This window comes from Peromyscus californicus, unplaced genomic scaffold (assembly GCF_007827085.1).
Source record: "Peromyscus californicus insignis strain IS unplaced genomic scaffold, ASM782708v3 Scaffold_9__1_contigs__length_137607984, whole genome shotgun sequence".
Taxonomy (NCBI): Eukaryota; Metazoa; Chordata; class Mammalia; order Rodentia; family Cricetidae; genus Peromyscus; species Peromyscus californicus.
In genome coordinates, this window is record NW_026294617.1 from 16,052,635 (window position 1) to 16,124,250 (window position 71,616).

The window sequence follows — 71,616 nt, forward strand, 5'->3', positions numbered from 1 at the left end:
GTATGCCACCACCGCACGGCGTATAAATGGTCTTAACCAACCAATTAGATACAGAGTTTGATTGGTTTAAAAAAATAACTATTGTCTACAAGAAAAACACCTTTCTGGCAAAGAAAAACTGAGAGGAGAGGATAAAAGTAAACATGTAAATTAAAGAAATGTAAACCCCAGACCAACAGGAGCAGCTATAACTATAGCTGATAAAGTGGACTTGAGCCAAAATGTATTCAAAGGGACAAAAATGCCACACATATTTCTAAAGTTTTTTTTCTGTATTTTCCCCATCCCTCTCCTCACTCCAACTCCCTTTTTCTTTTAATTCATGGCCACTTTTTCTTAATTATTTTACATATATTTACATGTAAACTTATCAGTACAACCTGCTGAATCCCTTTGGTGTTGCTCGCATATGTATGTGTTTAGAGCTGGCCCTTTCGACTCAGCCGCCCTATCAGAGGGCTTGTCCCTGGAGAACAATTCTCCCTCCCTCAGCAGCCATCTACTACCTACAGCTCTTCAGCTGGAGGCAGGATTTCCTCTATCCATGCTGGCATGCTAACTGGCATCATTTTCAGGACTTGTTTAGGCAACCACACTGTTGAGATTTCATGGGTACAGCTTCCTGTCATATAGAAGACAGCCTCACAACACACACCCCGTTCTCTGGCTCTTACAATCTTTCTGCTCTCTCTCCTGTGATATTCCTGGAGGCTTTGGTGTAGAGATTTTGATGTAGATTGGTTATTCTCTACATTTTACAAGTTGTGGGTTTCTGTAATGGTCTCTGTCTGCTTCAAAAAGAAATTTCTTTGATGAGGCAGTGAGAGCAACATTTATCTGTAGGTGCAATGTTTAGAATGCAGTTAGAAATTATACTTCATTGTCCGTGAATAGTGGGCTAGGTTTTCATTACCATGCATGAATTTTCTCCTATTTTGTAGACCTTAAAGTCCAATTAGATGACCACTGATGTTGCACCTGGGATATAAGTGCTACTATTTATTACACCTTGTGATGATTTGAATGAGATATCCCCCATAATCTTGGGCATGTGATGCTTGGTCCCCAGTAGATGACATTGTTTGGGGAGGCTTTGGAGGTGTGGCCTTGTTAGAGGAAGTACATCACTGCAGGTGATCTTTGTAGTTTCAAAGACTCTTACCATTCCTAGTTCACGCTCTCTGCTTCCTGCTTGTGATCAGGATGTGAGCTCTAGGCTTATGGCTCCAACCATTATGCCTGTTATCATACCTGTCGTATCCCTGTGCTTTCAAAGAGGCATTAATACCTAAATTCCTCAAATTATTTCACAACATAGTAAATGAAAAAACATTTCTACTTTTAAATGAAGGAGGCATCTACTGCTATCAAAGCAAAGACTAAACAAAAAGAGAAAATTATAGGCTAATTTCTTAAAAGATGAATCACAAATGGCTGAGAAACACTTTTGAAAATAGTCAACATCCTTAGCCATCAGGGAAATAGAAATTAAAATTATGTTGAATGGCTAGGACCCCAAACCCAAATGTTAACAAATGGTGACATGGATGTAGTGAAATGGGAACACTTATTCACTCTTGTTGAAAGTGCAAACTGATGCAATTCGTATAGAAATTAAGGTGGAGTTTGTTCAAAAAGCTGTAAATAGATCTACTCTATATCCTACTGTAGAGATACGTGTGTGTCCATGTTCACTGCTGCTCTGTTCATAATAGCCAGGACATGGCAACAGCCTAGATGCCCATCGGGTCATGAATGGATAATGAAAATGTAGTATATTTACACAATTAATATTAATCAGCTATTTAGAAAAATAAATGTGTAATTTTTTTATTTGCAACTTTTTGTTTTGTTTTGTTTTTCGAGACAGAGTTTCTCTGTGTAGTTTTGTGCCTTTCCTGGAACTCACTCTGTAGCCCAGGCTGGCCTTGAACTCACAGAGATCCACCTGGCTCTGCCTCCCAAGGGCTGGAATTAAAGGCATGTGCCACCACCACCCGGCTTATTTGCAACTTTTTTTTCAAATGAAATTCATTAAGAGTGAGATAACACAGGCCCAGAAATGCAAACACCACATTTTTTTTCTCATTTGTGGATGTCATCTTGAATCTTTCCATATATGTGTTTCATTTGGAATATTCATCAAGGTGAGGAAATTACTAAGGGCCCATGGAGATACTTTCAACAGAGAGGATATATAATGCAGGTTTATGAAAGGTTAAGAGGGAATTATGGAACAGGAAGGGGGTTAATTTGGGTGAAGAAACAGAGAGTAGAAAGAAATAAAAGAAAGAAATTGCGAAGGATAAATAACATTAAAGACTTTAAAGTGTCATACGGAAGCCTACTAATGCAGTTACTGAAGTATATCTATATACATGTGCAGAAAAGAGTCAACATGGGGAGTTATTCTATAACATGGCAACAGTGCCCCTAACTTGACACCACAGCCTAACAAATAAAAACAAACCCAGGCCCAGGAATGAGTTACTTCTCTATGAGTTGTTGGTCATTAAGTTTCCAAAGAACCCAACATTACAGATTTGGACACTGATCTTGGTTATCCCCAAAACTAGACCCTACTGCTGAAGACAACACATACTTGAGTCATAGAGCATGGAGAAATCAACCTGGTACTGACATGGAAACTTTATTCATACTGGCTAGCTTTCATAGTACTGGAACATGCTATGTCTGCTGCTAGAGGAAGAAGGTAATCATCAGTTTTACCTGGGTGTGAAACCCTTTGAGGTACATTGTAACTGGCCTGGCTAGATATTATTCATCAGTGCAATCACGGCACAAACATTATGGGAGTAACCAACCACTTTCTGATTGGATTTAAGTACTGTTCAACAAGATAAAATCCATATCTGCCACCATTATTGGCCCAAGAACCTGTGGCTAGACAGGTCTTGGGTCCTAGGAGAGAACCTATTATTCTTCTGGCAAATGGATACCATATTAAACTGACTTCTAATAACTTAACATATAGATTAATGCATCTCCTCAACCCTCATGGAAAAGCTTTATATTTGCTGTAGATAGCAATTAACACAGAGACTCACAACAGCCAAGGGTCATGGAATAAGAGCCTGCAGAATGCTCAGCCCTAAATGGCACATTTATCCTGCACCCTCTTCTCCCATGGCTAAGGGATCATGGCAGAGGGGCATAAAGACTGTAAAAGCAAGAGGAGGTGATTGAATACAAGGAACCAGTATTTTCCAGACAAAGCAGCCAGCTACACACATGAATTGATAGTGGTTATGACAGTATACACAAGACTGGTGGACACTCCAGCCAGAAGAAAAATCATGGCAATGAGGGAGGGAAATGAAGTTCCACCTCTAGCTGCAGTAAAATATTATTTTAAGGTGTGTTACTTTTGTTTATGTTGTATTTATTTACCTCTGTGAAGCTGTGTTACTGTGCCTGTGTAAAACACCTGATGGTCTAATAAAGAACTGGCCAATCGCAAGGCAGGAGAAAGGATAGGTGGGACTGTCAGGCAGAGAGTATATATAGAGGGAGAAATCTGGGAGGAGAGAGCTAAGATCTAGCAGCCAGAGGAAGAGGAGGATTCCAGGGGCCAGCCACCCAGCTACCCAGCAGGCCACGGAGTAAGAGTAAGATTTACAGAAGTTAGAGAAAAGAAAAAGCCCAGAGGTAAAAGATAAATGGGCTAAGATAAGGAAAGCTGGCTAGAAACTAAGCCAAGTGAAGGCTGGGCATTGATAATTAAGAATAAGCCTCCATATGTGATTTATTTGGGAGCTGGGTGGAGGGCCCCCCAAAAGACCAAAGGCCAACTAACAACAACATCTATCAGAGAAACTATTGCAGTTGACAACTGCTGTAAGAGAGAGTCAGTTTTCTTTAAGATTATTACCACTGACAGACTTACCACACTACACATTCATGAATACCTGGGCTAATTGGACTTGATGGCTGATAAAGGGGGAGGAGCATACAAAGTTGAGTGGGCAAGGAAGGTGACAGTGAAGAGTTTACAGTGAAACACTTAAAATCGCAAAGAAACAATTAATGAAGGCAATAGGAGACGAAAAGATGTTACAGGGCTTATAGGTCACCAGAATTAATATTGTGAATTTGGCCATGTTATGGAAAGCAAACCATGAGTCAATTCAATTCTGCTGTGGGATGTTCTGTATGTCAAATGTGTTGCTGATATGTCAATGAATAAATCACTGATTGGTCAGTGGCCAGGCAGGAAGTATAGGCGGGACTAACAGAGAGGAGAATTGAGAGAACAGGAAGCTGGGTGGGGGAGACACTGCCAGCCGCCATGATGAGAAACAGCTTGTGAAGTACCGGTAAGCCACAAGCCACGTGGCAAGGTATAGATTAATAGAAATGGATTAATTTAAGCTGTAAGAACAGTTAGCAAGAAGCCTGCCATGGCCATACAGTTTGTAACCAATATAAGTCTCTGTGTTTACTTGGTTGGGTTTGAGCGGCTGTGGGACTGGCGGGTGTCAGAGATTTGTCCTGACTGTGGGCCAGGCAGGAAAACTCTAGCTACACAATTCCATTAAAATTCTAATGATATTTTTCACTCAACTAGGGAAAAAAACCTGAAACTAATATAGAAGCAGAAAGTGCAATCATTTACAAGGAAAGCCAAAGCATTTCACAACAGTGTTTGGCTATCACATTCATTTTCTAAACCAGTGAGCTAGTAATCTTAAAAGAAGGTGAAAAATCTACCTGTCAGTTACATCTGAAAACTCAAGTTAACAAATGAGTGCTGTTTGCGAATGAGAGCTTCTGAACTTTTGAAAATGATCAAATTTCTGTTTTCTTTCTTCATGAGTATACATTGTGTTCACTCAATGTGCATAAGCCAATTAAATAACTTAGTAGTGTCTGAAATGAAAAAGAACTACGCCAGAAATGGTTCTAAAGAAAGTAAAGAAGACAAAACCGACCTTGGTCTTGCAGTTTTCCATGGTCTCAACTGAATGCCAGAGGTTTGAGGTAGGAACCATTACATTTTCTCCAGAGAAAGTTCTTGGAATGAACAATCTAGTACTAAGGTCTCTAGGACAAGTGGACTCCAGGACAGATCTTGTGTCAATGGTGCTATATTGTGAAGCCCTGTTCTGTTTTCTCTCCAGGAGAAGTTTGGTCTTGACCTCCGCTAGCTTTTCATCTGTTCTATGAAGAGTGAAAAGACAAATTATTCACACCTCATTTTCCTAAGTGGATCCTAAATAATGCACATTTTAAAGTGGTTAATGAAATTCCTCAGTAAGCAGTATCTTAGTACCCAAACTGTGTCAGAGCATATACACTGTATCTAAATACAGGGTCTAAACTGCCCTAAAGAAGCATATGTATTTCTAGGGGAATTTCTAATTAGCAGACAATTCAAACAGTGGAGGAGAGAGACATCTGTTGATGACACATGGCCCAGTGGTGAGACAGCAGGTCTGGAAAAGCCCTGTGCACAGGATTCCTGATGTCACTAGAAATACATGAATATTTAACAGCGAAACGATGAGTAAGTTAGTTTGCCTGGCTTTAGTCATCAATCTACTTTGTGAGAATGTTGAAGGTAAGAGAGGGAAAGTCAGAAATACATGTATTTAGTAAATCAACATAAAGATTTAAAAACCATCCATTAAAGGCATTTTTCTTTTACCACATTCACATTCTGACCATTGTAAGTGTGTGGCAGTGAAAAACAACTCAGAGGAACAACTTCTAGAAGAGAAGAGATGGCTGAGCCAGAGACCACGCACTGCACAAGCATCTCAAAGGACAAAGCAGTCATCACACGTTTACCAAGACCTTAGAGGTGGGCTCTGCCTTTTTATCTCCACTCAGCCCTACACTCAATCAGAAATTATGTCTTCTCATTTTCCAGATTATACTTTCCTTGATGTTTTCCTGTGACAAACTATGCTTTTGGGTACAATAGAAAACATATATATCTAGGGACCCTCGAGTGGAAATAGCAAAAAACCTAATCACGGAAAGTTCATTTCCCAGAGACTAGGATGTGCCCAGTGCAATATTACTATACTATAGTATAGTAATATACTATTATATTATATTATATTATATATAGTATATTATATATATAGTATATTACTAGTATATATATATATATATAGTATATTACTATATACTAGTAATATACTATTACTAGTATCCCAGGACCTATGGGCTTAAGCTGTAATTTTCCAACTTTTTTAAAAAATTTATTTATTATGCATACAGTGTTCTGTACTGCATGTATGCCTGCAGGCCAGAAGAGGGCACCAGATCAAACTATAGATGGTTGTGAGCCACCATGTGGTTGCTAGGAATTGAACTCAGGACCTCTGGAAGAGCAACCAGTGCTTTTAACCTCCGAGCCATCTCTTCAGCCTGTTTTCCAACCTTATTAATGTTTCTTTTTGAGAGGATGCTAACCAGAAAATTGGTCACAAGAGTGTTATGAAGTACAGAGCTTTAGACTATGCCAGATTAACTATAGGAGAGCATATAGCAGGATAAAAAGCCACGTTCTTGAAAGAAGAGGAGATATAAGTTGACATGAATGAAGTTATTACAAGTAAATTTTTAAAAAGGAATAGGCGTGTGCTCACATGACTGCAGGTGCTGGCAGAGTCTGAAGCATTGACTCCCTGGAGCTGGAATTCCAGGTGCTGTGAGCTGCTTGATGCGGATGCTGGAAACTGAACTCGGGCTTTGCAAGAGCGGTCTGCATTCCTAGACAGAGCCACCTCTCCAGCCCCTTGAGCATAAGCTATTTTGCTGATTTTATTTTCTAAAATTATATTCTCTTTTCCTTTGTAACTTTTGTGGGAGAGGGGCACTGCCCATGTGAGGCCAGCACTAACCTCCAAATTTATATCCTGGTGTTACTTTTCACATCCCACCAATTGCTGTAACTGACTTCACTAAAAACCGTGTCTAGGGACAAGTTAATGAGCTTGATTTATCTTGCGTGATGTTCTGACTTACTTGCTTAGTTTATTTGACAATGATTTTCTAATTTTGACTTCTTCTAGGTAGAGCTGCTTATAGTTTTCCATTTCTATTTGATTACAATCTACTTGACTCTTCATTTTAGAGAATTCAGACTCCAGGTCCCGTATTCTGAGCTTCATCTGCTTTCGTACCGAAGCATTCTGTTTGTGCCTCAACTTCTCCAGCTTGTCTTCGTAGGCGGCTTGTGTCTATGGCAAGTGGAGAGGAAACAGTTTAAAAGTTACTATTGCTCACACAGTTCTTATGCATCTGTTTCCTTTCGTTTTGACCAATTATTTCACAGATGTACTTTAAATATATAAAATGATGCTAAATTCTAAATATTTTTCATTCATATGAATTACATTAAACTTGAACTTAAAAATGGAATCATTCATTTATGTGTTACCATTATAATTTTTTGTGGTGCTGAGGGTTGAATACATGTGCTTAAGCATGTGCTCTAACAATGAACTATGGCCTCAGATCAATACTATTCACTGTTCATACTCACACAATGTGACAATTTTTAAAGTTGAACAAGGTAACTTAAGTACAATTCAAAGTGCAATTTTGTGCCATATTTTTTCTTCCTAAATCATATTTTATGCCAGCTAGTCTTAAATACCAAATGATTCTCTAAGAAAAATAATTTTGTGTTGTCAGTTCAGATATACCAATGGAACAAGGGAAAACAGGCATTATCTGCCTTCCAAAAGTTCTAATATAACATTTGTATTCTTTGAGAGTTTCATAGAATGCATTTTTAATGTATTTTATCATATCCATCCCCTCCCTCCCTTCAAGTCCTCCTACATCTAATTTCTTATTGTCTTTCTTTTCTTAAAAATAAAAATGTACCCATTTGTGCTGTTCATATACTCATGGGTGTCAGGGCTATCTACTGGATCATGATTGACTACACCCTCTAAAAACTTACTCTCTCTTCCCTAGAAGCCATCAAGTGTCCGTAGTTCTTTAGTTGGGAGAGAAGCTCAAGAACCCCACCCCACTTCATGTTAAATGATGACTGGCTCGATTTTGTCCATGTCTTTTGTAGGCTATCACATCTGCTGTGAGTTTGTGAGTTCAGCTGTCTGGCTGTGTCCAAACGACACTGTTTCAATCTGGTCCTCCCTAACCTCTGGCCTTTTCCACATTTCTTAAAAATATATAAAACAGATTGCTACAAAAGAAGTAGAAGGAACACAAACAGCATATACACCCAAAACATAACTTGCAGTAAAAAGAATTAAGACATATTGTATATAATTAACCTGCAAAAATAGGTTGACTTGTTTTAATTTTTGCACTAACTCCTGCTTTGTTTTCTCTTCAATTTCCCATTTATACTGTTCTATTTGACCACATTCTATCATATTCTTTTCCATGTGACTTTTGAGGTTAACTATTTCTTGTTCTAACTTCTTTTTATGCTTCTTTAATTTTTCACATTTCTTTTGTATGGTTTTCATAGACAGTAACTCCTGCTGAAGCAGCTGATTTTCTTTATGTAGATGTTGACATTTGGAAGATGCAGTTTCCAGTTTTGCAGTAAGATCATCATTCTGTAGACATAAAATAATATGCTTTGGTGCTGAGGCAAGTGGGTTGAGAATAGTCTAATAGAAAACAAGTAAAATCTGATACAATTTTAGTTGGGACAAAGTATCATTCTAATTGATTCTTACAACATTGTTGTTACTCAGAAAGTCAACAAGGAAAAAGTCACCAAAGTCACAAAAATATGGTCTTCATATCCATTATCTTTGTTACAAAAATGTTATTTTTCTACACTTTTGTTTAAACATGAAGTTACCCCTTAGAAGAGAGCCTCTTATGGCATCTATATTCACTTTTAAAGAAGACAGATCCATTTGTCAAAGGTGCATTCCCGGTGACTTATTTCCTCCAAGTAGGCCCCACATCTTTATACCATATTCAGCTATGAATCCATGGATGCATTAATCTATTGTTGATTTTAGCACCTCTATGAGCCAATCATTGATAAGTGATTGGACCCATCAGCTGGGGCACAAGCCTTTAACATATGAGGCTTTGGGAGATACCACCTATCCAAGCTGTAATATTCTCCCTCTGGCCCCTAAAGACTCATGGCCTTGTCATAATACAAAATGTATTTTGTGTACATTCAATAGTTCCAACAACTTTCTGTTGACTAGTTGGATTCTAAGTTGCAAGCAAACTCATAGCTATGAGCTGAGCATCGTGTAAGGAATTCTGGGAAACAATATCTTAGGCAGCTTTGTGTCAGAAGTGTGTCAAGTCGTTCTCAATTCTCAAGTCTTTTTAACATGAACTTACCCTTTTATAACCACCCATTTACTGCTGTGGTGGTTTTGCTGATACATGAAATGATCTCAAGATCTCTTTCTGATTGTCCTAGTGAAAAATACTTGGCTTCTTTTTTTATATAGTTATTTTTGTTTGTTTGCTTTTGCTTTTTTTTTTTTAAGATGGTCTGACTATGTAGCCTTGGCTCACTAAATGGAGCAGGCTGACCTTGAACTCATAAAGATCTGCCAGCCTCTGCCTCCTGAGTACTGGAATTAAAGATGTGTGCCACCATGCCCTGCTCACTGGCTTCTTTTTAAATGGTGTTTATCTCTGCAGATATGATGCCTTCCTTCACCCCAGCTTTACACAGGCATAACTACAAAATTTTAAAAATTGTCCAATCATAATTTTGCTCCTAGCTTTTAGTAAACGCCTGGTTAAATCCAGCTAGCAACAGTGATGCAACAGCCTGAATGTCACGCTGCCTAGAAATTTCTTCTTCCAACAGTTAAATTAATTTATCACTTTAAACTTAGTGTCATACAGTCTTAGACCATGAACAAAATGAGAACATGCTCTTTGTAAGAAAAAAACATGAATGCCCTCGAGTCTAACCCACAATGGAGTCCTTGTTCATATTGGAAACTTCATGAACACAGCCTATACTCTTCACATTCTAGTCTTCTGAGCTCCCAGACAAAAGTTCTCTTAAAGATTCTGTAAGCTGCTTTTTCAAACATTTCCAAATTCTTCACATAAACTGGTTCCAGCGCCTACAAACCACATGGTTAGATTTTTGACACAGCAATCTCTCTGCTTCTTGGTTCTAGTATTCTACTGGTCAGGTGTCCCTGCCCCTGGTACAGTTAATTGGGAAAAAAAGAAGATAGATTTATTTTGCAACATGGTTTCAAAGGTTTCAGTCCTTAACCACTTGACCCTGTCATTTTATGCCTGAAGTTAGGCCAAATGTGTGGTGGCCTGAATGTATTACAGAGGAGAAACCTCACTTAATGGAAGCCACAGAGCAGAGAAACAATGTTGAGGCCAAAGACAGATGTGCCTCCAGTGACATACTTCCTTCAATTAGACCAGCCATGAATCATGAGTGTGTTAGTCCATTAATGAAACTAGTGCCATGATGACCCACTTCCTCCAGCGGCTGGATCCATCAGCTGGTGATCAATTCCTTAGCATGCAAGGCCTGTGTGCAGTAGATGGGAGCAGGGAGAAAGACTCCAAACCGAAACCTAACGCTGTGATAACTGAAGTTTTATAGTGGAATTGTAAGAACCTAGTAATTGTGACTTTAAAAACCACCCACTGGGAGCAACTATTTCATTGTTCCAATTTAGTGTTTATATTGCAAACTTACAATCTTAAGTTCTACAGGTGAGGGCATGAATGACAGAATTCTGTTCTTCTTGGGAAACATTTATAGAGTTTTTAATATACATGATTATATTGACACACTGAACAACATCTTTTTTTTCTAAGATTGGACAGTTAAGTCTTAGGCTAATGATCACTGATGAATATAAAAATTATTTTCTAAAATCCAAAGATCAAATCACTGCCCTCTGGGAAAAATGTTTATATAATGACCTAGTACTCATTCCTGATGAGATATAAGTTATAAGAAATTCATTATCAAAATCTTGTGGGAAAGGCTCAGATTAGAATAGATAACTACAAAATTTAGTTAGCCCAAATTCTAGAACCAATAATTACTTTATTATAATTTTAAAAGTTGTTCTAAAAGCCAAGCAGAGATTCAAACACATACTTAGAATGCATAGTTTAGGCTTGGTATGTAGCTCAGTGCTAATAATACTTGCTTTGCATGTCAGGTCCCAGGTTCAATCACTATGCCACAAAAATCATCATAGCCATAGCAATAATAGCTACATTAATAAAAGAAATGTATTCCTCTTGTACATTGTACCTAAATTTTACACATTATTTACAAAATAACCTGGTAAGAGAAGCATTATCAATAATAATCAAAACATGGAATATCAATAATCAAAACATGGAAGATGCTAACGTGTCCTTCAGGGGGTGAGTGGCTAAAAACGAAGAGCATACAAATTGGCTTTAGACTCTCACAACATTTTTATTTAAAATTTACTACCCAAATCATTAATTTTATGTCAGAAAGCTTCCACAAAGAATACTATTTGTGTTACTAAAATAATTTCATGTATTGGTATGAATGCAAGTGTGTTTACCAATGAAAATGCCCTACTACCTAAAATATTCCAAATACTAGAGAAATAAAACTTTCTTTTCATTATTACAAGGAATAAGAGAATAACTTACCAAAATTTCCTTTAGTAGGTTTTCCTTTAACTGTTCAATTTTCTCTGCTTGTTTTCTTGCTGTAGCTTTTAACTTGCAGTTTTCAAGTCCAAGTCTATTATAATGCACATTTTAAAATAGTTACTCTCACATGCCAATTTTAAAAACATCTCACAATTTCTCAACAAACATCTTGAATAATAATTATTTAAATTCTTAAAAATTAAAAAGTAACTGGAGGCAGAGGCAGACAGATCTCTATGAGTTCGTGGCCAGCCTGGTCTACAGAGCACATTCCAGGGCAGCCAGAGCTGTTACACAGAGAAACACTGTCTCAAAAAAACCAAAACCAAACAAAAACAAAACAAAAAAGTAAAATAAATGTATCATTTTTCTAGCTATGATTTATAGATGATGTGCAACATTTAGGTAAAGTGTGCAAAAATTATTATGTTGCTGAAGTGCACCCCAAGCCTCAATTGTGCATTTCAAGTAAATTAAGACTAAACCTCAGAAACTGTCATGACTGGTCTAAATCTCAAACCACACTATTTATTTGCTTTGTAAATACTCAAGTCATTTTGCATGCTGCCTTGTACTTCTGAATGCAGTCGTGCATCTTCTTAATGCATTGTGCAGGCTCTATGTGTTGGTCCAGTGCTTCTTGCAACTAAAATAAAGGAAAACATCCTTTACTAATCATCAGGGGTAAATATGCTCATTCTGGGTTTTTGTTGTAAAATTTCAGTGGATACCATAAGCCATTCACCTGAAGACTGTATATAGCTACTATTTTTGTTGTTGCAACTGCAAAATTATCCAAATTAGTACAGATATATCCAAAAAAATTCTTCACAACAAAACACAGGGATCTTATGATTTACAGAGCCTAAACGATGCTAGTAGTCCTTTAAAACATTTGTTGATAGCCGGGCGGTGGTGGCACACGCCTTTAATGCCAGCACTTGGGAGGCAGAGGCAGGCAGATCTCTGTGAGTTTGAGATTTGGGCTGCAGAGTGAGTTCCAGAAAAGGTACAGAGCTACACAGGAAACCCTGTCTCAAAAAACCAAAATAATAATAATAATAATAATAATAATAATAATAATAATAATAATAATAATAATAAATATTTGTTGATACCTGGACTGAAAAGAACCACTGTTTTTTATTTATATTTTATTGTATTAGTTACTTTTCATGTCACTCTAGCATAATACCTTACAGAAATAATTAGGAGGATTCATTTGGGCTCACTCATGGTTTGAGAAATACATTCTATCATGGTGAGTAAGATATGTGGTGGTGGAAGAGGCTTACAGCTGTGGTGGAGGAGCCTGAGGCAGCTGCCCACAACCTGGCCGACCTGCAGCAGAGGGACATGCTAACTTCATCTTTCCACACTGGGATTCTGGGGGCTTGATCTCGTGCAGGCCTTGTGGATGCAGTCACTGCCTCTGTGACTTCATGTGTGCAGTGGCCCTGTCATGTCTGGCAAACACTGTTTTGCAGCAGGCACTTACTACCTTGACTCTTACAATTTTTCTGTCCCCCTTTCTGCAGTGAACTCTGAACCTTTGGAGGACAGAATGTGATATAGATGTCCCATTTAGAGCTGAGCACTCCACAATCCCTTACACTATGCATATTGACTGGTTGTGAGTCTCTGTATTTGTTGTCATCATCTACTGAAAAAACTAACCCTACTTACAACCTTCTAAGGCTTCTTTAGCCCTGAGCTACAAATTCTCCCGTATTCTTCAGGTAAACCAGTTCCAAAGGCCCATGGACCACATGACCGGGTTTATTACAGCAGTAGCCCCACTTCTTGGTACCATTTTTCAGTGTTAGTTTCTTTCCTCAGTACCATGATATAAAACCTGCCAAAGTGACTCAGGAGAAGAGGAATTTATTTTATCTCTGTTTTATAGGGGGAAGGCAGGGCAGCTGGGTACATGCTGGCAAGAACTTGCAGCACAGTTTGCTACATTTCTACAAATCAGGAAGCGGAGACTAGAAATGAAGCAAGGCCAGCCAATATGCCTCAAGACCCACCTCCCTGTAACCCACTTCCTTCATCTAGGCCTCACTTCCTCAAGGTTCCATAACTTCCCTCAGCAGACCAAGTATTTAAACACATGAGCCTGTGGGAGACATTTTGCATTCAAGCCTAATGACACAGAAAACAACAAAATGGATAAAAAGGAGGAAAACAATACATTCCCTGTGGTGAAAATTGAAATCATTGTATTCCAAAGGCCACCTCATGTGTGATCTGAAATGCCCATACAGATATAAATGTGTAGCTATTCCAATGATGGTAGTAATTTAAACGATACGTCCAGTATCTACGCCCAAGTCTAAATGCTGAGTCTGAAGCCCAGATCAACTATTACTAGCTTTGTGATACCAAGTAAGTTATCTTTCCATGTCTGTGTCTTCTCTGTAAAATGGAGACAATACTAGTAATTACAGGGTATACATAAAGAACTTAAACAGGTTGATAAATTATTATTGTACTTTATGTTTATTAAAACTTGATGTTCTAGGTAAGTGGCATGCCAGTGGAAGAAATAATCTATGTGAAGAGGATGGAATCATTCTTTCCTTCTAGGAAGTGCAAGAAATGGGGACTATGAGGCCCAGAATACATTCTTAATACCCCATGAAGCCATTAACAACACTAACCAATGGTACCTTTCTCCACTATCATTATTTACAGCTCATTTGTTCTCAGGCCTCCTTGGTGGACAGTGATGATGAAGAACAGTGCAAATGCTTCCTCTTGGGTTAAGTAGTATGCAAGTGGCATGATCATCAGAGGCAAGCTAGAGCCAATGGCCTAAACATATTGGACTGCAGTAAGATTCCTGAATCATTTCATTCCCAGTCACTGTTTGTGCTGGGATGCTATAGCGTGACTCTGATGAATACTGAAGACTATACGGAATGATGGCATATCAGAAAAGCTGTATCCAGAGCATTTTAGCTGGTAAATTACTATACAGCTATAAATCCCAGCTCCAGTTGCATAATGAAGAATGATGGCAACTCTCATTCTTTATCCATAGTGAGAAAAATGCAAAACAATTCTTCACTGTTAAAGTGAGTGCTATTAATTTTATATTTAATTCCACAACATTTAAAATGAGAGCCTTATTATGTCAGTGTCTTAAATAAATGATTGCTATAATATTATAAAGAATGTCTTTTTTTTCTTTTTCTTTTATTTACTAGCATATTTTTACTATGCATAGAGGTGAGTTTCAAAAATACATTTCATCTGTGTATATCATATGCTTTGACCACATTTAACCCCAGTCAATGTCCTTTTCCGTCTTTCTCCTTCCCCTTTAGGCTAGGTAGCTCCTTCACTTCCCCTAATAGTCTGCCTACCACTTTCACGACATTCATATGCACCACATGAATATATATTTTGTTCTTTTTTATGACATAATAAAACTCCAGTGTGTAACATGCCATTTTTTCCCTTTATCCACTGATGTATTGATGGACATCTAAGTTGGTTCCTTAAGTTGACTGCTGTGAATAATGCTACAATAAATATGGTTCTGCAAGCATCTGTGTAGTCTGTTGACTTAGATTGGAAGAGTTAATCTTATCCTAACAATTGTTAAGTGCATGTATTTACAATTTATTTAACAATGAGACATCTAGCCTTGTGTGGTAGCTTATACCTGGAATGCAAGCATTTGGGAGGATGGGAGGAGAATCACCACAAGTTCCAGGTATATTGAGTTTCAGATCTATCTGGACTGCAACATAAGACCTTGTGCTCCCAAGTAAGCAAGCAAGCAAGCAAGCAAGCAAGCAAGCAAACAGAATAGGTCAGAAAGAGCAGAAGAAGAGAAATGGTAAAGCCAGCGTATATAACTCTGAGAATAAAATCAAGAAGTAGGGAGATATGCATATTATACTTCATAAATGAGAGCCCATGGCAACCTTCTTAGTAATAGCCAGTTTGGTGGTTTGAGTGATCTTGTGGGCCACAAGAATATATTATAGAGATTCAGCTGTGTATTAGAGCTATACTTTGACCGGCCAAGGGTCTGTCAAATGGAAAGCCACTTATCACAGAATATTTGGTGTTACATAGCTTTAATATTCAGCTGCATCTTGCTATGAATTCCTTGTGCTCATAATTCTCCCAGAATGTGTGTATGTGTGTGAACCTTCATCTTGGGCATTATGCTCAAAGTACTTGGATAAAGTCACATAGGCAGAATCTTCTGGCTCTGAGCTCCCGATTCCCTTTTTAGCATTTGAATTGGGTTTCTGCCTTTTGCAAATATTTCCTTTTAGCCACATCCAAAGATTGGGCCAGCCCCAAACAAAGCATTAAAAAATAAGAGAGGAACAAAACGCTACCAGACCACCTGCTAGGCGCCTGAAGCCCCTGAAGTAGGTAAAACATCCTTTCAGAGACAACCTGGCTCCCAGGCCAAGTGCCTGGCTCCTAGGTACATAGCTTTGTTTCCTGTGCAAATCAAGTTCAGACCTTCCACTGCTCCACAGCAACTTCTTAGATCAAAAAGTTTTCCTCTCACCAGGTGCTGCTGTGATGCAGATTGACTAACTATCAGTACTCCTCCCCTGCCCTGTCAGAAAACTGGTAGCAGATAAAAACAGTGGCAGTTTTATTTTTAGTGACTTATAGATTTCTTTACCCTATCACCTGTAAGTTTGTAGTTTGAGCACATTTATGATGGACTCATAATGTTTTCACCTAACCACAGTAAGGATATATTCCTAGCACATAAATTCCTTCTCTGATTTATTTCAGCTCCTGTCTAACTCTGCCTTTATTCTCTTCCCCTTTTGGGGTTGCAAATGAAGTTGCCGGGAAGCTTCTGGTAAGGACCTTACAATGTGCATTATAAACATGAAGATGTGCTGGCTTGGGAAAGATATAGACAAGTCCCAATAGAAGAGGGCGGAATGTTGGACAGAATGATGGTGGAGGACAAATAAACGAGTTGGACGAAAGAGCTCCATGTATCTAGATTCATTCCCACACCACTGGTAGCGTCACTTCTGGGCACCCTGGGATAGTATAATATTAATGCTGGTCCTATAATATCATATGAAAGAGTGAGAAGGGCTCGTATATTTAAATGCCTGGTCCCCAGTTGGCAGAACTGTTTGGGAAGGATTAGGAAAAATGCTACTCATAATTAGTCCCCCCCCCCCCCCGCCCCACTTCTTTTGTGGGTAGGGGTGTGAGCTCTCAGCTACTACTTCAGCACCATGTCTGCTGCCATGCTCCCCACCAGGATGATCATGGACTCAGCTCGGAAGCTGTAAGCCCCACTAAAGTCTTTCTTCTGTAAGGTGCCTCAGTCATGTCTCTTCCCAGTAAAGAGAAGTAACTAAGACAGCCAGCAAGTGGAGCCTTGGCATCTCCCAGCCCATGGATGGATAAGTGGTACAGACCCACAATAAACAGAAGGAAAGAAGGGCTGACACTTGGAATAACACAACTCACATATTTTAAGATAAATAAGCCACACAAAAGGACTATATATGGGACTCTATTTGCTGAGAAAAAGGAAACTAAAGAGACAAGGAACAGGTTGGTGGGTTTCTAGTACAGGAGTAGAGGGAGGGACTAGTCCCTAGGGGTTTCCCAGATAAGAGTGAATGGTTTCTTTTTCAAAGTAATAAAAATGTTCTAAAATTGCCTATGGTGCTAGACATGGTTATGAAACTCTGTGTATATTAAGAAGCAATGAATTCTATATGTTAAATGTATGAACTATTTAGTGTGTCTGTTATATCTAAATAAAGTTGCTTTTTAACACTCCACTGACAAAATCTAGATAATTTTCTCATTGATTTACCTTGAATATAAGTACTATAATTGTTCCTCCTATTTCTGTGCTTTAAAGATATGCCTAAAATGAAAGGGAAATGCCTCATCTTTCAAATGCTTTAAATACTTTTTGAGAAAGCTATAATGGCCTTTCTGAAGAGTCATCTTGAAATACATGTATGAACTAAATATGTCCAGTTCTGAGGTTAGGGATATGCCTCACTGTGAGAGCAACTGTACAGCATGTGTGAAGCCCTGGACTCCAGCCACCACCAATGCGGAAATCACAGCACAGAAACAAAAGCCTTTGTTCTGTGTGAAACTTAGTGGTAACATGGTACTCTGTCTACATTACAATATATCATTGCTGTCAAAAGCTCTTTGTACTGAAATAAAGAATTAGAGCAAACCGTTACTCTTCTGGAAAAGAAGCAAATGACATCTAAAATATGATCTCTCCTAACTGTGCTTTTTCTCTTTACCAAGTGTTGGAACAAATAAGCAAATCTCTCCATTACCAGATCAAGAGGGAGAAATCACAGTCCCAAAGCAGATGATACATTGTTACCAGCAAGGCTTTTATGACCGTATAAAAATGAATTCTTATGGGAAATTCTAAAACCCATTCTTTGGATGAGGTCATTGTGAAAGACATTACTCCAGGCTGTCTAAAATTGACTTGGATGAGGCCACTGTGAATGTCATTACTATGTTATAGACAATTGGACTTGAATTAACACTACTTTATCCAATTTGCTAAAAAAGCTATTCCCACATCGAAGTATGTATATTAAGTATATCCACATAGGATTTTGAAAAGTGCTCTGTACCTTTCATGAGCCCTCTAATTGTTTTTGGAAACCATGTACACATACAATTCCATACACAAGACTTGAAAGTGACTGAAGAAAATACCTGAGAACTAATTTTCTCTTGTGCCATTTTTAGTTCCTTTTGTTTGTGAAGGTGATTTGCCAGGATCTCATCCTGTAAGATTCTGGCATTCTGTTCTTGCAAAAGCTGCCTTTCAATGCCATTTCGTTCCTCTATAGCCTAGACACATTTAGAGAAGGTTTTATTCTTATACCACTTGGTAAGATGGGGGTGGGTGGGTCTAATATGAGACAAACTATGAAAAAATGTTCAAAGAGCAGATAAAATCCACAAGAACCTGTCTCCCACATGAATTACCCAACATTTAATTGCATAAATGACAGCCATCTTTTTCAACAGTAAAATCAAAACCTTGGTGCTGGGGATACAGCTCAGTTAGCAGAGTGCTTGCCTAGGGCCCTGGGTTCCATCCAGAATGTACTGTCAAATCGAGGACTGTGGGACATGCTGGTGATGCAAGAACTCAGAGGGTAGAGGCAGGAGGATTAGGAGTTAAGGTCGTTTAGGCTCCATGGTGAGTTCAAGAATGTCAGTCTCAAATAAGATACTTGAAGATGATACTGGAGGAAGAAAGGTGCAAGCTGAGCTCTGAATGGACCCAACGGAGGTCCCCAGGGTGCTAGTACTTCATAAAACCACCATTTAAGTCCTAGATGAGTAACATTGTTTCATTATCCTTACTGCACCTTCTACTTGGACTTTGTATGACCAATAGGGGAACAGGGAGGACTTAGACGACCATGGACTATCCAATCCAAAGCCTATTTAACAGACTCCCAGCCTTAGGCCTCTCCCATCTCAAGGGGTTGCTTTTTGCCTTCTTGTTTTATCTATTGCTTGGTCTTTTGTTTTTTCCTAGATGCTCACTCAATTCTTTGTTCATCCCAGAGAATGAGCTTGCCAATCCCCTAGATGACTAACTACTAGCACTCTCATGGACATTATATTATTTAAAACATAAATAATATTGTTAGTCACAGACCACATAAGAGGCAAGAGGTGTGGTGGGTAACCAGCTAGTCATGTACCACATGTGACTTCCTTGCATGGATGAAAAGCTCTTTGGTAGAGCCAAGACAGTATGCATAAGGCATATAGATTTCTCATAAGCTAGGCCTATTATGTGCACAAAAATGACCAATCCCTGTAGAGTGCTGTGGGAAAATGCTTTTGTATACTGGTTTAATAAAATGCCAATTTGCCAGTAGCCAGTCAGGAAGTGTAGGTGGGGTAAGCAGACAAGGAGAATTCTGGGAAGAGGAAAAGCAGCCACCAGGAGTCACCAGCCAGACACGGAGGAAGCAAGATGACAAGGCAGAACTGAGAAAAGGTACCAAGCCATATGGCTAAACAAAATAAGAATTATGTGTTAATTTAAATGTAAGAGCTAGTCTGTAATAAGCCTGAGCTAATAGCCATACAGTTTGTAATTAATATAAGCCTCTGTGTGTTTATTGGGGTCTGAGTGGCTGTGGACCAAGCAGGACACAGGAAAACTTCCAACAACAGTAGAGCCTACCTCAGTCTCTATTGAATTCTCTCTATAAAATCCATGAAAGACAAGGGCAACACAAATGGTCAGAGCAATACAAGGGCATTTCTCATGTGGAGCCTGTCCTATTGTGAATTCATTCTCAATTTTCCTTAATGAATCTGTATTTTCTTTATTTTTCCTATGTCTACATTTCCTCATTCTTTGTATACATGGAACAATGAACTTGGAAGCTACTGACTCAGAGTGGCTGTGGACACAACTGAGTTTGCATGACCTAAGCCTCCCTAGTAAGCATAAAAAGAGAGTCAAGAAAGTCTCCATTCCTCTCAAAGATGCCACAAGAATAAGATTTCATTGCCCGGGTGAAGAGCTAGATGTTCTACACTTGTGTGGGTGCACATTTTTGATGATTGCAGATCAATATGCCAAGCATATTTCTCAGATCATGCCCCCATATGTAAATAAACATATGATTATATATGTTTATATTCAATATATTCAAATGGATAAGCAATATTATCCCTTTAAAAATAAAATAAAAGCAAAATATAATTTTAAACGTATGATTAACTTACTTCATTAAGATTGTTTCTCACAGTCTTCAGTTCCACATCCAGTTCCCTAACACGGATTTCAAGTTTTTCTTTCATTTTAACTTCTTTATTACATTGCTCTTCTTTTTCTCTTAGCTGCCCCTTAATTTTTTCATAAACCCAGTCAGCACTTTTTCTCTTCTCCACTTCTTGTTTTAAAGCAAATCTGCAGTGTAAAAATGCTTATGTTAGGAAAACATTTTGTTAGAAAATGTTTGTTTTGCTGGGCTTGTTGTATATTGATTTATCCTAAAAGTATCTATTTAACCCTCCTCTGAAGTACTCTTGCTTACTGTTGCCCCTTCTGATGTCCACTCCTCCATTTTCAAACACACACAAACTGGGCACAGGTTTTCAAGCAGTTAGTGACCCCAATACTAGTCAGGGAGAATATCAAGTGAGACACCAGCAGAGGCAGACAATGCTGTCACCTTCATCAAGGTGACACACTCATGAATACAGACTGGCACACACTTGCCACCTTACGAAGTTTAAAGAAATCAGAGAGGAACCTAAATCAAGTGTTCTGTCTCTTATAGCACACCATAGTGTGTGGCGGGGAGATGCTTGTTGCTTGTGGGCCTTTTTGCAATGCACAACCTAGTATATATGACTCATTTGAACAACTTTATGTAGGTCATAAAGAGGAGGTGCTTTGGGCCCAGCTAGTTGTCATTGGACTCCACAGCAAATTTCCTGTCTAATGTAAAGCACTGGGTTTTGTTCTACACAGAAGCAAATGACACACACACACACACACACACACACACACACACACACACACACACACGTTCGCACAGACCTCTAGGCGTCCACAGGGTCCCCAATCCTCCTAGTTCCACCACCTCCTCCTGTACTGCGGCCAACGTCTAGGCTTCCACCAAGACCTACTCTACCATCATCTGCCCACTGGACCCTTCATGCAGTCTTCACAATTCCATTCCATATGTATGGAATGTCTATCCAGGGGAGTACTCATGCCCTCTTCATCCACACTTTTTCTACAGTCTACTAGATTTAGCCTTGCTCTTACAATGAGTGCACCAGTCTAGCCAGGCCTTCCCTGTCTTCACTGCAGAGGAGCTCTAGGCTTGGCCCAGTATCCTCCATACCTACCTGCCACACAACAGGACTCTCCCAAGTTATGGCCAACCTTCCCACTCAGACCTATCTATCCTCGCACTCTCATCTTGGAACAAAAAGTACATCCTGTGTACCAGGCCAGTCTCCTCTGCCCACCTGGCTGCCATTTCTAATCTCTAGATCCATCCTGCCCCAACATCTTTGCTCTCCCCAACTCTGCTCCATCCATAACAAACTTAAAACTAAGAAAGGAGGTCTATATTCCCAGATCTCACCTAAGGAATACAAACTATAAAGGATCAAGGTGATGTCTTCTCTCCAAAATCTACCAGTCCTGTAGACATGTTTGCTAATGAGAATTATCTAGAAGAACTCCAAGACATAGAACAATTATAAACCTTCTCAGATAATTCAAGCAGTTTAAAGACAACACAAAGAAACAGTTTGGTAAGAAAAGAGGTTAAGGAGAATAAACACCTGAGTGACACCCAAGAAAACACAAACATAAAAGGCTGATGGAAGTGAAGGCAGAAATCCAGGACTTGAAAACGGAATTAAATAAAGAAATAGAAACATTGGAGAAGACTCAAGCTGAAATGAAGATGGAATTGAAAACTCAATAGCTCAACCAGAGAACTTAAAGGAAAGCCTGTTGTAGGATATTATTTTAAGGTGTGTTACTTTTGTTTATGTTGCATTTGTTTAACTCTGTAAAGCTGTGTTACTGTGCCTGTCTAAAACACCTGATGGTCTAATAAAGCTCTGAATGGCCAATAGCAAGGCAGGAGAAAGGATAGGTGGGGCTGGCAGGCAGAAAGAATATATAGAAGGAGAAATCTTGGAAGAGAAAAGAAGTAGCCAGAGAAGGAGGAGGACTCTAGGGGCCAGCCACAGAGGTACACAGCAAGCCACAGAATAAGAGTAAGATTTATAGAAGTAAGAGAACAAGAAAAGTCCAGAGGCAAAAGACAGACAGGTTAATTTAAGTTAAGGAAAGCTGGCTAGAAACAAGCCAGGATAAGGCTGTGCATTCATAAGTAATAATAAGGCTCCACGTGTGATTTATTTGGGAGCTGGGTGGCAGACCCCCAAAGAGTAAAAAGAGCAAAAACAAACAACAACAAAAGAATCAAGTAGAAGACAGAATGTCAGGTCTGGAAGGTAAAATAGTGGATCTAAACCAAATAAACAACAAACATGAAAAAATTAAAAACACAGAAAAGAAACACACAGGAAATGTGGGGCACCATTTAAAAAAAAAAACCTTTGAATTACAGGCATAGTTGAGGGAGAAGAATCCCATCAATGGCATAGACTATATCTTCAACAAGATCATAGAAGAAAATGTCCCCAAACTAAGAAAAGACACACTCATATGAATATAAGATGCACACAGAACACAAAATAGGCAAGAACAGAAAGAAAATCCCTATAGCATGCCATTGTTAAAACATTAAGTAACAAAGAAAGTGTATCGAAAGCTACAAGAGAAATAAATGCAAGTCAGATACAAATGAAAATCCATCAGAATGCAGTTAATTTCTCTATGAAAACGTTGAAAGCCAAAAGAGTCTAAAGCAATGTATACCAAGTCCCCCAATGACAGCAAACTGAGTTTAATATACTTAGCAAAACTATATACCGTGATTGAAGGAAAAGAAAAACTTTCTACAATATTGACAGCCTAAAAAATGTATATCCAACAAACCAAACCTGAAGAAAATATAGGAAGCGTTATTTCAGGCTGAAGAGCATGAACATAGGAGAGAGATTATAAAAAGGAATAGAAAGCCCTAACTGCTAAAACAAACAAAAAATGCTGCTGAGAATACAAACAAGACCAAAAATCAACAACACAATCACAACTAACACACATTTCAATAATAACTTGAAATATCAACAGCCTCAATTCTCCAATCAAAAGACGCAGACTAACTGGATCCAGAGACAAAACCCACTTATCCGCTGCCTATAAGCAGCATATCTTAGTTTTAAAGATAGGCACTGCCTTTAAAAACAGGGTGAAAGACTGGACCAAAGTACTGTAATCAAATGGGACCAGGAAACAAGCATCTGTCACTATCCTAATATATGACAAAATTGACTTCAAATGAAACCAATCAGAAGATGTAAAGAGTATGGAAACTTTATCCAAATCAAGGGAACAGATAAGCAAGAAGACATTACTATGCTAAACATATATGCACCAAACTAAGGGGTGCCCAACTTCATGGAAAAATCTACAACTGGAATTAAAGACATGGATTAGCATCAATCCATTAATAGTAGGTGATTTCAATAGCAGATACTTCTCTACATATCAGGCTACTTAATGTCCCGACCAACTGAAGTGAGATTGTCTCTGACTCTTGCCTGCTCATGGGACCCTTTTCCTCCTAGTGAGTTGCCTCATCCAGCCTTAATATGAGAGCTTGTGCCTAGTCTTACTGCATCTTGTTATGCCATGTTTGGTTGATATCCCTGGGAGGTCTGCTCTTTTCTGATAGGAAACAGGGGAGCAGTAGATCTGGGGGGAGGGGAGGTTGCAGGGAGAACTGGGAAGAGTGGAAGGAGGGGCGACTGTGGTCAGGATGCATTGCATGAGAAAAGAATAAAGAAAAAAATACCTTAATTTGTGATTTCCTCTTTTCTTTTACTGTAAAAAGTCCACAAAATTGTGACCATGTTGGTATTTTGGGCCATGGCTATTTACATTTGGCTCCAGAATAAATTATCCCCTTTGAGGTGATTGCTCACTTTTTGTGTCAATGCCAAAATTTCATATTTCACAAGACTAAGAAAGCTGCTTTTTTCTTCTTCCCCCTTCTCCTCTCCCTCCTCCTCACCCTCCTGCCTTCCTTCTCTTCCCCATCTTTTTCAACAGTGTTTCCTTATGTAGTCCAGACTGCCTTTGGCCTTGAATTTGAGATTCAGTTTTCTCTGCTGTCCAAGTGCAGCACTACTACAACCAGCTCAAAATTTGAATCCCTACCCCCGCCTATTGTAGCCACAGGGAATAAAACCGAGGGTCTTACCGATGCTAGGCAAAGTATTCTACCACTAAGCTATCCCCTGACCCTCAGACATTTTTAACATCAAGGTGTCATACCGTAGATTGCAGAGTTCTTGCTCCTGCTTTATTTTTTCATGTTCTGCTTCTGAGAGCTTCTTTTGTAGTCCACTTACTTCATTTTCCATAGTTCCAAGTTTTCCCATGAGTGTTTTGCAGTGACTATTTTTAAGTTGTATTAACATTTTATATGAGTGAACTGTATCTCGGATTTTTAATAGGCTACCAGAATCTGAGTCAACAAGAAACCAATATGAAAATAAAGTATATGAGTTCGTTTTGTATATGAAGGACTGTAAGTTGTCACATTTACTCACTCTTACACTGAGCAAATACAAGGCACATAAAGAGGCACGAAGCAGCTGAATGAGAAGAATCACTTTATGACCACATAGCGCAATAGGATAGCTATACATAACATAATTAAATATTTCACAATAGCTGGGAGAAAGAGTCTTCAATGTTCTGATGGCAAAGGAGTGGCAAATACTTGAGGTTATAGATATACAAAAGCTATGTTTTGGTAATTATACATTGTGCACATGTATTAAAATGCTACACTAAGTCCCATAAATATAAGTAAAGATACTTTCCTATGTGTTAGTTAAAATAAAATGCTATTTTACAAAGTGAATATTATTTTATCAAATATATGAAACACTGATAAAAATAGAAATATCCACACACATGAACATATATGTGTGTGTGTGTGTGTGTGTGTGTGTGTGTGTGTGTGTGTGTGTGTGTGATAGACAGACAGATAATAGACCACATATATATATAATGCACAAACACATGGAAATTTTAATAACATGAAAATATAAAATGTTACCCATAAGAATAAATGCACAGTTTTCCAGGTAGAGACAAACCTGACCTATTCATAGTAAACACTCAAGAGAGAAACAGTGGCCTTAAAAAAGCAGGTGTACCATTCATGCTGAGGAAAATACAGTAGGAACAATAAAGTTCCTGGCTAACTGTGCATGATTCTCATTCTCCTTAAACGTATATAGTGTGCCTCTGACGTGCACTAAGATGCATCAGTGTTCTGGGGAGCCATGAGCAATGTGCACAGCAGCTGCTGCTCTAGACACAGCAGACTTACCTTTGCATTCCAGGCTCAGATGTTCAATTAGCTTTAAGAGATCTTCATAATTAGGGGAAGGAAACCTGCTGGATGCTGAGGCTGTTTCAGACGATTGGGTTAAGTCATCAAACTCTTCCTCCATAGCAGGTGGGTTTTCTTTTTGATCTTTAAAATAAGTCACACCAATTTCAAATGTACTTTAGTATTTTTACCACATCATATCAGCACAGAAAAGGCAAATGTCCATCCTTTTATGTAAGCACAGAGATTTCTAAAAAGAATTGATTTTTTTTTTTTTTTTTTAGGTGTGGGTAGCCATCCCTACTAAACCATACACTGATGGAGCATCTGGGAAGCTGAGGCCATGCCATCTACTAAAACTGCTTATAGTCTAGGTGAGGATCCATTTGGCAAAAAAGAGTGAAAAATCTCTCAGTTCATGTCCCATCTAGACTTCATGTTTTTCCAATCCATGACCATGAGGGATCTTAACAATAAAATTTCTTCTTGGATAATCTAAAGTTTGTTTTTGTTTTTGTTTTTTTTTTTTGTTTTTTCGAGACAGGGTTTCTCTGTGTAGCTTTGCGCCTTTCCTGGAACTCGCTTTGGAGACCAGGCTGGCCTCGAACTCACAGAGATCCGCCTGGCTCTGCCTCCCGAGTGCTGGGATTAAAGGCGTGCGCCACCACCGCCCGGCTGAATTGATGTTTTTGACAGAAGGAAACTACCCATGAGACAATGTTTCTTAATCTCATTTTAAAAGTTAAATGACTTCACATAACAACAGACTCTCTTTTCACCTTATCTTTTATAATGTATCTTTTAATATTGCTATATTAGTATATATTAGCAGTATAAAATGAAGGGGTTCATTATGACATTTCCACACATACATATATATGCATGTATAATATTCATCCACTCTATACTCTTTTATCCTCTATCCCTTTTCTTCTTTTCCTTCCACATTCCTGGAAGCTTGCCTTTATTTGAAAAAAAGCATGACTGCATTTTATAATGTATTTTAATGAACTACTACCTTGTTTATTTTTACAGCAGCTTACACTACTGTCTTTAATGTTGCCCTTTTGCATCCCCAAAGTGTAAAATCCTTTAAAGACAAATAGTAAATCTGTAAAATACAGAAGTGTCTGTACCTGTATCACTTTATATAAAATCACATTTGATATTTATCTTGTTCATAAAGTTGACGAACCATTCAAAAGTAACTTCATAAGGGTGATTTCTTTATTTGCATCATTGATAATATTTACAAACTATTGAAAAACAGTGCAAGGGTGATATACCTGAATGGAAACAGCAACATTAATGGACAAAGGCTAGTAGTACTAAAAATATAACAAATTTAGACCAAACTTTCAGTCTAAGCAAGAGGAAGACATCACCTTCACTGTCAAATAGACAGAAGCCAGGTATTTAGTTGTTACTGTCATTTTTAGTAAAATAAGCTTTCATGAGAATTAAAGTCAATTTGGAAAATATTATTTAAATCCTTTTATGGGGGACATATCTTTTTTTGTTGTTGTTGTTTTTGTTTTTCGAGACAGGGTTTCTCTGTGTAGCTTTGTGCCTTTTCCTGGAACTCACTTGGTAGCCCAGGCTGGCCTCGAACTCACAGAGATCTGCCTGGCTCTGCCTCCCAAGTGCTGGGATTAAAGGCGTGCGCCACCACCGCCCGGCAACATATTTTTTTAATTGACAGCTTTCTCAGGACCTACTATGCAATTATTATATTTTATTATTCTAAGCACTGGGCATGTGCTGAATTCATTTCAATCCTCATAGAATTGTGAGGTAGGTTGCACATTAGTTACATTATGAAGAAATGAATTAGAAAAATCCCTGGGATCCTGGGCTGGCAAGATGGCTTTGCAGGTAAAATGCATTCACTTGCTGCCAAGCCTGAGGTCATGAGTTCAATCCCCAGAACCCACAGGATGGAAGGGGAGATTTGACTCTACAAGTTGTCCTCTGACCTCCACACATGTGACACGTGCAAGCACCTGTCCCCACATCAACCAGTGTAAAAAGTAAATAAATAAAAAGAGAAACACTTACCTAAGCCACTCAGCAGATCGGTGGTTAAACAAGAATTTGAACCTAGGGATTCTGCCTCCACAGCGTGTGTTTTGTAATATACTGTGAATGTAGTATCTCCAACCGTGTTTAATTTCTTGTTAAAATCAGTAATTTCTGAATCTTGCAAATATTTGTGTATGTGCACATGCACGTTTGTGGTGTATACACATATATGAGCACATGTGAAGGCCAGAGGTCAGTCTGACTGTTTCATATATTGTTCCCTACCTTAATTACTTAAAAATATTTATTTTGTGCATATGTATGAGTGTTTCACCTGTATGTCGTGTGGGCATCACACGTGTGCCTGGTGCCTGCAGAGCCAGAAGAAGGTGTCAGATTCTCTGAAACTGGAGTCAAGGATGATTGTGAGGCACCATGTCAACGCGAGAACCCAACGTGGGTCTCCTGGAAGAGCAACAAGTGCTGTTAACCATCTCTCCAGCTCCTTTAATTATTTTTTAACTTTACATGTATGTGCGAATGCCCGAATGTAGGTCTGTGTACTATGCGCATGCTTGGTGGCCGGGAGATCACGAGAGAGCATTGGATCCACTGAACCTGGAGTTAGAGGCGGTTGTGAGCTGACAAGCGAATGCTGGAAACCAAACCCCAGTTCTCTGCTGCTACTGCACCAAGTGCTCCTAACTGCTGGTCTCTCTGAATCTTCTACCTATTTTTAAGACTAGACTTAGCCTCTGAGTCTAAGAGCTTCCTACCCAAGCTTTCTAGTGCGGGGACAACAGGAGCATCGCCGTGCCTGGCGTTTTCTATAAGGGTGCTGGACCCAAACTCAGGCCTTTACACTTGACAAGCAAACAATTTACCTACTGAGTAGTACCCTCACCCCCCGAACCTTGAAAATATTTAAAAAAATAAAGTAACAATAAATATAGGCAATTTGTGGAAGCTCACTTTCTCCTCCAACCCCAAAGAAATTCCTCAATGGGCATGTTTTTATCTGTTTATGCACACGTACCTACAAACACTCATCGTACAACCCAAGTTAGTGACACCTTTGGTACTTTGGATCTTATAGTCTATGATAGACAGAGCTTCACTTTTTTATTACACATTAACCCCCCACCCTTCCCTTGGAGTCTGAACAATGGTTAAACTGATACACCTGCATTTTACAGTGACTTACACGAAATCAGAAGTTTGAATTCATTTTAGTGAACTTTATAAGTTTTTCCAAAACCATATAGCAGCTCATATTTCTCACCTCTTCGCCAAAAAACACAAGAGCTCACAGTGCCTCCTAGCCTGGTCCCCTCACCGGGAGAGTTCAACCGTCCTGTGATGGCTGAGGGAGGCGGGGGCCTGTCGGAGGGTGGGCTAAGGCTGGGCGCAGAGGCCTCTGGGAGTTCCGGCCAAGGTTTGTCACGTGGTCCTTGGTAGTTGCTGCATCCGGTGTTGCAAGGAGATTAAATGCATCAAGTTTGTGAAAATCTTCAGTTTTTTTTTTTTGTTAATATAGATAGTCACTGCATGGGACTATTGTTTCTGTATTTACTTGAGCTTTGTGTATGAATTTGTTAGGTTTTGTTTTTTTTGTTTGTTTGTTTTGGGGTTTTTTTTTGCACCAAGCAGTATAGTGTTTTTTTTTTTTTTTTTGATAATTTCTTAGTGTGATTTTTAACAAATAAAAATAATTGAAATAATTCCACTTATTGGCAGATTATAACAGAATAAATCTAGAAATCAGCAACAAGAATAACTATAGAAACTTAAAAACACAAACTAGAACAATATACATTCAGAATAAATAATAGTTCTTGAAGAAAGCAGGGAAGAAGTTTTAAAAATTCTAGAGTTAAATGAAAATGAAAACAGAAGCAGATACAGAACAGTCAGTTCTAGGTGAAAAGCTCATAGCTGTGGTTGCCCATACTAGAAAAAAAAAAAAAATCAAAGAAATCTCTAATGACTTAATGTTCCTCCAGATCAATGGTTCTTTTATTTTTTTAAAGGCGTGCGCCACCACCGCCCGTTTTTTGTTTTTTTTAAAGATTTATTTATTTATTATGTATACAGTGTTCTGCCTGCATGTGTGTCTGCAGGCCAGAAGGGGGCACCAGATCTCATCACAGATGGTTGTGAGCCACCATGTGGTTGCTGGGAATTGAACTCAGGACCTCTGGAAGAGCAGTCAGTGCTCTTAACCTACGAGCCATCTCTCCAGCCCCAGATCAATGGTTCTTAACCTGTGGGTTGTGACCTCTCTGGGGGTTGAATGATGACCTTTTTACAGGGTCACCTAAGACCATCTGAAAATAGATATTTGCATTACAATTCATAAGAATAGCGAAACTACAGTTATGAAGTAGCAACGAAAATAACTTTGTGGTTGGGGTCACTACCACATGAGGAACTGTATTAAAGAGTACAGCATTAGGAAGGTAGAGAACTGTTGCTTCAGGTCCTACAAACACAAGACAACACTTAAAAGGTAGAAGCCGGGCGGTGGTGGCGCACGCCTTTAATCCCAGCACTCGGGAGGCAGAGCCAGGCGGATCTCTGTGAGTTCGAGGCCAGCCTGGACTACCAAGTGAGTTCCAGGAAAGGCGCAAAGCTACACAGAGAAACCCTGTCTCGAAAAACCAAAAAAAAAAAAAAAACAAAAAACAAAAAACAAAAGGTAGAAGCAAGAGACTGGGGTGTTCAAGGCTATCCTTTTCTTGATTCCATAGTGATTTTGAAGCTAGGCTGAGCTGCATGAGAGGCTGTATCAAAAGCAACAAGAAAACAAACAATAGAAACATAAGGAAAAGCAGAAACCAGCAGAATGAAAGTAGTAAAGATTAGGGCAGAAATTAATGAAGCAGAAATGAAAAGAACAAAATCAAAGGATCAGTAAATGTAGATTTGGTTCTTTGAGAATATAAACAAGATCGAGAAACCCTTCATCAAACCAACCAAAAGAGGAAAAGCTCTATTAATACAATTAGATATAAAAAGGGTGATACCACAGTAGACACTAATGAAATCCAAAGTTGTTGTTTTCAACTTGACACAAGTTAGAATTATTGGAGAAGAGGGAACCACAATTGAGAAAATGCCGTCATAATATAGGTCTGTAATTAAGCCTGGGAGGCATTTTCTTCATTAGTCCCAGCTCACAGGAGGTGGTACCACCCAAGGGCAGGCTATCCTGGGTGGTGTAAGAGAGCAGGCTGAGCAAGCCAGTAAGCAGCACTCCTTTATGGCCTCCACATCAGCTCCTGCCTAGAGGTTCCTGCCTTAACTTCCTGTTCTGACTTCCCTGGGAGATGGACTACAAGGAGTAAGTTGGAATAAACCCTTGCCTCCCCAAGTTACTTGGGCATGGTGTTTTATCACAGCAATAGAAACCCTAACTGAGACACTTAGTCTCTTTAAAATATATAAAATATGTCTAAAAAACATAAAACCCCCAAAGTCTCTTTTTTATGGTACAAAAATTTATTAGTGCTATGTAGTAAATTTTTTTATTTATTAAATTTATTACTAAATATTTGTTTCTATTGGTTAATTTAGTTTAAATCATTTTTCATATGTTTTGATAATGTTTTCCCTTCCCCCAGTTCCTTCAAGATCACCATCTTCCTATTCACCCGATTTTATGTTCTTTTTCCATTTAAAACAAATAAAAAAAATAAGAAACATACAAAGCAACCCACAAATACACAAATCAAAATAAATAAGCAAACAACCAATGAGACAAAAAAAAGCCCAAACAAAGCCATATGTGACAAAAGTTGACAAAAATAACCATCTAGTTCATTATGTGTTGGCCAACCACTTCTGAGTGTGGAACCTACCGTGAAATCTGATTAAAATATCCAGTGAGACTTCATTGGAGAAAAATGGTTTGTCCTTCACAGGTGTGTCTCAGTTGCTGGTAACTTCTTGGTGAGGAGTGGGAGCCTGTGTCTGCTTCCCCCTCTCAGTGCAGGGACTCCATCTGGCTCGAATCTGTGTAGGCCTTGTATGTGCTGCTACAGTCTGTTCATACATGTGTTACTCCTGTTGTGTCTACAGCACACTTTTTTTTTTTTTAATGATCCATCACCTCTGGCCTACAGACAATCTGATGGAGGCATTTTCTCAATTGAGGCTCCTCTTTTCAGATAACTCTAGCTTCTGTCAAATTAAAAAAAATTACTGAAAAATAGAAACAAATGAAAAACCTATTTGTAGTAATACTTTCTCATTGGACCTGCCAGCCTGCAAATAATGACATGGAGACTTTTTATTAATTATAAAAGCTTGGCCTTAGCTTACGCTTGTTCCTAATTAGTTCTTGTAACTTAAATTAACCCATATTTTTTTAAATCTATGTTCTTCCATGAGATTTGTGACCTCATTTCCATACTGCCCATCCTGCTTCCTTTGTGTCTGTCTGGCGCCTCTGCCTTTCCTCTTCCCAGGGACCTCTCTCTGCCCAGAACTCTCACCTATACTCTCCTGCCTGGCTATTGGCCAGCCAGCTTTTTATTACACCAATCACAGCAATACATCTTCACACAGTGTACACATATCCCACAACACCTAAGCATAACAGAAAGGAATACTACCAAATACATTTTGTAAATTCAGTTTTACTCTGGTTCTTAAATTGGATAAGAAAGAGATCAATAAAAAAGAAAACTATACATCATTATTCCTGATGAAGAGAAAATACAAAATTTTCAATAGTTTCTCTCAAGGTCCAGATAATATCATGAAGGATGGAGAACAGTGTAGTGAAATGCTGTTTTCTGGGTATGACATGGCTATTGAAGAAATTGGGGGAAGGGAAAACATTATCAAAACCATAAATACAACGCAGTTGTGGCTGCCTACACAAGAAAGAGATTCACAAAATAGGCCCTTTAATGTTCTGTTATGAGGCCTCATTTCCCTCTGAGGAGCTTTGGCAGTGAATGGTTCTGAGAAAGGGGCAACAGGTTTTTTTTTTTAGTGATGTAGCCATTGGTAAGTTTATGTGCAAGCAGCCCCATTTATACTTAGTGAGGCATACAAACACACGAAAGACCTGAAAGTAGAAGATAGAATAGACAGGAAAAAGAAAGGATCAGTGGGAGTGGAAAAAGGGATATAATTGAGGGTAAATAGTATCACAATGTATTTCTATATACGTGTATGAAGTTGTCAAAGTTAAAAATAGAAGATAAAAAAATTAAACAAAATATTCAAAAACTAAATTTATCAACACACTAAAAAAAATCCATACACCATGACCACGTTGCTTTCATTCCAGAGATACAAGGATAGTTAAAAATATACAAATCAACAAATAAGGTATATAGTTACTCTCAAGTACAAAAATCATATAATCATCTGAATAGCTATAGAAGAGAACTTTGAAAAATATCAACATTTCTTGATAAGTCTTGAAGAAAATATCAGCAAAATAAACATACTTCAACATAGTAAATGCTATATACAGCAAACATGTTAAATGAGAAAATACTGAAATCATTTTCTCTAAAATCAGGAACAAGTCAGTGACGTACTCTTTCAACTCTTACTCAACACAATGTTGAGGTTTTAGAAAAAGCAGTAAGGCAAGAGAATGACATTAAAGGGAGACAAATAGAAAAGGAAGTAAAATTACCTCTACTTGCAGAAAATATGATCCTATACTTTAAAAATCCTCAGGACTCTAACAGAAAATTCTTTAGTCTGCTAAGCACTTTCAGCAAAGTAGCAGGATACGAAACCAATATAAGAAACCAGTGAGGGTTTTTTCTTTTGAAAAGCCTTTTTATTTATTGAAAATTTCATTCAATACATTTTGATCACATTCTTTCTCTTCTTCCAACTCCTCCCAGATTCCCCTACCATGCTATGTACCCAATTTCATGTTCTTTCTTCCTTAAAACAAACACAAAACCATGGAGTCTGGTTTGTGTTGGCTGACTACTTCTGAGCAGGGGGCCTGTCCTGGAGTGTGGATAACATACCATCATCAAGCCACTGAAGAAAACCAATTTTCCCTCTAACAGCAGCTATCAATTGCAGATGGCTTCTTTATGCCCACTTCCTATTTCTGTGCTGAGATTTTTGTCTGGCTTGAGCTTGTGCATGCTGACACAATTTATGTGCATCAGTCCTTGGGGTTGTTCACCACCTCTGGCTCTTACAGTCTTTCCACTTCATTTTACACATAGATCCCTGAACCTTGAGGGGAGGGGTTTGATAAAGACATCCCATTTAGGGCTGAGGGCTCCGAAGTCTCTCACTCTCTGCATATTGTCCATTCTCTTTCGGTTTTTCGAGACAGGGTTTCTCTGTGTAGCTTTGTGCCTTTCCTGGGACTCACTTGGTAGCCCAGGCTGGCCTCGAACTCACAGAGATCCGCCTGGCTCTGCCTCCCGAGTGCTGGGATTAAAGGCATGTGCCACCACCGCCTGGCTTTTTTTTTTTTTTTTTTTTTTTTGGTCCATTCTCTTTCTTAATTTCCATTTCTGTAAGCTGCTTCTCTGGTGAAAGTTGAGTGATGGATACAGCAATATGATCTATGGATATAGCAATATGTCATTGAGCAGTTTTATTACTATGTTCATTTAGCTATATAACAGTAGTAGGTTTGTGGCCCATCTAGTCTCACATTCTTGGCCTGATTCACAGTGTCAGATATGGGTTACATATAATGAAACAGTTCTTAAATCCAATCCCAAACTGGTTGAATCTGCAGATTGTTTTTGGTAAGATGACTATTTTAACAATATTTATCCTTCCAATCCATGAGCATTTCCATCTTCTGATATCTTCAATTTCTTTCTTTTTTTCCTGTTTTTTCAAGACAGGGTTTCTCTGCAGCGTTGGAGCCTGTACTGGAATGCACTCTGTAAACCAAGCTGGCCTCGAACTCACAGAGATCTGTCTGGTCCTGTCTCCCAACTGCTGGGATTAAAGATGTGCAACACCACTGACTGGCTGGCATCTTCAATTTCTTTTTCAGTGTCTTAGAGTTTCACTGTGCAAGTATTTCACTTCTTTTCTTCAAAAGAAAAAGATATCCAAATTAATAAAATTAGAAATGAAAAGAGACATTACAACAAACACTAAGGAAATTCAGAGAATTATAGGAAGAATACATGTAAAGATAAAAATCTGTATTCCGACAAACTTGAAAATCTAAAAGAAGTGGATGCATTTCTAGATATAAATAGCCTATCAATGTTAAATCAAGATGAAGTGGGGCCTGGAGCAACAGTTCAGCAGTTGCGCATACTTGCAGAGGACCCTGTTGGGTGTTCTGTGTTGCTCGGGCTGTTCAAGAAAGAAGAGTCACCCCAGAGTGTAATTTTAGGCTCTCTGGCAGCAGAGAGGAACAGTTTCTGTGAACTGAACCTCAAACCTCCACTCAGAATCCTATTTATTGACTCTACACAAAGGTTGTGTTTGGGGCACAACAAATTCCTCATACCAAAGCCCCTTTGATCTATTTATTCTATATGTTCTCTGAAGGAAATCACTACACCCCTGCAACCTTAGTCTTTATTGTGTACTGTTTGCAATAATTCAAGACCCTCAGGTGTGCCTGCATAGTCTTGTAACCAAAGTCATGCAACAGATGGAAAACCCTTTCAGAAAAACAGCTCTATAAATCATAGAAAACAATCAGTGTTCTTTACTAAGATTTCTTCAAGGTCTCAGTACCTCCAACAAACACTAATACATTCAACTGTTACCCTAGATTAAGTGGGAAAAACTGTTACATTCTAATGTTTACCCTAGATACAATGACTCTACTAGATTCCCCTACAGGACCCAGGTTTATTTCCAGCATCTACATGACAGCTCTCAACCATCTGTAACTCCAGTTCCCAGGGATCTCATGCCTCCTTCTGACCTCCGGGAGTATTTCACACACACGGTGCACATTCAAACATGTAGGCAAAACACTCACACATGTAAATATGAACAAATAAGTCTTCTTTCAAGTGAAGATTAAATGATTTAAATTGTCATAACAACAAGGAAGATAGAATCAGTAATTAAAGATCTTCCAACTAAAATAAGATCAAGACCAGATGCATTCAGCACAGAATTCTACCAGACCTTCAAAGAAGAACTAACATCAATATATTTCTTTTTCATTAATTTCTATTTGGATTTTTATGATTTCTTGCTGTCTACTTAGTTTTGATTTGGTTTGTTTTTGTCCTTCCAAATTCTTAAGTTGCATTACTAAATATTTTTGTGTTCTTTCTGATTTTTTAATGTAGGTACTTAGATCTATACATTTTCCTCTTAGGATTGCTTTTAATATTTCCCAGTGGTTTTGTTACGTTGTGTTTTCACCTTCATTTAGTTCTAGGAATTTTAAATTTTCTTTTTTATTTCTTATTTGATCCATTTATCATTCAATAATAAGCTATTTAATCTTCATATGTTTGTTATGAGCTTTGCTCTTTGTTGTTTTTAAATTTTATTGCATTATAGTCAGATGGGAAACATGGTTATTTAAATTTTCTGAATTTTTTATATTTGTTTTGTGTGCTAGGATGTGGTTTATTTCAGAAAAGTTTCCAAGGGATACTGTGTAGAATGTGAGTGAAATATCCTGAAGACATGTTAGGTCCACCTGATGCATGATATCATTTAATTAAGGTATTTCTCTATGTTTTGTTCAGATGATACACCCATTGGAGCAAATGGGATATTGGAATTGTGTTGTGGGGTACTAACCAGAGAAGATTGCTCAGACATTGGTTTAAGCCAATAGAAAGTCTATATTAGCGGGCCAGTGACTACAATGGGTGTTCAGCACCCAGTGTAGCCCAGAGTCTTTCTCCTGGTGAGCTCTTAAGCACAAAAACCATGTTCTGGATTGGCATACTTCAGTTAACAAGAACAGCCAGAAGTGGAACTACGGAAGCTAAAAATGAAGGTTAGTACATTATGAGACTTTCCCAGAACTGTGTAGACTTGGATGAATTAGGTCTTTGCTTTAGTTTTGACAGGTAATGTTGTCTGTGTGTTGAGTTTTACACCCTGAATGTTATGTTCATCATGGAGTCATGTGTGATAAGGTCTGGGGCTCACTACTGTGTTGATATTAGTCTGTGTCTTTAATTCCAGTAGTATGCTTTTTTTTTTTTTGAGAAAGGGTTTCTCTGTGTAGTTTTGGTGCCTGTCCTGGATCTCACTCTGTAGACCAGGATGGCCTTGAACTCACAGAGATGTTCCTGGCTCTGCCTCCCAAGTGCTGGGATTAAAGGTATGGGCCACAACCGGCTGGCCCAGTAGTATGGTTTTAAGGAACTTGGAAGGATCAGAATTTGGTGATTGTATGCTTAGGATTGTAATGCCTTCTTGTTTAATTTTCTTCCTGATTAGAATAAAGTGTCCTCCTTTATCTCTCCTGCTTAGTTTTAGTTTGAAGTCTATTTTGTCAGTATTATGATAGCAATGCCTGCTTGCTTCCTGGACCCACTTGCTTAGGATACTTTTTCCATTCTTCCACTTTTAGGTGGTGCCTAACTTTAAATATAAAATAAGTTTCTTATAGATAACAGGAAAATAGATTTTATTTATTAATCTACTCAACTAGACTATATCTTTTGATTCAAGAGTTAAGACCATTAATATTAAACTTGCTATTGAAAGCCATTTGTTGATTACAGTCATTTTTAAAAATTTTTGTTTTTAGTCATATTTTGTGTCTCAGTGACTATAATTTCATTTTTATTCTTTCTACGGTCTGTTGGTTATACTTATTTCTCTCTTCAGTTCTAAGTACTGCTTCCAGTGCTCTCTGCAGTGGTAGTTTGGTGAACATAAATTCTTTTATCCTTTTATATCATGGAAATTTTTTCTTTCTTTTTCAGACTATGGGAGATAGTCCACTGAGTAGAATATGATAGTGTAGGTTGTCATTTGTTATTTTAGAATTTGAAGTATGTTGCTCCAGGTTCTGCAGGCTTTTAAAGTTTCCATTGGGAAAGAAATTGTTGCTCTGATGTGTTTATACGTGTTTCATGATTTTTCTTTTGCATCTTTCAATACTTGTTCTTCGTTTAGTATATTTAGTGTTTTAGCTATGATATACATGGAGAGTTTATTTGCTTCCATATGTGTGGGTATGCCTTTTCTTTATTTGGGGAAGTTTTCTCCTATGCTCCTGTTAAAGATCTGATCTAGGACATTGTCCCGGGACTCTTCTCTTTATGTATGCCTGAAACTGAAGATTTGGTTTTTTAATGGTACTCCATAGTTCATACATCTTCCTTTCATGTGTTTTAATTTTTTAATATTCTTTGCGTGTGGAGTATACGCTCTTTACTTATTATTTGATTTCTGATATCCTATCTCCTACTTGATCCATTCTATTCATAAAGTGTTCCTCTGAGTGTCCTAACTGTGTTGTGTTTTTCAACTGCATCTTTATTTCAGTTTTAGTTCTCTTCAGCATTTCTTTTTCTCTATTGAATTCAGCCTTCAAATCCAATATTTCCTTCAAAATTTAAGTTGTCTGTACATTTGTGTTTTTTTTCATTATTCTAGTGCTTATTACCATTCTCTTTAAGTTCTTTGAGCTGTTTCTGACTTCTTTAAACTACTTGAATTCTTTGATGTTTATGATTGTGGGTTGAAGTTTATGATTACAATAAGTTGCCTCTCTGTGAAATAATTGTCACATGATTGGAGAGGTAGTTATGCCAGCAAACTCCCATATAAGAGGAGTTTAAGATATACATGGCCTGTTGGTAAATGAGTTCAATAAGTTCCTGCAAAGCATCATTCATTGGTTGTATTCCACCCTGTTCAAGTTTTCTGTAAACTATTCAATTTCTATTTACAAACTGTCAGGTTTCTCTGTAAGATGATTCAGAAAATCTTGAAGATTGAACATACTCTGATAGAGTGAAATAACCATCTCCAAAAGATTCTGTACATTTTTCAAAACCTGATGAGTAAAATGAGGGGTGTGTGTGTGTGTGTGTGTGTGTGTGTGTGTGTGTGTAGGGGATGTGTCCTGTTGGGTAAAATGGTGTGTGTTTGTGTGTGTGTGTGTGTGTGTGTGTGTGTGTGTGTGTGTGTGTGTGTGTGTCCGTGTCCTGATGGGTAAAATGTGGTGTGTATGTGTTGGGGGGATGTCCTGATGGGTAAAATGCGGTAGTAGTGGAATGGTTGGATGTGTCCTGATGGGTAAAATGTGGTGTGTTGGGTGGGGAGATGTTTGCAGACAGCTTAGACATTAACACAGGGATTATAACCATCAGATCCCATGGACTCAGTCAATGTTTCTTGATAAACCTTATATTACAGTTTCAGCTAGCTAGGTGCCCATGAAAGCCATGATATGCACAGAAACTGACGTTTCTACTAGTAGAAACCTATGGGATGACTCATCCCAAACAGGCTTAAGGGCCAGCCGGCCCAAACCAGTAACAAAGATACTTTCTGAGAGCCAACCTGGGTCTGTCTAAGGACCTTAGCAACAGCAGCTGAGACATGATCTGGAGATGACCTGGACCAATGAGAGGCAGCCATGTCATGCCAGCAGATGCATATTCATCAGACCTTCCCCCTGGGGTAGGGTGGAGGGTATCTGATGCTTGCCTCTTCCTGAATAAACTGAGCTTGTTGTTTTGACATTCTCCCAGAGTCTGTGTCATTGACTCTGCACCTACTTGCCCCCCTCCCCCAAAGGGAACAACAGCACAGGACCCTGCCACAGAAACCTTAAACTAGATCTTAAACCCTAAGCCTACCCCTAAATTACTAATCTTACTAATCCTAACGCTAATCCTAAAACCTCCCTAATACATGTCTAACCCAAACCCTAACCTTAACCCTAATCCTAATCTAACCCTAACCTAACACTAACACCCTAATCATAACACCTTAAAACCTTAACCCCTAAAGGTTATGGGTTAGGACCCTGTCTTAGTTAGGGTTTTTATTGCTGTGAAGAGACACGATGAATGCTACAATTCTTATGAAGAAAACATTTAATTGGGATGGCTTGCTTACAGTTTCAGAGGTTCAGTCCACTATCATCATGGAGGGGAGCATGGTGGCTCATAGGAAGACTTGGTGCTGGAGCTGAGAGTGCTACATCTTACAGGCAACAGGAAGTCAACTTGTGGGCCCTGGCCCCCCACTGTGAGTGGCTGCCGCCTTGCTTGCCGACCTTGACCAGATGTCCTCCCTATTCAGATTCCCTGCCAGTTTCCTTCTCACCTAACATTCTACCGGAGGTTCTTTGTTCCTGTATCCTGCATTTGGTATAAACAGCTTAGATGCAAAAATGTAGCAAACTTCTGCCCTCCAGGGATCCGCCATTGTGCTGTAAGCCTGTATTTAAGGTTTCCTCCCTCTTTCATTCGGCTGGCATTCGGCATTCAGCCGTGGCGAATGACTCATTGTCTCTTGTCCCTTATTTTTCAATCCGCAGTCCCTCGCTCAGACATGGTGAACGGGTGACTGTAATGCGGGCGTTGCCATTACACAACTGACTGTCACACTGAGGGAAGCTTGAGAAAAAAGATCTCAAAGCCTGCTCCCACAGTGACATAACTTCCTCCAATAAAGACAAACCTCCTTATAGTGATACTCCCTTTGGGGGCCAGTTTCTTTCAAACCATCACAGACCCCTAACCCTCTAACTCCAACCCTCTAACCCTCCGACCTTTTAACCCTAACCCTAACCTTAACTTACCCTAACCCTAGCCCTGATGCTAACTTTCTAACTCTTATTCTGGAGAGGAGCAAAGGCAATTGGAAATTCCCAGCCCCAAGGCAGTCATTGCCTTTAGGAGCCTGATCACAAAAACTTAAACCTGTCAACTGTAATGTATGCCTTTAAGAAGTGAAATTCTAGCTGGCAGGTTTTGCTTCTGTCTGGAAAGCCCACTTCCTTGCCTACTGGCCCCACCTTGTGGTTTAGAGTATAAAAGGAAAATGTAAACTAGACTCACAATGAAGCCTTCTGGGAGCTATGCTGGCTTCAGTCCACTAGTGGCATTTCTCTTCCATTTGCATCAGTATCACAGTGCTGTTTACAGAGAGATTCCAGCAACACAGGAAAGCAGGTGGATTTCTGTGTCAGAGACTAGCCTAGTCTAAACAGTGAGTTCCATGCCAGCTGGGGCTACACAGTGAGACCCTTCTAAAATCAAACAAAAACAAAACCTCTGTTGAAGATTTGTATAAAGAGTCTTTCATTCCCTTCTCATGCTGTTTCATGTGTTGCTCAAGAAATGCAGAGCAAAGTACTTTTTAAGGAACAGGCACAGACTCAGACACATACAGAGACACAGAACAGACACACCGGCAATAGAGACAGAGCAGATCACACACACACACACACACACACACAGACAGACAAAGACTTCTCTGTAGTCATCTCTAACTGAAACTGATTAACTGACGGCCTATGATACTAACGAGATCTTGGAACTAAACGAGGAGAAACGATGGTTTGATATGCTTGTGTCAAGCTGACAAGGAGTCAGTTGTGCTTGCTAGTTTGTCAACTTGACACAAACCAAGATCACCTGAGAAGAGGTAACTTCGACAGAGAAAATGCCTCCATCAGGGTGACCTGTCGGCAAATCTGTGGGGGAACTTTCTTGATTAATGATGGATGGCCTGCTTAAGTTCCTGCCTTGGCTTCATTTAGTGAAGGACAGTGATTGGGACACATAAGACAAACACTTTCTCCCCCGAGTTACCTTTTACCAGTGTTTTATCACCAATAGAAGGCCAGACTAAGGCAACGATGATCAATTAATCTTCTAATACTACTTCTCAACTGATGGTGGGCAGTCTCTTAGGAAAACCCCCAAACTCCCTACTTCATCCTTTAAAGAGGAGGCTTCATATTTCCAGTAATAATAATTAGCTGGAAGACCTGTCATAAGGAGTTTGAAACCATTAGATTTCCAAGAAGACATAAATTTTACAAGATTAAAATGCAAGGTTTAAGCAAGAGTAACATTAGAGTGTAAATCAGTGACCACAGGAAGGATGAGAGCAAGGACAGCCATAGCCATGCTTATTTTAGAAGAATCATCCCTTGGGCGTGCAATCACTTGGATTGTGTTTTTTTTTTTTTAAAGTCACATTGGTAATTGTGGTAGTTATTGGGGCCAGTTCACCCATACCCCTGTCAATAGGTCAGCTCTGCTGAGCTGCCCAAGCAGGGAGCAGGGCCGACTTTCCTGAGTGCAGCTGAGTGCTGCAGTTGGTAAGGGGGAGGGTCAGCACCTTCATCTGCTGCAGGTGGCTGGGGTGAGGGGTAAGGAGGGACATCTCTCCCCTGTCCACACCGACGGTTGACAGACTAGTAGTGGGGACAGCTCTCCCAAGCTCACAACTTCGGGGCTGGCTCATCCACACCTCCAGGGTCAGCTCTGCTGTGCTGTCCAGATGAGGTGCAGGGTCCATTCTCCTAAGTGTTGCAGCTGGTAAAGGGGAGGCTCAGCTACCTTGCCAGCTGAGGGCAGTAGGGGCAAGTGCGAAGGGCATCTTTCCCTCACTCCCACCACATCTAAGATGAGGAAGGTGGTACCAGATAGGCCCCAGTAATGTACTCAGGGCTGGCTCACCTGGGCCCTTGTCAACTCCTCTGTGCTGCCCAGGTGAGGCTCAGGGTCTGCTCTCATGAGTGCTGCAGCTGATGAGGTGTTGGGTCAGGTCTCCCACCTGCTGCAGGTAGTGAGGGAAGAAGGGCATGTTTCCTTTGCCCATGCCACCACAAGGCAGGTAGGTAAGACCTGCTTTCCCATTCTTATGCCCTCAGGGCCAGCTCACCCACGCCCCTGCAAACAGGGTCAGCTCTATTGTGCTGCCCAGGTGAGGTATAGGACCCTCTCTCCCGAGTGCTGTAACCAGTGAGGGGCAGCCCAGACCTCCCTAGTGTTGTAGCCTGTGAGGGGCCAGGCCAACTCTGTACAGCTCTATCCTCTTGGCCTTCCTTGGTATCAGAGCCATGTACATCAACAGAGACCACTGCTGAATCAGAGCCATAAACGCAGACATGGGCCCTAGTAGCAGCCCAGGACCAAGACATCGCCATAGCTTTTGGTGGTAATGAAGCTACCCACCTCAGCGTGTTCCTCACTTATTTTGCCTCTTTAGATATGCCCCTGTTCACAGGATATGAACCATCTGGGAGTGCTACAGCTCTAGAGGGAAAGGTGTCCTGACTTACCAGGAAGCCAGGTTATACCTAGAGCTGCCATAGGACAGCTCTGGAGGCTGGAGTCGCAATAGGACAGCTCAGCCTCAAGGGAAATGTACCTGACCTGTAGGGAAGTCAAGTCACATCTGAAGCTGGGGTGCGGTGGGGGATGGTCTCCCCGCAGGATATAGGAATCCTGCTCATCTCCTGGATAGAGCCCTTACAGCTGAGCTTTGCTCCCCACTCCCCACTTAAGGGGACTTCCCAGCAGAGCTCCGCTTCTCTCTGGTCCAAGATGTTGCTCCTTCTGCTTCACTCTGCTAAAGGGGAAACCGGTGAAGAAGTGTAGCAATCTTCTCTGGCTCTGGCAAAAAACTTGTTACTTTTTTCTGTTCCGCCTTGCTCAGCCCCCCTAACGAAAAGTCTGTCTCAGCAAGGTTCTTTTGTTCTTGTGCACCTTGCCCAGCCCCCATAAGGGCATGTCTCAGCAAGGTTTTTCCTGCTCAGTCCCCTAAGGGAACATCTCAGCAAGGTTATTCTATTCTGTGCAGGCGAATGAAGATCTTCACCCAAGACTTTTTTAAGAAAGAGATTTATTTGGGAAGGAGGCATCCAGGAGAGTGGCTGCCTCTGCCAGTATGGGAAAGGACTGCCCACAACTGAACAGGCAGAGGGACTTATATAGGACTTCTTAGGGTTGAAATTTCTCCATGGAGAAGATTTGCTCAAGGGTTGGTTAGTTTTCCTGTCCAGGGATTGGTTAGTTTTGTTGCTCAGGAGCTGAGATAGCTTTGATTTCAGGGCCAAACTGTGCTTCTTTCACTTGTCCTTTTTAACCTTTTGGCTCTAATTTTAGGGCCAGGGTGTATTTCATTCACTGGCTCTGATTCTAGGGACAAAGTGTGTTTCTTTGGGACTGGTTTCAGGGTCAGGGCATATTTCTTAGGTTCTAGGTTCAGGGTTAAAGTGTTTCTTTCACTGGCTCAGGTCTCAGATCCAGGGTGCTTTTCTTTCACTAGCTCTGGTAAGTTTCTTTGGCTGGCCCCTTTTCCCTACAATCTCTCCCCTCCCCATGTGTGCATATGTGTGCGCGCGCGTGTGCGCGCGCGCGCGTGTGTGTGTGTGTGTGTGTGTGTGTGTGTGTGTGTGTTTCCCTTCTTTCCGTTTTGCTGGTCTGAGATTATTTACTTCTTGTGTTCTCATTCTCATGCTCTCAGGGACAGCTCACCCACGCCCCTGCAAACAGGGTCAGCTCTATTGTGCTGCCCAGGTGAGGTATAGGACCTTCTCTTCTGAGTGCTGTAGCTGGTGAGGGGCAGGCCAGATGTAGTTAACCTATTTAGTTTGGAGTTTTCCTTCTAGCACCTCCTATAGGGCTAGATTTGTAAATTTATATTGCTTAAATTTGGATTTATAATGGAATGTTTCTTCTCTCCATCTATGGTGATTGAAAGTTTTGCTGGTTATAGTAGTCTGGCCTGGCATCTGTGGTCTCTTAGAGTCTGCAGCACATCTGCCCAGGCCCTTCTGGCTTTTAGAGTCTCCATTGAGAAGTCAGGTGTAATTCTAATAGGTCTGCTTTTATGTATTGCTTAACCTTTTCCCCTTGGAGCTTTTAATATACTTTCTTAGTTCTATATGTTTACTTTTCTTTTCTGATCCAATCACTTTGGTTTCCTGTATGTTTCTTGTACCTTGATAGGCTTCTTATCTACATTAGGAAAGTATTCTTCTATGATTTTGTTGAAAATACTTTTGGGGGCTAGAGAGATGGCTCATTGATTAAGAGCACTGGCTTCTCTTCCAGAGGAATGGGGTTCAATTCCCAGCACCCACATGGCAGCTCACAACTGTCTATAACTCCAGTTCCAGAGGATCCAACACCTTCACACAGCCATACATGCAGTCAAAACACCAATGCACATAAAATAAATAAATAAATCATTTTGTAATGTTAAAAAAAAACAAAAGTCTCTGGGCTTTTGAGCTGGGTTTCTTCTCTTTCTTCTATTCCTATGCCACACAGTTATCACTCCATTAATATATTTAAAAGATTTGGTAGAGGTGGGCTAGTAAAATGGGGCTCTTGTTTTATTACATTCATTATTCTAAGTCCTATGTTAAGTGAGATGAGAACACAGAATGGTTGTGCCTCTAAGTCTATTTGCCTAAATCAATTCTTCTACTTAAGGGACGTGGTGAGAATAAGCACACAGGCTCCAGGACCATGTTTTGGGAGCCCGGATGGTTGTTCAGCATCTGAGTATTGACTTCCGAGTATTTTTATTTTCTTACTGGGACAATCTTAAGAAGAAAAAAACCACAAAAATTCCTAGCCTGTTCGGATGATTGAAAGAAATTACAATTTTAAAATTGCATACTTAGAAATTACATATAGCAGTGCTTGACGTAGAAGACATTAAACATTTCAGAACCAGCCGTCCAGCAGCCTTGGTGAAGGTTTCCTCCAGAGGGCCTCAGGCACACCATCAGGCGGCGCGGGCTAGCTTCGGGTTGCGAGCTGGTTTAGGGAGGGACCTTGGCTATCGGCCCGCGGAGGGCTTATCGGACGCGGGTGATTTGCGTCATCAGGCGTGCGCGGCGGCACTTCCGGTGACTTGAAGCCTAGTGTCACGAACAGCATGTCTGGCTGCGGACTGTTCTCGCGTGGAGCGGCGGCTGTGGCGGCGGCGGCGGCGGCGGCGGCGACTGCGGCGCGAGCTTCTCGGGTGCTCGGGGTCTTCACGAAGACGCGCCGCCCGCTGCACACCAGTCCGCAGAGCTGCTCTTTCGCCAAGGAGCTCTTCCTGGGCAACATCGAGCGGGTAAGGCAAGCCCTGCCTGCCCTTGTCCCCCGTGTCCACCTTTCCTTGGTACCTGACCGGAGTCCTCAAAAGATAAACACCTGAGAGGCTGGGCCTTCAGGGAAAGGTGGCGTAAATGGGGTCGCAGAGGTTTTTGCTTTCTTTTGTTTTGAGACAGAATCTCATTAGTCCAAGCTGGCTCTGGACTCACTCCGTAGACCAGGCAGGCCTTGAATTCGTGATTCTTCTGCCTCGGTCTCCAGAGTATTGGTTTACAGTCGTGTGCCATCACACCTACCTTTCCAGTCATTCTTTGTCCGGGGAGTTTGGGGGAATCCTGTAAGGGTTAATTACGAAGACATTTTCCTTGTTCTGGCTAGGAAATATGTTTTCTAAACAGGTCATCCTGTGCCGCTTCTCTGGCTTCCCTTCAGCTCCGAGACTTCCACCAAGGTTCTTTTCCCTTTTCAGAACTCCACAACCCAGCTTGTAGCACCCTTTAGGCCATCACGTTAAGAATGAGAAGGCTTGTCAATGAATCTGAGTTAACTATGTTCTCTTTAGAACAGTCTTCTCACATTGTTTGACTGCATTATAGCAGAAGCCAAGACTCAGGCTAAGAGTGGCTGCCCCGCTGGAAAGTTCAAAGCTGGAACGTTGAAATGTGGGAACCATGAGAAAGAAAAAGTTAACACTTACCTTCTTTCAATCTTTCCCCTCATCACATCCTTTTTGCTTTCAATTTTACGTTTATGTAATTGGGTAGAATCTCAACGGTTAGCTGTCCTTCCTGGTGTCATCCACATCCTACTACCATAATGAACTCTCCACTCCTAGCAAAGGCTGACCTGGTCATTAGAGCTCAACTTTCTCACTTATTCAAAGACAATTCTGCGTCTTGAATCTGTTCCCTCAAGCTTTGTCCCAGCAGCCAGTAGTGATCTCAACATTGTCAGATCTAAGTGATTGCTTCTCATTCCTATTCCTACCTGATCTATCATTGCTATTTGATACAGATAAGTGCTCAATGTTTGATGTGAATGCACTTCAGTCCTCAGGCTTCTGAAAAACCATTTCCTTCATATCCTTTTGTTAGTTCTTTGGCTTCTCAACTGGTAGACGTTGGCAAGTAGCCCAGATGAAGTCAGAGGGAGTTTTGTTGTTGTTTATATTATTTCATCCTTTTTTTTTTTTTTTTAATGTGGAGGTGGTGGTTGTGTTGATGGCTTGTTTTGAGACAAGGTGTTGCTGGAACTCAAGATCTTCTACCTCTGCTTTCCTTCCTGAGTGCTAGATTACAGCTGTATGCCACATGCAGCAAAGCTGGGTTTCCTAAAGTTCAAGTCTATGCCTTCCCCCCCTTTTCATCTACAGCCAGCCCCTTGATGAACTAATTCAGTGTCCTAGCTTTAAATGCCACCTCTGTTCTTATGACTCAGATTTCTTTTTCAACTTAGAGTTCTTCCCTTAATTCCAGACTTATGTCTTCCTTTCTGCTCAAAATCTCCCCTCAGATGTCTAATAAGCATCTTTGATAAGCATATATGAAAATTCTCTCCTGGATCCCACCCAGTTTTGCTTTTCCTAGCAGCCTGTTTACCATAGATAATGGAAACTGTGATTGGACACATTCTTCAGTAACATCTTGATTCTTTTTATTCTCATAGTCCACATTGAGTCCTATTAGGTAAATCTTCCTTTGTCTATCTTTAAGTTATATTCAGAATCCGACCACTTTTAGGCAACTTCACTGCTACTTCCTGGATCAGTCAAACACAGTTCTCAAAGCATTTCTGGATCTTGATTAGGACAGTGGCAGTGATATTTTATTATAGAGTCTCGGTGGAGAGAGTGTCCCAGTCACCCATGCCAGTGGCTGCCACAGGGGCAAGTGGGAGGTTGAGTGGGTGAGGTTTGTGTGACATTAGCAGACTTAGTTACAGCCACTTGGCTTTTATAATTGACTTCACCAGTAGAATTACTTGAATAACAGGTTCTGTTGCTTTACCAACCTGAAAGATGCTAATTGAAATTAAGCTCCCCTCCCATGGTGTGCCTCATTCCTTTTTGTCTCTCCTTACTAGAGGATGCTTTCCTCCTGGCCCCCAGAATCTCCCCCTGAAATTTTATGTTGTTCATTTTGGTTTTATTGGGTTTTTTTGTTTTTGGGTTTTTGTTGTTGTTGTTGTTGTTGTTGTTGTTGAGAAAGGGTCTTGATGTGTAGCGCTGGTCTGGGATGCACTATGTAACCAGGCTGGTCCCGAACTCACAGGAGTCCTCCTGCCTCTACCTTCAGAGTGCTGGATTAAAGGTGTGCATCACTGTGCCTTGCCCCCTCAAGTTTTGACCCTTTAATTATGTCTGAAGAGCAGCCACCTGCCTTGTTTTCTGTTCTTGCCTAGTCTACCTCCTGAGATCAGAATCACCTTCCTCTCACACTGCCATTTGACCAAGACTAGGTGACCAGTGAGGTTGTGAAGGTGATGGTTTGAGCTTCTGCACTTGGGGGAGGGGGCAGTCTTGTTCCGAGAGGCTGCAGAGGGGTGAGAGGAACCATGTTTCCCTTTGAGTCTACCTTGGCAGTGGAGTGCTGGTGGGTAGCAGCATATTCCTTTAAGCCAGCTGTCTCTTGAATAGAGACCCAGGAGCCTTTTGTCCTTGGGCCAGAGAGGCACAAATAGATTCCGGAATATTGATAATATGGTGGAATCAGGAAATCGAGTAATAGGACAGCAGACAGGGAAAAGAGAGGGCCTCCAAATCTACATCCCATACCAAGCAACTGTAGGGATGGCTGGAGCTCAGATGTTCACAGGCCCTCAAGCTATATAGAGTGATTTCAAAGACCAGCAGAGGATCCTAGCTAGTTGGCCACTAGAGATTAGAAGCCAAGTCATTCTCCAGAAGAACATGGTGGTTTGAAAGAAAAGATGCCCCCCTAAGGGAGTGTCACTATTAGGAGGTGTGGCCTTGTTGGAGGAAGTGTGTCACTGTGGAGGTGGGCTTTGAGGTCTCATGTATGCTCAAGATCCCACCCAGTGTGACAGTCCATTTCCTGTTGCCTTCTGATCAAGATGTAGCCAGCACTGAACCTTTAAACTGTAAGCCACCATCTCAATTAAATGTTTTCCTTATAAGGGTTGCCATGGTCATGGTGTCTCTTCATAGCAATAGAAACCCTAACTAAGACAAAAGGAGTGAACATGAGAAGAGCTGGAATCTCACACAGACATGGTTACTTCATGTTCCAGGACTAAGTATGTCCTTTCTGACCTTCACAGCTACTGTCTCTGATGAATAGGATTGTGTGTAATATGGAAAAACCACACTAATAGAAGACGTGAAAATTGCTCAAATCTAGTCACACATGTAAAGAGTGCCTGAGCTCAGGTTGAATTCTTGTTCTCTGACCCTGCTGCCTCACATGTTCAACACAGGAAGCCGATGATAGCCATGACATAAGAAACAGCTGCTAAGGGGGACTTGCATGGTGTTACTGTTGGGAGCATTTGAGCTCACACAAAGATTGATGTCCATTTTAATGAAGAATCCTCATATCCATTGTCTCCACAAGTCTCAAAGGAACCTTGAGGAAATGTGACCTGCACATTGTTGGAGTCCTAGGCTCCTGTTTATGGAACACTCTCCACCCTTGTTATTGATAAGGAAACTTTAAAATTAGGATTCCACTTACTTTATGGATTGAATGGGGAGGAAAATAAACACAAATAAGAGTCTTAGGCTGAGGCATCTTGTGAAGTCATCCTTCTTCCTCTTTCCTGGGACCAGATGTGGAATGTAACACATTTCCCCCTTCCCTTTTGATGAGTAATACAATGAGAAGTTCCTGAAAATTGAATTTGTCATACTTGTTTTTTTCATTTTTAGAAAGGAGTTTTCCCGTTCCCAGAGGTTAGTCAGGATGAACTTAGTGAAATCAATCAGTTTGTGGGACCATTGGAAAAATTCTTTACTGAAGAAGGTATGTATGGTTTTCTTTTTCATTGCCCATTTCCATTACTCGGTTAATTGGATTGCTTACATTAGATGCACTATAGGGAGAGGAAGCTCTTAGTGTTACTAAGTTACAAATAGTTTCTACTCATAATAGAACCTTCAGGGATCACCCAGTTTCTGCTCAGTCAAAAGACACTAATTCAGTGTTCTTCTTGTCTCTGTGGTAAGGAACCTCTTAAATATTTCTACACTGCAGCAGGCTAAAACTTGTGTACGACATGATAGAAGTGAGTTACTAGAAAAGATGGAAATAACTGAGGCCAGATAGTTCAAACTTGTTAATCACATACTGTGGCAAAGGCTGTATAAGATGGCATATATAAGGTTTCTAAGGTTAAGTCTAGATCTTTATACGGTGTTTTATGAACCAGTCATGATCTGTGGTCCAGCATGTTTTGGGGAACTGTTTACTCTTCTGGTTTCTTCCAGTGGTAACATCCTGGATAACTCATCTAACATCACAAACAGGATATTGATATCAGTACAAGCCAGCTGACCTTACTCAGATTTCACAAACCTTAACATGTACTGGTGAATGCATGTGTGTTCTCATACAGTGCTATTGTGTGTGTACAGTCATGAAGATACAGATACAATTAGATTGTGAGGATTCTCATGCTATCCTTTTATGACCATATTTTACCTAGCTTCCACGGTCCCTTGAAACATTTCATTATTTTGCTGTTTCAAGGATGGGGAATGGTGTTTGGTGGGGAGGGTGTTTGTTTGGTTTTGGAGACAGGATCTTGACTTTATTTTATTTATTTATTTATTTACTTACTTACTTATTTCAGTCAGTCAGTTTGTTTGTTTGTTTGTTGAGATAGGGTCTCTCTACATAGCCCTGGCTGTCCTGGAACTCATTATGTAGACCAAACTGGCCTTCAGCTCACAGAGATCCACCTTCCTCTGCCTCCCAAGTGCTGGGATTAAAGGCATGCCTGCCCAGATCTCACTTTATAACCCTGGTTGATCTTGAACCTTTTGCCTTAGCTTTTCAAGTGCTAGGATTACAGATAAATGCCACCATACCCAGCTAAGAATATTTATTATTGGAATTATATCATATATTAGTAGTTGTTGTGTTTCTTTATTTACACACACACACACACACACACACACACACACACACACACACACACACATACACACACACAGTCTTATCATGTAGCCCTAGCTGGCCTGGAATTTGCTATATAGACCAGGTTGCTCCAACTCACAGAAATCCTTTTGCCTCTGCCTCCTGAGTGCTGGAAGTAAAGGTATGTGCCACCATGCCTAACCCCATGCTATAAATTGGTTCACTTTATACAGCATAATTCACTATGCATATTTCTTAGGCATTAATAGTCTTTCTAGTTCATTGCCTGGCAGCATTTCATGACAAAAATGTACCAGTTTGTTAAGCACATATTAAAGTGTATTGAATTATTTACAGTTTAAAGGCATTTAGAAAACTGCTGTGTTCATTTTTATACAGTTTTTTTGTGACTTTATATTTTTATTTCTCTTGCATAAATGCCCAGGAGTGTCACTGATGGGGTTCTGTGATAGCTGTGTGCTTAGGTTTCTACAAAACTACTAACCTGTGTTTAAAATGCTGTGCCATTTTGCATTCTCATCAGCAATAAATGAGATTTTGTTTCTCTGCCTTCTTGTTCACCTGGATTTGGATTTTATTTTTGCCTGACAAGTGTCATTTAGTATCTCTCTTATGTTAATCACTCTCAAGGGCTGATAATGTTAAACATTTTGTGTTTTTATTTGTTTCTTTTTTTATTCTGTTAATATACCTGATTTTTGCTATAGATTGTGTATCTAGTCCTAAAGGGGAAGGGGATAAAACATGCTCTTCCGGGTCAGACCCACAGTGACCTGCTTCCTCCAACTAGCCCACCTTTGACTTTTCACCACTTCCAATTGACTGGATTGAACTCACTTCATGGTTTTAGAAGCTGCTTTTGGTGGATTTTGCAGAATGTTCTGCAGACAGCTGTGTTGCTGGTGGTCAGTGTTCTTCTTTGCTAGCCTGGAGTCCTTGGCTGCTCTGCTGCATGGCCGAACTCTCACAGGATGCTGAGCAGGTGTTGAGGCCAAGCTGCTTGTCTTCCTCCTTAGTTTAGGAACATGGTAGCACCCACCTGTGACCTCTAGCTCTTGAGAGGCAAAGCAGGACTGAGAGTTTTGAGAGTGGATTACATTTGGGAACCTTTCGTTCTCTTTATTGACTTGTGTATGAATAAGTATAGGTTATGATGTTTTTAACACTTTATAATAGTGAGGATATTTAATTTCATCGCCAAAGTGTACTTTAATTACCTTGATGCACACAAACAGTAAAATTAGAGACAGAACTGGTGGTTGCTCACTTCTGCTCTTGTTTGGGGTTTCTGCATTTTTTTTATTTTGTGAGTTTGTGTGTGTATTCATATGCACATGTGTGCCACGGCATGTTTGTGGAGGTCAGAACATAACTTGTGAAAGTTGGTTCTCTTCTACCATGTAGGTCCCAGGTACTAAACTCTGGTTGTTAAACTTGACAGACAGCACCTTTACTCACTGAGACATGTCGCAAGGCCTGGGATGAATTTTGAGCCAGTGACTGAGTTAGTGTTACATGGAGTAAGTTGTTTTCAGAACCTGTGGAGTGGAGTGTAGACGTGGAGGCTCTGAACACTGGGTAGAACTTGACCCGGACACTGTCTGCACAGTGCTCTGTGTCCTGACCTTCCATTGCAGTTCTGAGAGCTGTGACTTACTCTCTAGTGTTTGAGAAGGTACCATAGTTAACCTGGAGATAGCTGAGTGTGTGTATCACATGCTTCTCTCGTCACTGTAACAAACTTGCCTGTAAGAGGCAACTAGGGAGGAAGGGGGATTTGGCTCGTGTTGTGAGACTGTAGTTCATGGAGGTGAAGGTCTGGTGACAGAAGCAGGTCTCTGCTGTGACTGCTCATGTCTCACACCCAGACAGAGCCAGGAGAACAGATGGTTCTGAGCTGGTGCTCAGCTTGCCTTTTCTTATAACCCAGGTCTGCAGCCTACGGGATGGTGCTGCCCACGGAGGAGGGTCTTGCCTCCTCAGTTAAACATCTCTGGAAACTCCCTCAGAGGCACACCCGGAGGGTTGATTCCTAAGTCATTCCAAACTCAGTTAAGTTGACAAATAGTATGAACCATCATAGTATGCCTCCAGGAATCTGTGTCATGGAAGTCCATGATACACTGCTGTTTTACATGACCCTGGTGACTAACGCCAGGTCAGGAGGAAGACTCACTTGGCACCAGTGACTTAAAAATACAGTTCTTAGATGCCTAATGGTATAAAAGTCAGCCATGTGCTGAGAGGCCCTGACTAAACTTCAGATCTTAGACATTTTCTGTCACTGGTATTGGTGTACTATACAAAATCCATTCTGTATACTTATATCTATACGAACATTGCTTATTAATTTTTTTGTTGCCTAATCAAGGTATTTGTTTTTGTCAGTGGACTCTCGGAAAATTGACCAGGAGGGAAAAATTCCAGTTGACACCTTAGAGAAATTGAAGAGCCTGGGACTTTTTGGGATACAGGTCCCAGAAGAATATGGTAAGTTAGACAGTGGTCGCTCACCAGGTGATCTAGCTCTTCTTCAGTCAGTGTTTTTCCTGTGTGCATGAAGGACTTCTTGTTGAGGAGCACTGGCCTTTAAATGCCATCTTCCATAGTCTTAAGTGCCCAACAATAGATAAAGCTGTGTTTCTTCAACTTTCACCAGCCTGTGCTGTGGACATTTGCCAGGGCAGCCTCCAGGTATGGCTCCTAAAAGGTCCTGGAGATGTGGGGGAGAGTGCAGCTGGTAACACTTCTCAGGGTTGGACAGCTTTCCTGGCTGTGAGCTGCTGATTTGGAGATGTGCTATTTGGAACATTTCCACAACCAATGATGCCATTACTGAGGTTTTACACTGCAAACCATAGCAAATGGGAGCTACTCTTGGTCTTCTCGTCCCTTGCCTGGTGTGTCTGCAGATACTAAAGTGTAAAGTCCCTTCTACAGCGGAAAGTGGGCCCTCAAGTATACAGAATAAATCCATAGTAGTGCCAAATCTGGAGCTGGTCCAAGCTGCAGCACAGGAAAAAATCTAAGGAAAGTAAGGGTGATGCCTAATTGCCTTCCATGGCGTATTAACCTGGTTGAATGAAGGGTTTAAAACTGTTAACTAATGTGTCTTCCTTAAACCCCTGTCATTTCTCAACCACATTACCAAGTATATGAAAACTTGACTGTCTGCCGACTGCCTCAAGTGATGCCCGATGCTGCCAGCCCCTACGTTTGGCATCGACACTCTATTTCTTCACAGAAATAGCTCACCTGGCTTCTACATGAAGCTGTGGAAGAGGCATCCTGGGCATCAGGGTTGTAGTTCCAAAGGGACAGGTGTCACCATCTTGTGCAGCCCAGTAATAGAGTAGAAATAAGGCGAGAGCACAGCAGCCCCTCGCTGCATTAAGGAAGAAAAAGCAGAAGTGTTTTGATCGGAACAAAGGTCGAGAAGGGTGGGGTGGTGTGGGGTGGAGGGTCCGGGAATGGGAAGGCATGGAGGCCTGACCTCATCGAGATACTATATACCTGCAGGGATAACTTCCCTGGGTGTGTAGGCATGCCACCCCTCAAGTGGACTGTGCGCTCTTATCCTCACTGGGCAGCTTTGCTGTTTACTGTCTTGAGAACTTTAGGTCTCACTTCTGTAAAGTGGACATAGACGCCTCTGGAATTTGAAGAGTAAATGTAAAGTATGTAAGTTCATTGTTGTTTTCAGTTCTTTTGTCTTTTATTGCTAGAGCAGTAATTCCCAGTGAGGACCAGTTTTGCACTTCAGGAAACATTGGCAAATGCCAAGACACATTTTTGGTTGTGGGAACTGTGGGCATAGGGCTGTTTGCTATGACACCTTGTGGGTGGCGGGCAGAAAGTTGCTCAACCTAGTGCAGTGCACAGGGCGGCCTGCACAACAGCGAGTGAACACCAGCCCAGGTGTTGCGGCGCCAGGCAGTAGAGCCTGACCTGGGGCCACCTGGACTGTGGATGTTTCTCTGCTAGAAGGGATTTGCAACCTACTCAGCAGCTTACTGTTGGTGTGGATGTCTGTATTAACAGTTCACCTTCGTATGTGTCTCCTTGCCTCAGAGAAACCTGAAGATGTATACAGAAATACTCTGGATAAGATAATAGATGATAGTTTCCTTGTGCCGTTCTGTGTTTTTAATTTTTTTTAATGGTTTCTGTTGTTACTTTAAAATTAGAAAAATAAAATGCATCCCTTTCTCCACTTGGAGAGTCAGCTAGTCTGGTCTGTCTTTCTTAGGTGGCCTAGGCCTCTCCAACACCATGTATGCTAGGCTTGGGGAGATCATCAGCATGGATGGGTCTATCACAGTGACCCTGGCAGCACACCAGGCTATTGGCCTCAAGGTCAGTTGTTTGAGGTCCTGTTTGGGACTTCCTGGAGGAAGTAGGGGAAGGGGACTGCTTCTGTGACATGCATGGGTTTTATAGCTCAGGGTCTGGAGGAGAAACCTCGCTGCACTTGCACATGAGACACAGGTTAATGCTGTCTTTGGAAATGAATCCTTTCCTGAGCTCCCCTGCCTATACACATACCTTACTTCCCCCTGAACTTAAAGCATGATGGGCGGCTTCAAAGGCACACGCTCCTCAAGGGTTTCACATTAGCCAGCTCATTTCTGCTGTATACAGGTGAAAGGCAGTTAAATGGACTCATTGTCCAGCTTTGCAAGCCAAGATTAGGTAGGTGACCAGTCTGCAGTTACTTTCAGCAGGGTTGGAGTTGGGGAGCACAGCTCTGAAACTATACATTCCCATACTGGATGTAGTTCTAGCACCCCCATGTATTCACACTCTATCATCTAAACCATCCTGTCCATAAAGGAGAGGTCCTCAGCTTGTAAATCATGACGTGGAGACTTAGAGAAGAGTCATAGCTGACCCAAGATCGCACTGGTGTAGGTAGGGATGAAAATCCTAGATGTTGAATCCAAAGCTACCACTGTGGCTGCTGCCCCTTGTGCATGAGTAGTGGGCCTTCCCTCAGCAGATCAGCCTTCCTTGTGGGGTCTGAGGCTGCTGGCTCTGAACTCACTATTTTCTCTTGAGTGAAGTAAATATTGTCAGCAGAGGGGCTGTCATAAAAACACCTCACTCATCTTCAATTGGTCAATTGGTCTGTATGTTTTATTTAGGGAATTATGTTGTTCGGCAATGAGGAACAGAAGGCCAAATATTTGCCCAAACTGGCGTCTGGGGAACACATCGCAGCCTTCTGCCTAACAGAGCCAGCCAGGTCTGTCTCCTCAAAATCATCTGTATACTTGACAGTGTTCAAGCTCCCTGGGACATGGGGCTTGTGTGGATGGAGTTGCTTGTTTCTATTTCCTCCTCTGACGCCTTCAGAGAATCAACAACTATTGATAAGATAATTATCTTATCTCTGGCCCATGGTCACTTACAGGTGACATTCCTACAGCATTGACTAGGTCAGTGTTTGTGGCTCACAAGCCTCTTGACATTCAGGGATGCATTCAGACTTCAGTGAGTCTTTCAGGGCACATGGGTGGGTGGTGAGTCTGCAATTCCAGATTAGCAGCTGAAGTTCAGGGAAGTTGTAACCAGTCCAAGGTTCCACAGCAGGGATGAAGCAGGCCTGGGCAAGACTCAGATTCTGATTTGAGTCCAGCTGGGACCTGTTTAATCTTGCTCCCCTTCATTTGAAATCCTGAAACAGGCTTCCTCCTGTTGTGGGCTGAACACACAGGGAAACTCTGATAAGCCCCTATGGAACCCACATTCCCATGTGGGAACTTCAGCCCAGACCATTTCCACCTCTGCTTCTTTACTTGTTATCCACACACATCTCATTAGTATGAGTCTTACTGGAATGTTCCTGTCTGCTTCCAGACTTTGGCCACTTTCTTTGGTCAAGCATCAGAGTGAAGTGGAACAGACTTGTATGTTTTTGTCTGACTCGGTATTTTAAAGGCCTATCTTACTTCTACACACTCAAAACCATTCCAGTCTTGTTCCCAGTGTTCTCCCTCAGTCACACATCTCCGTCTTTGCAGTGGGAGTGATGCTGCCTCCATCCAGACCAGAGCTACGTTAAGTGAAGATAAGAAGTACTTTGTCCTCAATGGCTCCAAGGTACAGCATGACCTCATTGCCCTGTCGGGTTTAGTCAGTCTTCACCGCCTCCATGTGTCTACATTCTGTACACCACACTGGGTGTGTGCCACTCCTTTATCAGAACAACCCGAGGCATAGCTGAGTGGCAGAGCCAGGACTGGAGCAAGGCAGTCTAACTCCACAGTCTCCTGATTCTGTGCCTATAGCTGCTCTTGTGAGTTTATTTTCAGTTCTGGCTCCACACCATTTCAAAGATGCAGAGTATAGTGCGGTGCACTTCCGTGGCCCTGGCACCTACTAGAGGAGTTACACACTCGTGGCTGGTAGTCCTTCCCCTGTTGACATCACCACCTCTGATGGCATCTTTGAGATTTCATCAAGGACTGCTTCAAGATAGAACACTGAAATGCCATTAGCAAAAGGGGGAACGAGTAGTAATGGCTTCTTACCTAGTTAGCATCCAGATTTCCCTGCTCATCTCTTACTCTTTCCCCCGATCAGTTTGTTTGCTTGACTCAAAAGTAAATAATTCCCATCCATTGCGGTCAGTTGAGTACTCGCTCTTTTTCTCATTCTCTATTTTCACTCTTTTCAATTGATAAGAAAATACAGTATATAAATTTGTACGTTTGTCTTTGTGCAACCGTGATAAAAAGGCTCCTTCTTACTGTCAGCGGTGTGGCAATGAATGGAGCTCAGAGGCTACCTTAGTGTCATTAGTTATGCTCCATCCCTGCCCTGCCACTTCTCTCCTGAGAACATCCCTGCTCTGGAGAGACTTAAATGTGTCCCCGTGCTCTTTCACAAAGGTTTGGCTTATGTGGAGCTTTCTCCATGTCCTGCCTGCTGTGGAGCATCTGCATGTCTGGCCTGAAATCCAGTGGGTGGATAGAGCTGAGTGCTATCTCTAAGGATCTTTTGGTTTTTCCTCAGGTTTGGATCACCAACGGAGGACTGGCCAGTATTTTTACTGTGTTTGCAAAAACTGAGGTGGTTGATTCTGATGGTTCAGTAAAAGACAAAATCACTGCATTCATAGTAGAAAGAGACTTTGGCGGAATCACTAATGGGAAACCTGAAGATAAACTGGGCATTCGAGGCTCCAACAGTAAGTAGTGTGATAGATGTTCATATGCACTAGTGTGACAGAGAGACTTGAGAGACAGGTTCACTGTCCACTATGACAAGTATAATGGAAAATGCCATTTAATTACTTGTGGTTTCAGTGAAGCATTTTAGCAAAGTCAAAATAAGAATGCAGTCACACCTATGCACCTTGGTGCATTAGGCGCTGCTGGTTCTAGGTGAGGTCAGTTGGATCTCAGCCTGGGTAGGGCAGTAGTGGGCATCACACAGGCACAGCTGTCTTGGGTAAACATCCTATGGTGGGTCACTCTGTCTTCTTTCCTGGAATCTCCTTTCTCTTTCTTCCTACCGTCCAGACCCACCTTTCATGTCTTGGTTAGGCAGCTGCTGCTTCAGTGGAGGCTGGTGTCCTGTTTGTTGGCCTCAGTTCATCCAGTCTGACCATGGCATTCTTACAGTATTCTCTTGGTGTAGTTTTAGAGTGTCCATCCTACAGGGACTGTGTTCCACTCCTGGCACATCAAGGCCCACATCTGCGTACCCTGTCTTTGGAGCTGGGCATGTCAACAGTGTCAGTTACCTGTTGACAACTGGGAGACTGGTGCCCCAACAGCATGCAGGACCCCAAAAGAGGGTCCAGGAACATAGGATCAAACAGGAAGTTATATCCTCCCCACACCTAGTCGAGCCGCCTTTGAAAGAATGACCACCTACATAGGTCCTCTAGCCCATGTAGTCAACCCTGAAATATGATCAGCAGACAGAGAGGTCATGTTTCATGGCATGTCACCCCACACATTGCCAGAGCAACAGTTGAGGGAAAATCATCAGGTCCAGCTTATGACACTTGGCCTGACTGTCCCTTGAACCCTAACCTTTCTTATCCTAAGTGTCTTTCTCTGGTTCAACATGCCAGGAGTTACGTTGTTTATGTAGAAAAACATTCAGGGCTGCAGGGAAGGTTGTTCAAGGGCGCTGGTCCAGCCCCTGCCTCGTCCTGTGTACCTTGCTTTCTCACTGTTTCACTCACACTGACCAATGGGGCTTGTATTTCTTTCATGATTGCTGGTGGTCCCTGGCTACGGAAGCCCTGTCTATCAGACACCTTAGGATTTAGCTTACAGCAGTAGGATTTTATTTCTTATGGTTTGGGGATGCTTCAACCTGGAGGGTGTTGATGAGTTGACACCCCATCCAAGCTGGGAAGATGTTACCCCATAGTGTGGGGGTATGGCTATGTTAAACACAGGGAACAAGAATCCCATTGACTCTAAGGTCTGAGGAAATGCTGGTGCTCTCCATTTGCTTTTCTGTCTTTGGCTATTTTGGTCCTTTCGACTTTTGTCAACTGTTGCCTTACAAAAGCCTGGCATAGCCTTTCAGAAGAATGGCACCTTCCCTTGCAGCCCCATCTCTCTCTTTCTGTGCTGTTCATTTCATCACAGTGCTGACCAGGCTACCATGTCCTTGCACTTATGGTTTGTCTTCCTGGCCAAAGAATGAGCTCTGTGAAGGCAGCAGTGTGTTCTTCCCTGATCTTCAAGATGCTAGATGAGTGAGTTAGTCAGTCACAGGCCTGGGGGTCAAGAGCAGAGTAGGTTTTTTGTTAGTCACGATTTTTAAATTCCATGTGTTTTAGCATGTGAAGTCCATTTTGAAAATACCAGAGTGCCTGTGGAAAATGTTCTCGGAGAAGTTGGAGGTGGCTTTAAGGTAAGTTGAAGGCCAGTCTCGTTAAGTGCTGGGCCATTTCACATGTGAGTCTCATGTTCTGCCCTAGCCTTTCTGCTAGCAGGCTAGCCTGTGCTCTATCTGTGACTTTGTATGGCTCTCGGGCATAGGAAATGAGCACCGTAGAGGCTGGAGAAATGGCTTGCCCCTAGAGGAGGGAGTCTCAATAGGATGAGGAGTCTTTCCTCCCCTTGGAGACCTCCTCTTTTCTGAGTGAGGAATGGAGTTCCCCTCCCCAGTGAGTGTGGAAAACAGGCTAGTGGGCTGGCTCCAGAGAGGCCCAAGTTCCAAGAACCCAGCACCCTAGGTTGTAACTCCCTGCCCTAGGCTTTCCCCCATGCCATCAGGTTTATATTTTAAAGATTTATTTTTCTGAGATAGAATAGAGCCTCACCATGTAGTTCTAACTGGCCTGGAACTCACTATGTAGACCACACTGGCCAGAGATCCACCTGCCTCTGCCTCCCTAGTCCTGAGATTAAAGACATATACCACTTACTCAGCTGGATTGATTTATTTCTATTTTAAGAATGTATGTGAGTGCCTGCATTTGTGTATGTGAATTGCATGTGTGCCTGGTACCTGCAGAGGCCAGAAGGCGTCTGATCCTCTGGAACTGGAGTCACAGGCTGTTGTAAGCCACAGTGTGGGTGCTGGAAACTGAACCTGAGTTCTCTGCGAGAGCAGCAAATGATCTTAGCTGCTGAGCTATCTCTCCAGCCACAGATTTATATTTTATTGAGAAATGTTTTATATGATATTTAGTTTACCACTTTAAAATATCCATGTTTATCATTTTTAATATAGTGTCTGTTATGCTATCATTCCTTTTTTCAAATTTATTTATTTATTTTAATTTTTATTTATTTATTTATTTGTTTAAAGATTTGTTTATTATGTATACAGTGCTGTGTCTGCATGGTCAGAAGAGGGCATCAGATCTCATTACAGATGGTTGTGAGCCACCATGTGGTTGCTGGGAATTGAACTCAGAACCTCTGGAAGAACAACCAGTGCTCTTAACCTCTGAGCCATCTCTCCAGCCCCTAATTTTTATTTTTTTTGCCATCATCATTTCTAATTCCAGAAATGTCATTCCTCCAGTTCTACCCCTGTCTTTTGGCAACTGCTGTTTTCTTTTGTTCTTCTCTGGGTTTGTAGATGATGAGCATTTCATCTGACTAGAATCGTATACAGTGTAAGGTATTTTGTGGCTGGCTGTTTTCACGCCGTATTCTCAGCCATCATCCATGTCACAGCATGAGTCAGTATTTCATTCCTTTGTATGGGGAGATAATGTCCCACTGTGGATAAACCACATCTCACTCATCAGTTCATTGGGTCGAATTGTCACTGTGGGGCTTGTGTCAGTAACACTGTTGTGAGCTTTCGTCGTCCAGTTTTTGTTTGGAAAATATGTTCTCAATCCCTTTGGGTGCAGTAATAGAATCACCAGCTATATGGAGACTATAGTACTCTTTTGAAGAACTCTTTCCACGGTGGCTTCAGTGTAGGAGGGTTCCGCATCTTCACCAGAACTTGTGGTGTTGTCCATTTTTAAATTAACCCTGTGGCTTCACGCAGTTTCTCACTTGAGCCCTCTGGTTGGTGAGGAGAACCCCTGACTCTGGATAAGCTAGCACAGCATGTGAACCCGAGCTGGGTACCTGTCTGGCTCCCAGCTGTTCACTGTACTGGAGCGGAATAAAGGGCAAGGAAAGAGGCAGGGTGCTGGCCCAGCCATCAGACACTGTCATAGGCACCTGGCTGCAGTCAGTAGGGTTATCTCTGTCTACAGGCTTGCCTGTCAGTCCTGAGGAAGTCACGAGACTGCTGCTTCATCTGTAAAATCTGGGTGCTGATCCCGAAGCACAGCTGGAAAGTTCTTGCTGCTTGTAGCATTCTTAGATCAGTCTTGCTGTCTGTCCCTACCACAGACGAGGAGTACTGACAGCTACTCCTCCATTTAGAGTAGAAGCAGTGACTCTTGTGTGTGCCCAGAGTGAGGCCAGTGATGTTGATGGAAAGATACAACAGTGACTAAGCCACCTAGTTTGAGGGTTGGAAGTGCTTGCTTCTGGCCTGAAAACAGGCAGGGTGATTAACTTGGCCTGAATGCTGGCATGGTAGACACTTGTCTTTGCTTTTATGAAAACAAGTTGGTTTGGCTGGCTCCCTCAGCCTCCTTCAGTGCCTCTAGACCTATTCCACTCTCCCTGCAGGTAGCCATGAACATCCTTAACAGTGGGCGATTCAGCATGGGCAGTGTTGTGGCTGGGATGCTCAAGAAACTGATTGGTAGGTATATGGTTACTTACTCGTTGCTATGACAAAATACCTTACAAAACAACCTTAGGAAGGGAGGGTTAATTTTAGCTCACAATTTGAATGCCTGGTCCATCTTAATAAGGAAGGTGTGGCTAGGAAACATCTCCAGCTGTGGCTGCTAGAATGGGAAGCAGTTGGTCACATTGTGTGTGAAGTTGGGACACAGAAGGAATGAATGTGGGTGCTTTCACAGCTTTCTCCTTGTTTGTTCAGTCTGGAACCTAGCTTATGGGCTGATACTGCCCATATTCAGGGAGACTCTCCCCAGTTAAACATCTCTGGAATTCCCTCACAAACAATGCCCAGAGGTATCTCCTAGTGTCATGATTCGTGGTTCTAAAGCCAATGATGTTAACAGCGAAGATTAATCTCCATAGTAGGTAAGTCAAGAGCAGGAGCCCTTTGTAGCACTGACTACATACTAAGAATGTTTGGGTTATTTCTGCTGGGTGGGCAAGGCTGAGCTAGGCCACTTGGACAGACAGCTTAAATTCAGCATCCGGCCTTTGATTAGGACCAAATGTACTCCTTCCCCAGAGCCTAGGATATTTCAGCATTCTTCTGCTTTATTTATACACCAATCAGGCATTCTGTCAGAGGCATAAAGTGTTTCTGCTCTATCCATGACAAATCTGGCTGTCTAATGATCTTCAGTCCATGAACCAGGCGCTAAGAAAACATTAGCTCTGATCTCACTCAAGCCCCGTGGCTCTTTGGGCATGGATGTGGGCTGTGAAGTGCTGGAAGCAGATACAGCCCTGTGTATTTTGTGACTGCTGGAGTTTACAACATTATGGGCACACATTTGCATTCTTCCTCTATTTGCTTAGTACAGAAACTGAGGCCCAGCGAGGGTGGTGGTTTACACAAGCCATGCATCATGACCTAAGGCAAACCTGCCTGCTTGGCTCAGGCGCCTTTCAACATGCCCTGTGGCTCTCATCAGTGAGCGGTTCTCACAGTCCAAAACATGTGAGTGTAGGAACCGTTGGAAACCAGCTGCAACTGGATCACAGCAGAGGACATATTTAGGAAACAAGGTGCAGGCAGTGCTGGAAGTGCTAGTGCCACAGTAGAAGCCTGAGTGTCCCTTTGAGGCTCTTAGACTCCAGCACTATCAACAGCCATGCACATGAAGGCCCCAACCAGAGCTCTGCCATGAAGGTACCCTTGTTTTGTGGTTGAGTATCTGTAGGCCCACTTCTGCATCTTTCTTGGATGCCCTGTGCACCTGGCTGCCTCCAGCCTTCCTCCTGTTCCTAGCATCACAGCATTTCTGTGAGGCAGGCAGTGTGTTAAAGGAGGTAGAGTGTTTCCTCCACATCCATACAGCTGACTCAGCATTCTGTGTTCTTAACTTCCTCCCGGCTGCCTATAGGCCCCACGAGGACCAAGAATTCCAGAAAGTAGGAACTCGAGCTCCAGGGCTTCTCATCTCAAGGACAAGGCTCTCATAGTTTTTTCTGGGTGTTGAAGGGTTATCATGCTGGTCTTAGGAAGTACTTTTCCAGTATTCAAAAACTTTTTGTTTGTTTGTTAGTTGATTTTGTGTTTTTGTTTGTTTTGACAACTCTGTTCTTTAGAACTCACTGCTGAGTATGCCTGCACGAGGAAGCAGTTCAGCAGGAATCTCAGTGAATTTGGTTTGATTCAGGTACTGAAGACTTTGATTCACTGGATGGGAAGAGGTTTTCAGTTGCTGGTTCTCTGTACTGTGCCTATGGGCAAGGACATAGGAAGAAAACTGTACAAGGCATTGTTGCCACTGGGATAGAAGGCTTCTCATGTAATTTGCTTCTCGGGAAGAGGGTTAGGAGATTTAAGCCTATGCATGTGCAGATCGCTCCTTGATTTTATTTTTCTGAACATTTCAGGAAAAGTTTGCACTGATGGCTCAGAAGGCTTATGTAATGGAGAGCATGGCCTACCTCACTGCGGGGATGCTAGACCAACCGGGATTTCCCGACTGCTCTATTGAGGCGGCCATGGTGAAGGTAATCCCAGCTCAACTCGAGCTAGCTAGCACTTGGGGGAGATACAGCCTTTCTGATCCATGGCATTGTCAGCCATCCTCTTAGTAGTTGATAGAACGACTTGACCTATGCAGCTTGTACCTGTGCAGCTTCCTGGGTTAGCAGGGCCCTAGGGCGAAGCTGGGAGAAGTAATGCAGAATTATGCTTACCTGAGTGTGAGTCTACAGGGCAGCTCACTGCTTCCCAGTATGGATTATGCCCATTTTTACTGATTGATTCTAGTCTATAGCAACAGGACAAGACCCAGATGTCAGAACTTTATATCCATGTAAGTTAGCTGGGCTCTTTGAGAAAGGAATGTCATTATTTTCAGAGTTGATAGCCTTTCCTCTTGATTAGAACCTTCTTTTATAACATGTTCAGTGAGGTAAAAAGAGGTCACTGGTTACAAGAATTTGATTTCTTTGGTGTGTAAAAGGGCCAAGTTGACTCTTAGGCCATGGCCTGAGTTGCCCAGGGTTGCTATCTATCTTAAAGGGTCACAGTTCCTGAAAAGGAGAAATCTGGGTGGTTTACAAAGCACAGGAGTTGGCACAAGAGGCATGATAAGTCGTGTTGGGGATGGAACACACAGGCTGGTCACTGGTCCAAGAAGGCAAAAGGACTTGCCTGTGCTTACCTGGAAAGTTCCTCCTGGAACCACTCATCTCCAAGCTCAGGTTTTCCACACATTCTCCAGCTGCATCCTGGGCAGCAGCTCTCTGTAGTAGGTCTTGATCTTAGAAGACCCAAGGGGATGAGTTGGTTGTGGAGCACTCCCACCAGGCTCGAACCTTGTCTGGTTCTGTGGCAGGTGTTCAGCTCTGAGGCTGCCTGGCAGTGTGTGAGCGAGGCTCTGCAGATCCTTGGGGGCTCAGGCTACATGAAGGACTACCCCTATGAGCGTATACTGCGTGATAGCCGCATCCTCCTCATCTTTGAGGTGAGTGTCTCTGCTGACTGTACTTCCCTGTACACCCCCTTAGTGATGTCCTGTGTTTCTCCCAGCCTTCCTGTGTATTCCCTAACACCAGGCCACAGCCTGCTTCTGTGCCTTGCTTTCACGCTACTTCAGTGACAGCCTCTACCATGTGGACAGTGGGGAGTGGCTGGGTTTGTCAGTCACAACCTGCACTGCTGGCCTGCTTTGACCTTCACACTTCTGGCCACAGGGAACCAATGAGATTCTTCGGTTGTTCATTGCCCTGACAGGCCTGCAGCATGCCGGACGCATCCTGACCTCAAGGATCAAGTAGGTGCTATTTTCCCGTCTGTTATTGGTCCCAATCTTGGAACAGTGGGTGGGGAGTGCAGCCTGCACACAGGCTCACTGCAAAGCTGCACAAGCAAGTGCACTATCTTTGCACAGTGGTGACACGGACTGGAAGCCCACACCTCTAACTTGCCCCTCACCAAAAGCAGCAGGGAGGGCAACCTGCCCAAGTTGTCCTCATTGCCTGCAGAGTCACACTGTCCTCTAGACACATTAAATTCTATCATTCTCCCCCCAACCCCTGCTGATGCTCATCTTCCACCCTGGAGGGTACCTGGTGTTTGAAAATGCTTATTACGTTGGCTGGATTGCTGAGACAGCCAGAAGCCATGGAATGAGAGGTGTCCCGCTAACAGGTGGCAAGTTTGAGACTAGTTTTTCTTCTTTGCCCCTCTTTATCTCCTCTGCCCTCATTCCAGGGCAGAGCAATCAGATCCCTGCTGGAGCCCACAACAGGCTGCTAATAGGATTTTGCAGGCTCCTTAACTGTTTGGAAGCTGACCGTACAACAGGCTTCCCTCTGCCGGGAGGAGAAAGCCACCCTGCATGAAACCCACATGCTCAGCTCTAGAAAAGCACAGAGTTCCATGGTGCCATACTCTTGATCAGTGGGAGCCAGCTGTAGGGTCTTAAGTCACAAGACTGTGAACTTCCTGCAGAGAGCTTAAAAGAGGCAAGGTGACCACAGTCATGGAGACAATTGGTCGGAAGCTTCGGGACTCTCTGGGCCGAACTGTGGACATGGGACTGTCAGGCAAACTTGGCCTTGTACACCCCAGTCTTGGAGTAAGTATGCCCAGCACCTGCACTTCCCACATTTGGGTCCCCTCCTGCAAGGTAGTCCCAATCTAGAAGGATGTGACTAGCATCTAGGATCCTCCAGGAAAGTTGGGAACACTCAGATTCCCTGCTCTATCCCTGCCCTGTCTCCCTGGAGCTCCAGACTGTGAATATTAGGTGGGTCAAATGGAACATCCTGGAAGAGATACTAAGTCCGTCTTCTTCACCAATAGGACAGTGCCAACAAGCTTGAGGAAAATGTGTATTACTTTGGTCGGACCGTTGAGACCCTGTTACTCCGTTTTGGAAAGGTAAATGGGTCCTGTCGGGTATGGGATACTGCCTCTCCCCTACTGGTACTCTCGCCATGGGACTACTTTGGGCCCATTGCCCACCTGTGAGTCCAGGCCTAGAACAGAAATCTTGATCTCCGTTGGTCTGGAACTGCTAGCCAGTACTGCCGGTGGAGGGCCCTGCTAGGTGAACTATTCCCAGTGTTCTAAGCACCTTCCAACCAGAGTGGCTCTCTGGAATACCTGGAGGGGTTACTTACTGGGGGCTGCACACAGGAGCTAATCTCTGTAGGGAGTCTTACTGAAGGTGACATTGAGCACACTAAGCATCAGACAAGTTTCTGAGACCTGTTTAAGCCTTGGCATGTGTCCAAATATAGAGAAAGGAAAAGCATCATTGTTCACCACTCTGAACCTCTGTCCTCAGACCATTGTAGAGGAACAGCTGGTGTTGAAGCGAGTAGCCAACATCCTCATCAACCTGTATGGCATGACAGCCGTGTTGTCACGGGCCAGCCGCTCCATCCGAACTGGGCTCCGGAATCATGATCATGAGGTAAGTGTTGCTCAGCCTTACATGGGAAATATTTAACAGAAGCCATAATGAGTTTGTCAAGGTCATGGCTACTGGGACAGGCCCTTTATCCACTGTGTTTTAATGAAGCCTGGAGCTGAGGAAGGGAGAAATTGGGTAGTGTGGCCTATTGGAGAGTCCTGCACAAGGAGACTGAGTCTCCAGGACCAAGTGGTAGTTGCAGAGATGGATGGATGGGTTTGCTGTGGCATGGCCATTTCGGTGCTGTTCCTGATCCTGGCCTTTAGTCTCTTACAGGAGACAGGTGAGTGACAAGCCCACTCTCATTCATTACCCGCGCTACACTTTCCTCACCCTGCAGGGACAAGCAGGTTTAGTCACTAGCAACTCATGTTTACCAGCCTCTTGACACACGTCATTCCAGAATAGCCCATGGGTGCACACTTCACAGAGACAGACGCCATCTCGGAGATCCTGAGGGACTTGCTCCTGGTCAGCCTGCATTTGGTCAGGGTGCTGTGTAACTTCGGAGCCAGGCTTTTTTGCCCAAGATGTCATGCCCAGTGTGGCAATATGCTGGGATTCTTTGAGTTCAAAGACCAACTTCAGAGCTCTCAGTTGCTGTCCTTTCTGACCTTGGTTGTCTAGGTTCTGTTGGCCAACATGTTCTGTGTGGAAGCTTATTTCCAGAATCTCTTCAGCCTGTCTCAGCTGGACAAGTGTGAGTGAGATGCCTACGGGAAAGCAAGCACCTAGGGCCAGCCATCATCCATAGCTGTCAGTGCCTTACTTCCTCCCAAAGCTTGCTGCCAGGAAAGTGATTTGGGCTCACAGTAGAGGGCTTGTCAGATTAGGTACATCCCTATGTACTGTGGCCTCCTATGTAGGATATGCTGGTGTCTGTTTAGGAGAGGTCCCGAAAGAAGAAGGAAACGGCATTATGCCTGTCTCTTCAGCCGCAGACTCTAGCCAAAATGGCTTATGGAACTGCAGTGTGCTATAGAGGTGGTGAAATGGCCTCTCCAAAAGCCTTGGCCCTGGAAAACATATTACTTTAGGCCAGCTTTTCTATCTGAAATGCTTTTTCTCTTTTGTAACAGCTTGTCCATGTTTTGAAATATAACCAGGTTCTCCTTGACATGGCAGTCTGAAGAGGCTGGCCCTGTTGCCAGTTATGGTGGAGAGGGCCATTACAGTCCTTACTGAAGATGTATAGCCTGTAGCTATAGAACCCAGCCTAGGGGCCGTACATGGCTTGCAGGACTGTGGTATACTGTGGAGGGTAGTGAAACAGCCTTTCTGGGAGCCAGTTACCAAGTAGGGCCTTCCCACATAAGACCTGGGGGTCTAAAGGAGGGTATCCCTGGGTACAGTTTCCCAATGGGGAACTAACTTAGGTAAAAACACTCCTTAGACCTGTTTGCGTTACCACATTGCAAAAGGATTACCTATGCCTCGTTTTCCTCTCACAGATGCTCCAGAAAACATGGATGAGCAGATTAAGAAAGTGTCTCAGCAGATCCTTGAGAAGCGAGCCTACATTTGTGCCCACCCTCTGGACAGGACATCATGAGGCTGGGACAGTGCCCCTGTACCTACCACCTCGCCCAGGTTAACATAATTCAGCATCTTGAGAAGACTGAAACCTTGGAGTCGTCTGTGTAGACTGTATGCCGTTTGTATACACTAAAGCAATAGTATAAACAACTATTGCTCTGCGAAAGATCAGTAGTTAGGTTTTGACCTGTAGGCCCTGCATCTAAAGAGATCCCATCAAGGCAAGGAAGAAAGGATGGACGGACAGATGGAAGGAGGGAGGACCAAACTGTTGAAGAAAGAGGGAGAGAGAGATTGCTGATGGCTCCCATGTGTGGCTACAATGATTCAGTGATCCATGATCTCCACGGAAATGACTCACTTCTGTGGCCCAAGACTCCCAGGGAACTTAGGTGTGGGTAGCCATCCCTACTAAACCATACACTGATGGAGCATCTGGGAAGCTGAGGCCATGCCATCTACTAAAACTGCTTATAGTCTAGGTGAGGATCCATTTGGCAAAAAAGAGTGAAAAATCTCTCAGTTCATGTCCCATCTAGACTTCATGTTTTTCCAATCCATGACCATGAGGGATCTTAACAATAAAATTTCTTCTTGGATAATCTAAAGTTTGTTTTTGTTTTTTTTTGTTTTTTTTTTTTTTTTTTTTTTTTTTGGTTTTTCGAGACAAGGTTTCTCTGTGTAGCTTTGCGCCTTTCCTGGAACTCACTTGGTAGCCCAGGCTGGCCTCGAACTCACAGAGATCCGCCGGCCTCTGCCTCCCGAGTGCTGGGATTAAAGGCGTGCGACACCACCGCCCGGCGGATAATCTAAAGTTTGTATTGTGGAGGTCTTTTACTTCCTTTTTAGGATTATTCCAAGAGGTTGGGTAGTTTTGTTTTATTTTAATAGAATGTTATTTATTCTTTAATAGTTTCCTCTGTGTAAGTAATGTATCGTGGTCATATCTACTCCCAGCTCCCCCCCCCCCCCACCTTTATTCCTGGGCATCCCCGACATGCTCACCTCCCTACTTTTTTTTTTCCCAACCCACTGAGTCTAATTAGTGATGCGTGGGAATGTTGACTTCTTGGCTTGCTCTTGTGCATAGATTGTTTCCACCCTCTTTTTAGCAGTGCTCTCTGGGCCTTGGGAGGCGGGTAACATCGCTGTCCTATCGAGAGCCGAGGACCCAGCAGTCCTTTCTAGCTGCCTGAGTGCCACAGGTTCTCCACATTCAACACTCTGATCTAAAAGTCAGTGTTACTTGCCACAATGTGGATTGTGTAGTTTAGTCTTTTTCTTCCTTTCTTGCTTAGACTTACTGTAGCATGGTTTACTCTTTCCTGAGACCTCGTGGATTTGTTTTCCTCTTCTGTCTGAAGTATTCCTTCAGGTATCTTCTGTAGAGCTGAACTGTGGTCATACATTCCTTTAGTCTGTTTTTATCAAGGAGTTTTTAAGTTTTTCTTTTAATTGTGACATAGTTTCACTAAGTATAGAATACTGGGTAGGCAGTTATTATCTTTTAAGTATTTAAAATACATCATTCCAAGATCATCTGGCCTTTAAATTTTCTGTTGAATAATCTGGTGGACCCGCCTTTATATGTGTCTTAGTGTTTCTTTCTTGCCACTTTCGACATACTTCTTTGTTCCGTACATTTAGTGTTTTGTTATAAGGTGACAGCAGATTTTTTTTTCTGGTCGTTTGTTTGGTGTCTGAAATGCCTCCTGTGCCTAGATTGGTATCTCTTTCTAATTCTGGGGAATTTTGTGTTCTGACTCCTTTGAAAATGTTTTCTGTGCCTTTAGAATCAAATTCTTTTCCTTCTACACCTATAACTCTGTTGCTGAGACTTCCCATAGAAATTTTTATTTGACTTACTTTTATTTCCAGCACTTCATATTAATTCTTTAGTATTTCTACTTCTTTGTTACTCACTCTCTGTCATATCACCCATCACCTTCCTTATCTCAGTCAGCTCTTTGTATCTTGAGCATACTTAAAGGTTTTTGTCAGGCTTCCATTTGACTCCTTCTCACTAGATGCCACTGTTGCCAGGCTAGTGATTTTTGGAGGAATTATGCTGTCTTGGTTTTCATGTTTCTTATGTTACTGTTTGGGATTTCTTCATGCTTCTTTGTTGATTTACATTTTTATTAGATACATACCTTCAATTGAAGTATTTGCAGTGTGCAAATGAGACTTCAATGTGGTAACATTGTGTAGTTTAGAAAATACCTCAGACCTTGAGCTCACAGTGCCTGGTATAAGCCCCGTATTATTCTCTGAGTAGAATATTAACTGGAAAATCAACCACAGCAGTTTGACATTACCACTGTGCAGCTGTCATGCTATCCAATGACAGTGGCCCCTGTGACTTCAGTAGTTGTTGGAGAATAAACGACCAAGGGTACTATGGTGGTGTGTGCTCAGACTTCAGTTTAGGAGTGGGAGGGAAGTAGAGTGGATTCGAGCAAGGTTGAGGGGCTGGGAAGATAGCTCAGTGGTTAAGGGTGTGGATTGCTCTTGGAGAGGACCAGAATTCAATTTCCAGCACCCATGTCAGGTAGACCACAAGTATCTATAACTCCAGATCCAGAAAACATTCTCTAACCTCCTTGGACGCCTGCGTTCTCGTGCACATATTCACATACTTAAAAATAAAAGGTAAAGAATAAGGATTAAATATTAAATCCACTTTGAAAAAAAATTGAAGTGGGTAAAGTAACTAGGAGGAGAGCTCAGTGATTAAGAGCACACGCTGCACTTGCAGAGAACCCAAGTTCAGTTCCAGCACTCAGCCAGGCAGCTAACTACTGCCCAGAGCTCCAAGGAGACCAGTCCCTCTGATCTTCACAGGCATCTGCACCCATGTGCACAGCCACACATGCAGACACATAATTTATGGTCCCTGAGTATGGTGGCACACACCTTTAATCCTTTGGGAGGTAAAGGCAGGTGGATCTCTGTTTGAGGCCAGCCTGGTCTACAGTGAGAAACCCTGTCTCAAAAAATAAAAGTAAAAAACAAAGAAAAAAAACAGGAAAGAAGAAATAAAAAGAATCCTTACGAAATGACTTGCTGGCACAGCTGCACTGACCCGAAAGGTGCAGGTCCCTCTAGCTCCAGGAGTGTCT

At 41.8% G+C, this 71,616-nt stretch overlaps 2 protein-coding genes across 3 annotated transcripts; one reads left to right on the plus strand and one right to left on the minus strand.

Moving 5' to 3' along the window:
- Positions 1-2,688: 2,688 nt before the first annotated feature.
- Positions 2,689-25,803, minus strand: LOC128105916 (ankyrin repeat domain-containing protein 26-like). The gene is made up of 10 exons (XM_052731223.1): positions 25,680-25,803; positions 24,611-24,803; positions 20,401-20,584; positions 18,352-18,489; positions 12,204-12,274; positions 11,626-11,719; positions 8,283-8,573; positions 7,000-7,214; positions 4,953-5,181; positions 2,689-2,700 (listed from the first exon to the last, which is right to left on the minus strand). The coding sequence occupies exons 1-10, from the start codon at positions 25,801-25,803 to the stop codon at positions 2,689-2,691; spliced, it is 1,551 nt and encodes a 516-aa protein (XP_052587183.1).
- A 19,749-nt stretch (positions 25,804-45,552) lies between these two features.
- On the plus strand, positions 45,553-69,102 carry Acad9 (acyl-CoA dehydrogenase family member 9). Of its 2 annotated transcripts, XM_052730874.1 has the most exons (18): positions 45,554-45,716; positions 49,584-49,677; positions 53,203-53,304; positions 55,064-55,170; positions 55,959-56,059; positions 56,838-56,916; positions 57,832-58,006; positions 59,624-59,697; positions 61,938-62,013; positions 63,627-63,697; positions 63,918-64,037; positions 64,871-64,999; positions 65,229-65,308; positions 65,989-66,115; positions 66,343-66,420; positions 66,830-66,958; positions 67,586-67,658; positions 68,410-69,102. In XM_052730874.1, the coding sequence occupies exons 4-18, from the start codon at positions 55,087-55,089 to the stop codon at positions 68,508-68,510; spliced, it is 1,497 nt and encodes a 498-aa protein (XP_052586834.1). In that variant the 5' UTR covers positions 45,554-45,716; positions 49,584-49,677; positions 53,203-53,304; positions 55,064-55,086; the 3' UTR covers positions 68,511-69,102. The 2 variants fall into 2 exon arrangements, with proteins under 2 accessions (XP_052586835.1, XP_052586834.1); XM_052730875.1 differs by lacking the exon at positions 67,586-67,658 and having other exon boundaries at positions 45,553-45,716.
- The last annotated feature ends 2,514 nt before the right edge of the window (positions 69,103-71,616 follow it).

What these genes read in the sequence shown, in the direction of transcription:
- LOC128105916 (XM_052731223.1), bottom strand. Translation starts at nt 25,803, where the DNA reads ATGGAGGAAGAGTTTGATGACTTAACCCAATCGTCTGAAACAGCCTCA. An exon ending in ATGCACGACTGCATTCAGAA is followed by an intron (nt 11,720 to 12,203) that starts GTACAAGGCAGC and finishes GCATTATAATAG; the next exon opens with ACTTGGACTTGAAAACTGCA. An exon ending in ACCTACTAAAGGAAATTTTG is followed by an intron (nt 8,574 to 11,625) that starts GTAAGTTATTCT and finishes TTATGTCTACAG; the next exon opens with AATGATGATCTTACTGCAAA.
- Acad9 (XM_052730874.1), top strand. Translation starts at nt 55,087, where the DNA reads ATGTATGCTAGGCTTGGGGAGATCATCAGCATGGATGGGTCTATCACA. An exon ending in AAGTTGGAGGTGGCTTTAAG is followed by an intron (nt 59,698 to 61,937) that starts GTAAGTTGAAGG and finishes CTCTCCCTGCAG; the next exon opens with GTAGCCATGAACATCCTTAA. An exon ending in GATGCTCAAGAAACTGATTG is followed by an intron (nt 62,014 to 63,626) that starts GTAGGTATATGG and finishes TCTGTTCTTTAG; the next exon opens with AACTCACTGCTGAGTATGCC.